The sequence below is a fragment of the Dermacentor variabilis genome, chromosome 11 (genome assembly GCF_050947875.1).
Source record: "Dermacentor variabilis isolate Ectoservices chromosome 11, ASM5094787v1, whole genome shotgun sequence".
Taxonomy (NCBI): domain Eukaryota; kingdom Metazoa; phylum Arthropoda; class Arachnida; order Ixodida; family Ixodidae; genus Dermacentor; species Dermacentor variabilis.
Window position 1 is genome coordinate 7968127 of NC_134578.1, and position 72089 is coordinate 8040215.

The 72089-nt window shown below is 45.7% G+C and overlaps 1 protein-coding gene across 2 annotated transcripts; it reads right to left on the minus strand.

Moving 5' to 3' along the window:
* Positions 1-1260: 1260 nt before the first annotated feature.
* LOC142563732 (venom metalloproteinase antarease-like TtrivMP_A) lies at positions 1261-58062 on the minus strand. 2 transcript variants are annotated; one of them, XM_075674329.1, is made up of 14 exons: positions 57959-58062; positions 57021-57187; positions 53943-54035; positions 51627-51747; positions 43793-43864; positions 41400-41539; positions 34554-34625; positions 21665-21789; positions 21411-21460; positions 17277-17385; positions 17071-17202; positions 7822-7972; positions 6622-6720; positions 1261-1372 (listed from the first exon to the last, which is right to left on the minus strand). In XM_075674329.1, the coding sequence occupies exons 1-14, from the start codon at positions 58026-58028 to the stop codon at positions 1328-1330; spliced, it is 1446 nt and encodes a 481-aa protein (XP_075530444.1). In that variant the 5' UTR covers positions 58029-58062; the 3' UTR covers positions 1261-1327. The 2 variants fall into 2 exon arrangements, with proteins under 2 accessions (XP_075530444.1, XP_075530445.1); XM_075674330.1 differs by having other exon boundaries at positions 57021-57181; positions 57959-58037.
* Positions 58063-72089: the final 14027 nt, after the last annotated feature.

The window sequence follows — 72089 nt, forward strand, 5'->3', positions numbered from 1 at the left end:
TCACTCCATGAGACAGCGTTTTCTTAAAAGAAGTAACTGGAACGCCGATGAGATTCGTCGGACACTTTGGGAATTATTATCTCAAAATTAGTTCAGTACACAAAATTCGTTCCAAGTGGACACGTATTGCGAACTCGTAGACTTTAAATTGTAGATCTAAACACGCAGCATAAAGTAAATCATCTAAAATATTGTTAGCCTAATTTTGTTCATTATTCAATTACGTGTTCGATTTCTCGTAGAAGTAATAGCCACCTCACCAAGTCAAGGGTTAGAATTTTGCTATTTGCTACACGCAATTTTTAAAAATCTTGAACTTTATGAGGAAAAAAAGAACAACACACAAACACGGTATAGGCGGCGTGGCTGTGCCTTCATAATAATAGGCATTGAGATTATCGCAACGCTGCCATAACATTTACGTTGGAGGCAGAACGCCGTCCTCTCTGCATCAGTTCTGAGAGATGCATGTCATTGTGTCTGCAGAGAAGCGATCGTATTTTTTCTTAACTGAAGAAATCTTGGTACGTCAATGCACTCGCAATAAACACCTACGGGCATCAAGTTGCAGATGCAGCAGGCGCAGCAGCCTGTCTATTGGCTATCGGGGATTAAGGCATTGTGCCTCACAGAAATCTAAGAGGTTGGCACTTACGGACCAGTAAAGTGCGAAAACCACATAGAGATGTGAATTTGGGCTTTTGCTTGAGTTTTACTCTGTAGCGCTACGTATAGTTCGGTCGACTGTTGCCCGAGGAACGTGGAATTCGTCATGTCTTGCACCAGCGTATTACGAGTGCGAAATGAAGTTGAAATGGACAACGTTCTTTTCGCGCACGGGTCAGCAAATAAAGTAGTTCAAAAATTCAGTTTTGCAATTCGTAATCGAAAAGCGAGAACGACATTGGCGGCATATTTTATTCCTAGCGATGTGCAGTTATTACAACCATGTGAGCTGGAAACAACCGATGACGCCAACAGAAGTCGGTCATTAGCGTACAAAAGTTCAAGGTCCAGACAATCATTTTTCTTGCTTCTTTATTAGATTATGCATTTGTATACGTATATAAATGGAGTAGCTAGTAAAATACTGTGTTACGCTTTTGTCCTGTGGTAATTACGTCACATAACATCATTACGTTTGTGGAATCTCGAATGTCTGGGAATTTACAACGTGGCTCGAAATAAGGTATGTGAAGCAACAATACATATGCTTGTTTCCGACCAGTCTCAATGAAATGCGCAAAAATATATTGGTGTAGTGCACCTTCTTTATTTTCTCTCGAAAACTCGATTTTCACTTCTGAATCAGGAATCCCACTTTTCTTTAACTGAGCCCAGCGTGCTCTCCACAAATTCCTCGCTTGCATGTCTGGAAGAAAGAAAATTTTTCATCGAGTTGCATAAAAATATTAATGCACATGTACAAAAAACGTGTTTTAACTAGGAGTGAATTTTCTAAGGAAACTACTCGGACCCGTTTCTTATTACTGTTGGAAAAAATACGAGTGTTTCAATGTAGCCATAACTTCGTGATGAGGAAAAAAAATTGAGGAGCAAGAGTTGGAAGCGCTGCATCTCCTCTAGATTTCATATAAATGGCAATGTTCTGAAAACGCATAGACGGCTACCCACATGGAGCATAACAAGAATCGCAATCGGGTTTTGGCTGCTACGAGGGTAATATGGTTGTATCGATCGAGTGTTTATAGAGAGCGCAGAACCGGCATACTAACAAGATCAAGAAACACTGAGGTATTGTTTGCGCATTGTCTGTTCGTCACTAATGCAATGCCAGTATAGGCGGATTATAAACACATTCTTGTCATATTTCCGACCCCCCATATTTCCCGCAGTGTAATCGCAGCATTGTATTCATTTCTTTAGGAGAGGCTAAAGCTGAATATGTATATATAGTTTAGCTTGAAGTTATAAGATTGTGGTGCAAAGGATATTCCCAGTTGGGAAGACGGGCGCTTACAGGAACCGCCTGAGTGAAAAAATAACAGCATTTAAGAGGGCGAACTCGCGCCTGCTAGCGACAGAGCACTGCTTTCGCATAGGTTATTAATCTCATAGGAGTGCCGGCTGATATAGTTGGTTAGCGCCATGTCTCAGGGCACCGCAACAGAAGTATCGATTACAGGTGCGTCCGCACAGAGCATGCATCACAACGCAAACTAAAATGCGCACACGTTCGTGAGCACCTATTACGTTTGCAATAAGCTATAGAAAAGGCTATATGTGCCGAGAATCAGCAACGCTGAGTCGCATTCAATGGAAGAGCCTAGCAGACGATGCTCACGAAAGCAGAACGCTCTCTGCGCATGTGCTTAGCGTCGTCGCTCTAGCAGGTGTGATCCGCGACATGGCGATGGGCGATGAGCATGACGCTCATGTGATAATGTCAAAATATAGGATAGTGTTAATTAATATAAAACGAAGATGCGCGACAGTGTCAGTGAGGTTAGCGGTCATGGAAATACCTGCCACACTTTACAATTTATTCTTCTTCTGAGTACTGCGTAAAGCCTTCTTCATCACCCATTGGTGATGGCGAGAACTCTCGAAGGTATACTAAGTGCTTCCGTGCATATTATAACAGGCAAGGCAACTGTTCCTAATCATCAAGACCTCAAACATTGCGTAGAAATGACTGATGCATTGAGCGAGTCCCACCTATTGTCACACAACACCAGCAGTGCTGTAGAAAAAGCTAAACATGAAGTGTAAAGAACGGCTCCCAGTGCCATTCACATAAGCTGCACACTGGAAATGCTGCCTATAATACACACAAGAGTAAGACGAATCATATGCAGCTGAAACCAATGTTTTATTCATAACGTTTCACTTCATTCCCTTTAGGAATGTTGTGTGTCTCTGTAAGAAACGATGTACAGAATCCTTTTTCTTACAGTGAAGCTGTATATGGCTACCCGGGCAAATTTGTTGCGGCCGTGCGTGTCCACCATCGCGTTGACAAATTTTCGTCTCCATAGCTAGCGCATAAGAGAGTCTAGTCTCGGAGGTTCAATAGCATAAGTATCAAAACTTACAAAGGATGGGCCACTGTTCATTCCAGTGCCCTCTTCGCAAGTGTCAAGTCGAGTGATTGATGACGCATTGTTTTCGGGGCGGTGCTCGTTCGCCGCTACTGCAACCGCGTCCGCGTAAAGGCCGTAATAGTCGATCACGTGTGCATCGTCCAGTGTGAGTTCCTCTATCGAATCACGTCAGTGCAAATAGAGACCTTATCGGCAGTCGTTCTTGAGCGGCTAAGTGGCGCGGAAGCGTATTGTGTGAGTGGATGAGAAGCAACGCGTCCTTCTAGGAAAACGACTGGAGCGACAGCCACAATAAGCCGCTAAGGCTGATCGTGCGTCCGTCGATGAGACTGGCCCGTCGGGTGTGCCGATTGACGAAGACCCACAGGTTGTCCGTTAAAGGGACACTAAAGGGAAAAATGATTTCTTCTGCATCAGTAAATTGCCTTTCTACAACACCAAAAACACCACTCTTACAACGATAAGACGTTTGGTAAGCAAGAAAAAGCGCAAGAACAAAATACGGGTGGCGACGCCTACTTAAGTTCCCGCAACTGTTGGCGGTGACGTCATGGATTTTTATGGCATCTTCTAGCGCCTACTAATTTTATATAGCGGTACAGACTGAGTACATTGTGTTCTAAAGGAACCAAATATTAAACACGGAAAGTTTCAGGAACCTTTACTCAGTCAACGCGGCCCAAATGCGAAAACATACTTTGGATCCCTGACGTCACGCTGATGTTCCGGCGCTGGGGTTTCGGCGCGAAATTCAAATACTGATACTTGGCCCTTCATTTTATTATCTAATAATCAAACTATTCTTTTAAATGACTCCCTGCAGTGTTCTGAAACAATGCTTAATTAGTCTAAACTGATTTATTGTTTCGCTTTATTGTCCCTTTAAGAACGGCGGCGTCAACAGAACCGGGAACGTGAGCGCCGGCAAAGCAGCACTGGTGAGACGCGGAATTTAACTGCATATATATAGTCATACCTATATATAATTTCGCATTTTAGAACACATAGGAGCTTCACTGGTCGTCTTTTTTCGCAGAGCGGAAGGGCCGATGATTTTCTTTTTCACCTGGCTTGCCAGTGGCATAACTTCGTCACCTACCATAGTTGCCTCTGCATACTTCTGCCGTCAACATTCTTCCCTTGGCAAATATCACAGGTCAGTTTCGACCTTTTGACGACACTGCATTGGTGTCTCACACTGTACATACGTCGTATGCTTGCAATTCATAATATCTTGCGAATGCTGTCGCGCATACCTATGAATATTGGGTTATAATAAGGTTGTGATCTTCTGCGGTGCACAAACACAAACATTGCTTAAAAAACACGTTACATAGGTTGAATATGCATCGCCATTACTTGTACAGCACGTAATTGACCTCCTATGTAAAGCCTTGCTTCAAATATATTGCAACATGCGCGTTAACGCATTTTGCTTTCGTTGGTTCACTGCACGGCGATTCGCAGTCGGCGTTAGCACCAGCTTCTCTTGCGATATGACGTTTCGTAAGAGGACGTTGTCGAGCGATTCGACAATGAAGGCAGGCAGTGGCGGTAGCACTAGAAAATGCACTGTTGCAACAGCATTCATATAACATAAAGAAAAGAACGCGGGCGTCACAGGGGTATTTGTTTTCTAGAGAGAGAGGATATTGCTTATCTCAGCTGTGATTTTAAGAACGCCCCCACCACTACCTTGTTTAGCATGCAAAATTGATTAAAAAGGCAAAGATAACTGATATGCATTTTGTGTGCCATGTCAGCGCACGCTTCCTTGTGGTAAATAATTTGTTTTCTTGATATCGTAGTCTCGTGCTAAAAATAATTTTCATAAAAACCACCAAGTTCTGAGAAATAAATACAGGCATGTGACCTACCTAAATGGGTGTTCATCATCATCATCATCATCATCATCATCATCAGCCTGGTTACGCCCACTGCAGGGCAAAGGCCACTCCCATACTTTTCCGACTGCCGCGGTCATGTACTAATTGTGGCCATGTTGTCCCCGACAAGCTTCTTAATCTCATCCGCCCACCTAACTTTCTGCCGCCGTCTGCTACGCTTCCCTTCCCTTGGAATCTATTCCGTAACTCTTAATGACCATCGGTTATCTTCCCTCCTCATTACGTGTCCTGCCCATGCCCATTTCTTTTTCTTGATTTCAACTAAGATATCATGAACTCGCGTTTGTTCCCTCACCCAATCAGCTCTTTTCTTATCCCTTAACGTTACACCCATCATTCTTCTTTCCATAGCTCGTTGCGTCGTCCTCAATTTCAGCAGAACCCTTTTCGTAAGCCTCCAGGTTTCTGCCCCATATGTGAGTACTGGTAACACACAGCTGTTATACACTTTCCTTTTGAGGGATAATGGCAACCTGCTGTTCATGATTTGAGAATGCCTGCCAAACGCACCCCAGCCCATTCTTATTCTTCTGGTTATTTCAGTCTCATGATCCGGATCCGCAGTCACTACCTGTCCTAAGTAGATGCATTCCCTTACCACTTCCAGTGCCTCACTACCTATCGTAAACTGCTATTCTCTTCCGAGACTGTTAAACATTACTTTAGTTTTCTGCAAATTATTTTTTAGACCCACCCTTCGGCTGTGCCTCTCCAGGTCAGTGAGCATGCATTGCAGCTGGTCCCCTGAGTTACTAAGCAAGGCAATATCATCAGCGAATCGCAAGTTACTAAGGTATTCTCCATTAACTCTTATCCCCAATTCTTCCCAATCAAGGTCTCTGAATACCTCCTGTAAACATGCTGTGAATAGCATTGGAGAGATCGTATCTCCCTGCCTGACGCCTTTCTTTTTTGGGATTTTGTTGCTTACTTTATGGAGGACTACGGTGGCTGTGGAGCCGCTATAGATATCTTTCAGTATTTTTACATACGGCTCATCTAAACCCTGATTCCGCAATGCCTCCATGACTGCTGAGGTTTCGACTGAATCAAACGCTTTCTCGTAATCAATGAAAGCTATATATAAAGGTTGGTTATATTCCGCACATTCTTCTATCACCTGATTGATAGTGTGAATATGGTCTATTGTTGAGTAGCCTTTACGGAATCCTGCCTGGTCCTTTTGTTCACGGAAGTCTAAGGTGTTCCTGATTCTGTTTGCAATTACCTTGGTAAATACTTTGTATGCAACCGACAGTAAGCTGATCGGTCTATAATTTTTCAAGTCTTTGACGTCCCCTTTCTTATGGATTAGAATTATGTTAGCGTTTTTCTAAGGTTCCGGTACGCTCGAAGTCATGAGGCATTGCGTATACAGGGTGGCCAGTTTCTCTAGAACAATCTGCCCACCATCCTTCAACAAATCTGCTGTTACCCGATCCTCCCCAGCTGCCTTCCCCCTTTGCATAGCTCCCAAGGCTTTCTTTACTTCTTCCGGCGTTACCTGTGGGATTTCGAATTCCTCTAGACTTTGATTATTGCTCTAGACTTTGCTTTATTGCGATGAACACCCTTCTAGAGGGTGTTCATCACAATAAAGCAAGCAAAGTCATGAGTCGTAGAAAATTTGTGAAAAGAAAGATACCCACCTTACCAGGCGCGCACTCCATACCATCCAGCATGGAGAAATTCCAGCAAGTCGTATAACGTTCATGGCGATAGCAGCACTGAAGTTTGCAAGTTCCATTCTGCACCAAAATCAAAATGGCACATGAATACCAGCCGTGGACTGTTCCTTTGAATTTGTTTATTCATTGATGTATGCTCAAAGAATATTCGAGCATAACATGTGGAGAAAGGGAGAGTTATAGTAATCAGCATGACGGTCGGCAGGCGGTAACGTCAAAACGTCCGATCCACTCGGGGAATGGCGCTCTTACTTCGTAATCTTCGAGAAACTTAGCGATACCTTGGCGGAATTTGTCGAAATGGGCTGTACATTACTATCGGTGTGGTAAGCAGCCATATTTTCCCATATGCTTGAAAACCAAGCAAGATTACGGAATTGTCAGTCACGCCATCATCATCTTTATGCACCAGTGATAACCTGATAGCATCGGCATTCAGAGGCAAATATTTTTTAAGAGTTTCAGCAATCTAGGAAGATGGACTCCATGGTATTTCGAGGTCTTCGACATATGAAACACTGCGTTCCCCGCAGTACAAATACTTCCCTTATTTTTATTAGTTTTCACATCGAGTGTACCTTTATGAACGTTACAGAAAAATAATTCGAGGCTGGGTGCTTTAGCCATTGAGTCTTGCCAATACACTTTGATCGCGTATGTTTACTATACAATAAGTTTTGATCACGATAAATTTTATCACATAATTTCTTATAGATGTATTATCGCAGCTTTGATTCTTGCTAAGTCTGATCTTTTTAGTTAACAGAAGCGTGTAACCGAGTGTATATAACGTTTCAAATATGTGCAAGTACCTTTTAATTACGAATAAAGATTGAGGGGGTAGTTCTGCTACCAGTGACCTCAAAGACAAGTGCCGATAGGTCCGTGCTTCTGGTAGAGATCTTCTGTTTTTGATTCAAGTGGGTCGAGTCAAGGTTTACTTTCAGTTGATGGCAAAACGTTCCTTTTTTTGACTTCGCTAGCTCACGGTTGTTCTGCAACTGTGGCTCGCGAGAGCTTGTTGGATAGTTAAAACCAGCGTGATATTTAAAAGAGTGGGAAGTCACCTGCAGAGAGTTTATGGTCGTGCAAACTAAACCTAGCGAACACCATCTATGAGCGTTTAATCGAGAGAAAGTATGTTCTTCCTTGCAAACTCACCGATTTTTCGAAGATTTTATTTCCTTTTGCCTTTTTCTTTATCATCTTCTTGCAGAAATACAGCTTTCGCACTGTCTGTCCGGGAAACTTCTTGTGGTTGGTGGAGTAGTTCTTCTCATTCTGGACTTTAATGCAATCTTGTGGAAGTTTCCTGCGAGAAATAAGAACCCGCTCTGAGCAATGTCGGAAATAACATAAAAAAAACGCTGGTAGATGAAACAACATCATTTCTAGCCCAGATCGGCATATACATGATAACAATTGTGCCAGTTTAGAACCTGAATTGCATATATAGACAACAAAAGGCGCACTATATGCTTGCCCAGATGAATCTAGATTTTGGGGTTTTGGGTTTCAGGCTAAAGTGTCAGTTGTCTGACAGTGAAAAGGATCTCATCTTATAGTGGACACTTCTCTGCAAATGATCAGCCTTCCCACAGTGGGTTGAGTTAGAGCTTTAGTGCTATATTAGCAGATTTTACGACGTAAGATCATCGTAGTGGCCGCTGAATGCCAGATCTGTATTTTCTTCACTAAACTGTCTGCCAAGAAAGACGTCAAAAGCCCAAATTTCTTTTTGCGGGCATGTTATTGTACCTGAAATAGATATAGCTAACCAGATTAAAGGTTGCGCTCTCAATATGGCTCATAGTAACATTATTCCAATTATATCATTCAGTATTGAAAATCTCTGACGCAGCTATATGGCTATGTTCGGCTTTTACACGTTTACAGAAAACGAGTCCACCGTGATAAATCTTGCGACGTAATAAATGTTTCAGATAGACCAACTTGACAGTATTGCAATAAAACGCTGGTTCTCCTTTCATATACACGTGATTAATGTGAGCTTATTTGCAATATAAAGAAACAGGCTCTATCCAGAAGTTCCTAGGTAAAGCATGTGTATGTTCAGTCCAGAGGCATGTGCCAACGTAAGTACTGGCCCACCGGAAATTTGGCGGAACTTGAAGTCGCATATGTCTTTTCTCTAAGGCTTTCGCTTTTTTTACAAAGCGTGTCACTACCACCACCACCATCATCATCATCACTGAACGTAACGCTAGGAGACAGGAGAGAGCGGTGTGAACAACAGAGCACATGGGGATAGCCGATAGTCTTATTGACATGAAAGGAAAGAAATCGAGCTGGGCACGTTACGTAGGGCGTAGTGCGTAGAGCCAATAACCGACTGACCATTAGAGTTACACCATGAGTGCCATGGGCAGAGAAGCAAAGTCGAAGACAACCGAAAATTAAGTGGGTGGGGAAATGAGGAAATCTGCAGGCGCGCGTTGGAATAAGCAAGCGCAAGACAGGGATAATTGAAGGTCACTGGGATCCTGCAGTAGACATTAAAGGTAGTGTGCTGCTAGTGAGGACGATGATTCTCCGAGGCACCGTGGTATTGAAAAGATTTTGAACTTTATTTTAAAAGGAAACTTCCTTTTCCCTGTCCACCATTTCGCGTCTCTCGTCCCCTTATCTCACAGGATATGTTTGTAAATAAGATTCGCTGCTCAGGAGCGAAAGCAGATGAAGTTAACGAAGGATACCAGGGCTATGAAGGAAGGGAAGAAGCCAGCATTTCCCAAGAATCCACACTTACAATAAGACAGAAGAGAGAGATTGAATACGGCGGCTAAGTTGTCTTAATAAATGTCCGAAGAGTCCTAGCTTCCGGGGAGTCCTACATTTTGGTGCTGTAGGCTATGAACTTGAACATGTGGGTGACCTTCTACGTGAAACAGCGAGGACGCGAGCCACTCATCCCAGGCTACAAGGCGGATGGAGTGGAATTCGCTTGTGCACAAGACGAGATGACCACCTCGGCTCTGGACGATCGTCTCCAGGGCCAATACTACAGTGAAAGACGTCATTGCAATAGGTGCTGCAAGAATCACCGTGGAATGGCGTGGTCTGGCCCTTTGGACAAGTCAAGGTCGTCCTGTTCACGGCAACGCAATAGTAAGCGCGCCTTCGTCTTCCATTAATCTGTCTGAGGCATGTGTCAGGTTTGCCTACAGATGAAACAAGTTCAGCAGCAGAAACATCTTGTAACTGCTTTTTCGAACTACAGAAGAGTTGAATCAGCAGAGGAGTCTGAGCGATTGGACGGTATTTAGTCTAGCACCGCTACATGGCCCGACTTTTATGAGTACACTTGCGAACACAATAACTGGTGCGCCGATATCGATCTCGCATTTCACATGCGGAATACCCTTGGTGAAAATGCTAAAAGAATGGTTAAGCCTTCGCATCATAGAGTACAAGCAGCAGGCATGGAAAGTATGGATAGAGAGCTTTCTGTATGTATTTAGAGAAAATGCACATGACTTGTGGGACAAGATTATGGCTGTTAACCAGAAAGTTGATAGTATTTTTTATTACTTTTCTGGAAAGCACCGGCTATTGCCAATAGCGGACCTCTTGCTTCTCGAGTGATCAGTGGTGCCAACTGTGATCCTGAGAACGAGACGTGAATGTCAGGGGAAAGTCCAATTAAGGACCCCTTTCACCGTAGATGACTTTGTGCATTTAGTAAATTGTCACCATCAGACTTTGGGCTCCTCGCCTGTATATTACTAACAACCATGTATCTTGAATGAACAACGAACTGTAAGTGAAAGTGACTTCATCATCTGCTGTCTGGCCACATGGGCAACAACAGGGCAGGTGATTGACAAATCGGTTATTGAAAAAGTGCGCAGTACCGCAATGTGCATGCATCATTGCAAGGCTGCAATTTTACAAAACGAGATCTACCGATTGCGAGGAAACAATTACGAACTCACATTGCAATGACGATAAAGCAATCAAACAAGACCAGAGTGCATTTGTAGTTAAGACAGACACTTTTTTACCCATGCTTGTAAATGGCCAGGAATGACCCCGTTTGTATACGCTGGCGCATCAGACAGCCTCATGAGTTCAAGGATCGCAAACGAGAAGATTATGAACACTGGAAAGGCGACAGCCGTCTCTGTTGCGTCCGTTGTTTTGCGCTAAGCAAATTAATTATGGGTTCGCATGAACTAGCCTGCCAAAGCAGTGTGCCGGCCTGGAAAGGTAGTTTAAGTCTGCATCTATGATGTAATCTCGCAGGAGTTGAAACGGCGGAAAGACGCAAGCGTTCAATTTAGATGTTTGTTATAGTATGGAATTGAGGTTGACTTTTTTTGTATCACGACCAGACGCCAAGCTTTTAAATATAATCACATTGTTAGCCGCTGTGGTTGCTTAGTGGCTATGGTGTTGGGCTGCCAAGCATGAGATCGCGGGATCGAATTCCGGCCACGGCGGCCGCATTTCCATGGGGGCGAAATGCGAAAACACCCGCGCACTTAGATTTAGGTGCACGTTAAAGAACCCCAGGTGCTACCAATTTGAGGAGTCCCCGACTACGGCGTGTCCCATAATGAGATCTCGGTTTTGGTGTGTAAAACAGGATATTTTATTAACTGAAATTTTTAGTTATATTGTGGAATGACTTGATTCTTACGGATGAACAAATCAGAGACGGAACAATAATGGAGAAAACAAGGAGAATGCTGTCATATTCTGAAGATGTTGATTCCAAGTTTTTAAGACAAATACGTGTAGGAGCATATCAACCAGCAGACACAACTGCTATAGGGGCCCTATAAGGCATAACTATTGCAATATGTTTTTACTTCAATCTCCTGACGTCGTCTGCGTAACCGCCGACGCAAGCATTGGGCGGTGACCCGCAGGGTTGTTTGAACAGACCAATCAAACACTCTCCTAGGCCAACAAGCAGTTCTGTTGCAACATGTTTATAGATCACTTTTGTTAGCTGTAAAAAACGAATAACATTGCCTACACTGAGCGGCTTGTCTTATCTAATTGGCTGATAACAGGCCAGAAGCACGCTCATGTGGAGAGAGACTCGACGGGGCCGAGCCAGTGCCCTGAAAGTCGATAACCGCGTGAAGAGGTTGGTGCCGGCGTCTGCGAATGGTCCGCTTTCCCTTACTTAGCTTGAGGTGGCTGGTCGAAAATGGCTGCGGCATGCAGCGAAAGGTTATGACTTCCGATAAAACGGATCGTCAGCAAAGAAGCGTTCGCAGAGTGAAGTCATAAACGTGCCGAAACGTTACACGGCCATGCAAATATAGTTATTGTACACAAATCAACCCATGCTCTCTGGCAGGTGCGAGTAGCCAGTACCCGAGCGATCGGCGGCAGCCATCTTTTATTCCTTTCAGAACGGGGGAGCCTGCTTCTATTCAGAAAATTATTCGGTTTTGTTCATTATCCTAATGCATCTTTAACGCGTACATATCAATTCGACGCGGTGAGTTTTCGCGGTTCTATGACGTCATGTGACAGCCAGTTGAAGTGGATGCAGCTTGAAAACTTTTGACCAATAGCCGTGGGCTAATGGAGAAAAGGCGTCGAATTAGAAATAACTATTTTTCTTCTGTTCGGTCTAATCATGCGTAATCAGCGTGTACCTGTCATATTAGATGAGGAGCTATCGCGGTTGTCTTGACGTCGACTGAGAGACAGGCCAAGTAGGGGTGTTTCAAAAATGTCTTTGACCAACCATGGACGGCTGACTGCCGATTTGGAACAGAAAAATTTGAAATAGCTTTACGTTATAGGCGCCTCAAATGTACCATTTGAGGTGCGAGATGTGTCCGCTGTGAGGAAGAAGCGTATAGCCTGAGTCAAAAGACAATGTTCTGGCTTAAACCAAAGCGTCAAGAATGCTCCATTCTGGTATTATATGTCATGACTTTGACTATTTGCTTCACCAATAACTACCGTACCCGAGGAAGACGGATCACTCACTTATGCACGCACTATTGATTATTAACGAGCAAACGGAACTCTTCCCTTTTCCAGTGCCCCGCATCGACCAAATCATCGACGAGATTGGGTGATTTAAATGTTTCTCAAGAATATTCCTATCTATAGGGTACTCGCAGGTGCCATTTAAAGAAGAAACGAAGAAGTGCAGAACATTTGTGACGTCGTTTGCATGTACGAGTACAACACGCAACCATTGGAATGGGAAAGAAAAATTGGAGCCAGGTTACAAAAGAAGAAAAGAATAATACATTTATAAAAGACTCTATAGGAAAGTTCTAAAATGTCTACGTTGATTATATAATTGGATACTGGTGAAACAGGGATAACCACGTGATGCAGTCAAGCAAGACTGAAAATTATTATGAAGAAAATCGAGTTTTTTGTGCCACTGTTGTTCTCCTGGGCAAAGTTTTAATGTAAAAACGAAGAGCACCAAGGAAGAAAGCATGTAACGCATCTCGCCACTCGTCAAACCATAGGACCTGCACTCCCTCTGCGCATTCTTAAAGGGACCCTGAAACGATCTTGACGATTTTCTACCAACGTACCGAGTCGTTAGAGTAGGTCCTTCTGATCATTAATTGACACATCTAAGTGCTCCGCGTAAAGCGTGTAATTTATTATAAGGTTTTAAAAATGCACATCGCTGCCGATCGCAGCACACTGCTCGGCGGAATTTTAAGCCACCCCTACCCATGTGACGGAAATCACCATATGACGTCAGTGGGGCCAGCTATCCGATTGGCTGACCAGGGCGCGTGATCGATAATTTTTCCAACTTTATTGTAAACAAATGTTGTTTGTAATAGTTGGAATGTTACTTAATTTGTTTTTATAAAAAGAAAGTAACATAATGAGAATGCACAAGAACAGTTTTTCAGTACGCTTAAGCACTTCCGGTACACAGCAAGTGTCGTCTTCTTGTGGTACAACGTGCTCCGTCTTTGACGAGAGCTCCGCCGTCAGTGTCTGTCTGTCTTTTCGCGAGCGCTATGATTCGACTTTGTTGCGTTGTGCATTGCAAACGAAGCGACTGGGAATAGGTCAAGCTGCGACATCGTGTCCCTCTGCAAGCCAGTAGACGAGCGGACGGGCTGCAGCGCATCGGACGGCCGCTATCCCATCGGCGCCAGGATTTGCGCGATTGCGGCCGTCCCTTTACACCGGAAGATTACTAACGCAATATCGTTTCGCGAGTCCGGTATTAGGGTATTCGGGTGCGGCGAGCGAAAAACGCCAGTCGCGGCAAACGCCCGCGTTGCCGCCGACGCGCGAGCACCCGCACGAAAAAAGGGAGCGGCGCTTTCGCGTCGCGTTTTCCGGGTTGCCGGACAACATAACCCCCAACGACATGAATTGTCTCTGTTACCGCATATATAATATGCCTTTAAACTTACAGAACACTATAATAAAAATAATCTTAGTGTAATAAGACAGCGACATTTTTGTCCGAAGCGTATTTATCAAGCTTAATTTCAAGCAGCAAGATTGTGGGCGAAACTGCGACTATGTACCTTCCGCATGCTGAGAGGCCACTGCTTGTTTACAACTTCCCATAGAAAATAGAGTGTCGGCCGCTTCCTACCGAGCAGAAGAGGTGATTGCTACTATTAAGGGGGATGCTGAGGGCGTCGCTATATCGTCTACGCTGAGGGTATCTGCGCCAAGCCTGGTCACGTTTGATGTTCTTGTAATTATGGTCATCGTGTACGTCCCACAGGATGTGACGCTTCTCCACTTCAGTTATTACGACCTCGTTGAATGTTTCTTTGTCCATTTTAGGTGAACACGATGCGCGAACGAAATCACGGTAGCACGTGCCTTCTTAGACGCAAGCGCCAGTTCTGCCGATAAAAAAAAATGCGCCAGAGAATTTCCGTCGAGATGCGCAGAGAGCAGGGCCATCTGGTGGCAAAACCAAAAACCAAAATGCCACGTGACCAAATGCCACGTGACGTACCTGAACCCTGATTTTCGGACGCGCCGCGCGACGCGTTTTCTTCTACTCCGAGCCGCAGCACGCGGCTGCGCGATATCGTGACGGATCATGCTGGGCACGCGTCAAAATGACGCGCGCGTCCCACCTACCGCGCGTCAATCGCGCCTGAAATCGCGCCATGCGGTTCCGCCTTAACGCAATGGCAATTCGCGAATCCGGTATTAGGGTAAACGCAAGCGCAATGGGACAGGGCCTGGCCCCTTGCGTGTCGTTTCAGGGGATGAACAGAAGCGCAAATGAGAATGGGCTGCACGGTGCAGCCACCTGGTGGCATAGAGCTCAACCACACACAGTAGCAGTAACAATATGTGTTATTCTTTGCTGCTGGTGTAAATTTTTCGCAGGAGTGTAATCGTTAACGCGTTGTTTTTGTAAATGTTTAAAATGTTTTACACTTGGTTAGAGCAATATTAGCCCTTTCTTTAGCTGGTTAAGCTCTGCGCCACGGCTGGCTGGACCGTGGAGACCGATCAGGCAGCTCACGTACGTCTACGCTAAAGTTCCTTCATCAGCTTGAGTTTGTGCCTCCACCGTTCCTTCGGAACGTTCCGCTAGTGTGTGATTACCGGAATACCAGACACGTTCGGCGCTAAGACAGAATGCTCGAAACGCACGGTGCTTCGATAGCTCTCGCTTGGGGTTTACGGCCAAGCCGCTAGCTGAGACGTTTCGCGCGGGCGGGGGCGGGCTATAAACAACCGGAAGTGGACGATGTGACGTCGCATCGTGACGCAGAACCAGTGAAGGCGGAGCTTAGCCCCGATCTCTCGGCGAACGAGTTGAGGAGGAAAAGAATGTCTAGGGAGGAGGGTACATGTAATCGCTTGTAGCTCCATTAATACATAATGCTTCACTTAAATTATGGTGCGAATGTCCTACTTAAGGTGTACGCTATGCGTCTTCAAAATTTGTCCGAACCGTTTCAGGGGCCCTTTAAGAATAGCAAGACACGTCAGGGCGTTCATTAAAAAGTACACTAGGAATACAAGGTGCCTGAAAGCTTTAACGCAAAATGCCGCTCATTTTATATGTTCTGAAGAATGCGAACACTGCTATGTTTTACCTGTTAAGCTGATATCACCAGACCCCCATACCGAAATTACATTACTTTAATGGCATGCTTACCGATGCGATGCCAGTCAGCGCATCTACTCAAGCAGCACACCTACAAAAACATAAAATATTAATGCAGCCTAGTAGGTATCTAGAAAGCAGACACACCTTCTCATGAAATATAGCCTAATATTAAACGGTGTAATTGCTTTCCCCAATTCGGGCTACCCCCGTTGTACCTGCTGTTGGGGCAGTCGGAGCATTTCGAAGAGTAAACATTTTATTTATAAAAGCAAGATCACAAGAAATCGCGATCACGATCACAGATCACGGTCATCGCATGTAGCGGCTTATGTAGCGCTAAACTTTGAGCAACAAATTAAGGCCAGTAAAGGCACCACCTGTGTTCGGCATTTTCCGACATTGAAGTGCTACGTAAAATTGCCGTGTAAACACAACATCGGCTCATAGGTATCACTAAAGCGCGTATACCTGTTAATGCTATAGCGCATGACATTGATTGGTTTCTTTGATTAGCATGTATATATTATATTTGGAATCCCCATTCTTAGACCACTGAGCATTTGCCACTGTAACAAGAGCTGACAGAGGAGCCGTGAACGTGTTTAAATGTGCGTGGCGCTTCTTTCCACGCACGCTTTTCTTCAGAGCTCTGCCATTGATAAACATACTCTTCATCCTCGTGAATGTTCTGCGTCGACGTCTCACACTGTGTATTCACATGAATTGCTGTTTACATTTCTCCATAGTTTGCGAACGGTGAAGAGTAAAAAAGAAAAGGAAGAAAAACAATGGGAAAATAGCGAGTATTACTGTGCGGCGCCTAAGCATAAGTGTTTCAGGGGATTACGAGTTGCATGGAAAGAAAATTGCGCTAATTGTGTACATTGATTTCACGTGTATATATTATTCACCGTTTCACGAGTGTTTAGTTACACATTGAAACTTGCGCATTTGATGTGCACAATTTGAACTTTTTATCGCGTAGATTTTTTTTAAACGTTTGAAGAATGCTTTGCCTACAGCTTTCATTACAAGTGGATTGCATGTGCCACGGTTCTTCCTTTGTCTTGTGTGTCAGAAATATAAGAATTGAGACACCACCTACCAGACAGCTTTAGAATAAGTGTAATACCACAGCAATTCCTTTCAGCTCGCTAATTTAATGGTAACTGTCAATATTATTGACAATACTGCATTTAACAAAATTACTTTCACGTTGGTTGATTCCCTGTGTTGAAGATTTAAACGAGCAGCTCATTTACATGTCGTGAGCATTTCGCTTTCTTAATAAAGGATGCATATCGATTCAAGAATATTCATGCGCTGCTGCTTACTGCACATATTCTCGAATCTTCGCTTGGCTGCACCGGGAAAGCTTGTACTTCTTCAGTCCTCCATCCACGTAACTCATCATGTATCCTTCGGACCAAGGGCACTCCGGGGTTTGGTCATGCGGTGAGCCTAGCCTGCAGAATGTACCGGTAGGACAATTTTAAATATCAGCTTATGTTTCCACAGTTGCAGCGGCAAATATACTTACGAATGGGCTAGTTCGTGGGCTAGCGTATGGACTCCGTTGTAGGTGAGGGCCGTGTCTTCACCCTCGCCGATTCCCAATGCGCGGCAGGTGGCTCCAATATATGCACGTCCTAAAATTTTAGGTAGCATTGCTCTTGCAAAGCTTGGTTACAATACACGGTTCGTAAACTATGATGCATCGTAAGAACAATAATCATGCCACCTACCTATGAACGCTACATTTTAGGACGATATAATCAGCCTTCTTATTCTCTTAGACGCGCTACTGCTCACACAAACGTAACAGAAACAAGAGAAATATATAGATACTCATTTGGTGTCGTTATTTGTTTAGTGCGCTAGTTATTTACTCTTTAAAGAGTTAAAGGCCCTACAGTTTGTCAGTGACTATAGTTAAAGCTTTTGCGCCGCTCACAACGTGATGATATGTATAATTCTTTCATATCATGTTCCGTTTTATTAATGATGGTTTTATTGTAATATATATTCCGGAAAAATATTAGTATTTAATTTTTCTGCCTTCACATATAATAATTTGCACACACCAGCGTAGCCTTTGTTGCTAAGGTGCTGGTAAAGCAATCATAGATAATGCTGATAAAAAGCGACACCTGATCCAGATTATTTTCTATTTTATCAGCGAGATACATTAGAAATCAGAGCAGATAATGCAGACGGTATCGAACATGTGTTGTACGTTTAGATTGTAAAGCGCTGTTTCACGGCTCTCATGGTCCATATATAAAGCTGTCATTGGATGCCCTCATTACAACGATCATGCCAATGGAATCGTTTTGCTTAAAATAAACCATATCACCCAGTTCTATTGGATACCCTTGTGCTTTTGTTACTCGTCTTCTATCACATCCAACTTGTTTCTTTAATAACTTTTGAAAACGGTAGAGTAAGGTCTGATGTTACTAGTGCCAACGCTGTGCGGCAAAAAGCATGGCGTGCCTTTTTACCACGCAGCGTACACAACCCAGCACAGCAACTGTATCATACGAAGCAGGGAGTGGCGTCATTATACTTTCATGTGTGAAACAAGAACCCGTCTAGTACCTAGAATTCATTTGTGTTGCGATAGCGCTATGGGAAGTCCACGCAGAGTTGGGACTCCCGAAGGGTAATCCAATTGCTCCTTATTTCTATATAAAGCCTAATAAATCACAACTAGGTGAATGGGCTCCAAAATGCACACAAGAAACAAAGGTTCGTTTTGCAAACTTGATAATCATTTAGGATACCAAATACTTGTGTTTTCTCATTAGCAGATCACACAGGGCAGCCACTAAGTTCTCTGCTATTGTTTTCTAAGGAAAACGGGTTCTTCCTTCAGACAGATCTTGTATGTAATAAAAGCAAGAAAATGCAAAGAATTCCTTGAAATACCATTTTCTTTGCCTTCACGAAAGTTAGAGAGCTTCTTCGCGGAGCCGATGGTGGTGCGCCGGTAGCTGACATCGTGTTGAGATCAGGTCATGGCCAAGCCAGACTTCATTGAATCGAGACTATGCTGGACTGTAGCTGAGACATTTTGTACCAAAACCCCATAGATTGGAAAGTTCAAAGTGTAAAGGCGAGTTGGGGGGCCAGAAATGCGCTGACAGGGGACCCGGGAAGAACAGTCCCGCAGCTTCATTGTTGTTTTATTGCGATAAAAATTATATGAACAGTGCAGGCGCATTACCGCCGTCGGCGTCGGCGTCGGAGTCGCCACGATGTTCTGTATAAGGTCAAAGTGCGATAACATCGTCGCCGCGCACCGTACGCTATGTGCGAGTGAAAGCGCGTGAGGGTGAGCCTACGATGGTTGCTCAATCTCGCACACACAAGGGAGGAAAGTGGGGAGGTAGCGCTTCTTCCATTTCGCGCCAGGCACCGGGGGGTGGGGGGACGGATCTATTTTGGTGGCCGCTTCGTCTTGAAAAGGATCTGCGATGGGCACAGAGGGCTCTGAGTGCCGATAGCTTCGTGTGCGCTGTGTTCTCGATGCTTAGGTCGCATTGAAGCGAAAGGCAATACGAAGGTAAATTCGCTCGCTGCTGCTGCCACACTTCCTCACTCCAGCATTTTCACAACTTGCGTGTGGGGTCATCGAGGGAGATGGGTTCATGTTTGCTTCTGCGCGTGACACCATGCTTGTTAATTTAGTTATAGGCGAATGTTTACAAGGTGATACGCCGACAAAACTACTATTCTTACTTTGTATAGCTGCCTACTAATGTTCATGATGGCGTGGAAGTAGCTGTTAGCCAGCCATTAGTAGGCTGAAACTGTAGTGGTACCTTCAAGATTCTAAGCTATGTTTATGTAATAGTTTTGATCTCACAGCCCGGGAAACTGGGTACGTGTGGGAAAATTGTACGGATACTTAGTAGCCAGCTGCATGCCCTATGGAACGCAGAAAAGTTGTCTGAGTAGCACCTCTGTTCTTTCTCTGGAGCACTACCTTGCCCCTAAAGCAAAAAAGGACTTGGATGACGCTTAAGCTTCGCCTTCAAGAGCGGAACGTGGTAGCGTTATCCCACCCCGTTCGCCCCGCCCACTCATTCGCTCGGCATGCTCTTGAGTCACACAAAGACAAAACGGGCGCCTGAGCAAGCGGAACGAACCAAAGAACTCGGTGTCTCGGAGGGAGAAACGAGCTACGCGAGCCAAACGTCGTGATCGGCACGGACCGCCGGGCCGCGACACACCATGAAGGCGGACGCAATCATGGGGGCTGATGCCTCGATGGGATCGTCCTCCATCTCGCTTGGGAGCAACATGCAGACGCATGACTGCTAGCCAGTAGCGCGGCACACATTGCAGGGGGTGCTTTCCCGCCAGACGCGTTACGGCGCAGGGATCACGTCAGAGGCGTCCCGCATCGGACGCTGCACCTAGGAATCGCGCTGTGAGCGGAAAGAGGAGCCGCGTCGCCTAAACACGAGAGTTTGAGTGACGCACGCTGGAAGTTGGGAGGGAAGAGAGCGAGAAAACTTATTAAACGCAAGGATATTGGGGCATCCTCGCACCTGTCCCCGCACGGCCCCAATGCGCTCAAACGAGACGAATTAAAGAAGCGGGAGATTGGCGCGCCACCTGCCAGGGCAGCGCCGTAGATTGCAAGGAGGGGTTCTTCTGTGTTTGCCGCAAGGTGGCTCTGCCTGTGCGCCAAGCGCAGAAGAAATGTAGTGGAAACATACTTCGTTAGTCGTTTAACTGCGACTTCTGTAATTTACGTGCTCATAATTACCGATATACACCGCAGTATAACTTTCTACGCCACGTTTCTAAGGCAACACCACATTCACTAGAGGCGCTTTTGTAACGCTTTGAACCATCGAACTGATGGCTGAGTGGTAGCGTCTCCGTCTCACACTCCGGAGACCCTGGTTCGATTCCCACCCAGCGCATCTTGCAAGTGGTTTTTATTTATGAATTGCCTTCCGGGTTTTGGCGCTCACGGCCAACGCCACCAACACCGGCTTTTCTGCGACACGAGCTTCTTAACGCTGTGGCGTTAAAAGTCGTCTGCCATTTCTCAGTAGCACCTGCCTGTACAGAACGGAGGACGTCTGCGGCCCTTTTCTACAATTAAAACTCATATCTGACGCTTGCGGCAAGTGGCCGCGTTCAGCTCCACGTATTCGCACTGTTTCACTGGTTGGAGTAACGCACCACCATCTCGTGATACCGTCCGCATTAGCCATCATTGTCGTACAGAGCCGGGGACTGCTCTAGAGCGTCGGTATCGGGGTGGGATACCTTCTAGTCATAGCGAAAATCAATGCGTAGCTCAGTAAGCTTGCTTTGTTTGCAAGCAGCTTGTTCTTGTCACCTTGCGGGATATCCAGAAGGTATTCAAACATTGAAGTTTCTACAATTTAGGAGCGGAAACCGTTACTCATTGTTTTAATAATAGCTGACGAGGTAGCCTGTGAAAATACTTTATAGAATTTACTCAGTAATTAAATATTTGTCGCAACGTGGTTACACAAGAAAATACTCTTCCGCCCAATGTCGATGCCAGAACTCTTGACCTTTGGATCATGTTTCAAACGAACCTTATGTTTCCTTTTATGCGCTAATATGAAATGACAATACCTTCGCCGCAAAAGTTGCTTTCATCAAAGGATGTTCTACGTACCATTAATACCAGTGTCCAATTTTCCATTATCAAACTTTATCATGTCAAGCCTGCAAAATAATTGTAAAATTTGTCTAAATATCTTTAACTGAATTCATGACATAGGTATCCAAGGCTCTATTTTATAAATCAGTGCAAATGGTTTTCTCTCTAATGATTGGAAAGACATGCGCTGCTTCAGAAACCTCCTCCTTTTCTGTGTCGTAGAATGCGAATAAACAGAAAGGCAAAAACTATTCCTGTTGTTTACTTACCCGGTCATCAGGTAAATAACGTCCTGCTTCCCTGGTACTTTTCCTTCATCTTTGTAAGTCTTTAGGCCCGCCAACATCTCTCCCGTCTCAATTTGACCGTTGTTAACTTTAGCGAACTCGTGATCCTGTTTCATCACATGAAAAAAAAAAGAAAAATATGTAGGGTTATATAGAAGGAATGATCGCGATATGCGGTTTGCATGAATATCTTTTTTGCTGCGAGGGCTTGTCAAGCGTCAACACCGTACTCACCTCATATATGAAATGTACATTGGATTGGATTGGATTAGAGCCAACCTTATTTGAGCCTGCAGTTGGGCGCTCGCGCGTCCCGGCGAGGGGCTACGTGATCTACGAAGTCGCCGTTACTAGGCGCGGGTCTCCGCTCGCCGTTGCCGGCTCGATGGGTCCCTGCCTTTCGAGCGCCCCGAGTACCTGCTTGACGGCCCAGAGCTGTTCGTCTTGGTCGTAGCTCTTCGCGGCTGCCTCGAGCCGCGGTGGGATCGTTCTCGATTTTGCTTCTTCTGGATTTTTAACGCAGTCCCACAAGATGTGCGTGTAATCTGCCGTCTCCCTCCGACAGACTGCACTTATCGGTCGGATATGTCTCTGGGTACATGCGATGCATCAGTCCCGGGCTCTGTAGCGACCCGGTCTGGAGCTGTCTCAGTAGCACCGCCTCCGCTCGACTCAGCCTTGGGTGTGGGGGTGGGAGAGTCCTGCGAGCCAGGCGGTAGGCCTTCGTGATTTTGTTGTAGTGCGTCATGCGGTCCTTGGTTTCGAACCACGTCGGACGGTCTGTCGCCGGGGCGCGATTGGTTAGCGCTCGGGCCGCTGCGTATGCCATCTCATTGTGGTTATCATTGCGTTCCGACGCGTCGCCCGCGTGCGCCGGTAACCACTTGAGTCTTACTTTTCTGTCTTGTAGTTTGGCCGCTCGCACTACGCGCTCGGCCTCCCTGCAGATTTGGCCTTTGGCGAAGTTTCGCACCGCCTGTCTCGAGTCACTCAGCACTATGTGGTAGTCTGCGTCGGCGATGGCCAAGGCGATGGCTACCACCTCCGTTTGTTCCGCTCCGGCGCTTCTCACACTCGCTGCCGTCCTCGTGGCGCCGGCTGACGCCTCTATGACGACCGCTGCGAAGGCGTTCGTTGGTATTCGGCCGCGTCCACGTACCGCGCGTGCTCGTCTTTGGCGTGCTGGTCAATGAGAGCCTTGGCCCTCGCAGCTCTTCTTCCCTTGTTGAACTCGGGATTCATGTTCCCCGGTATGGGCTCGATTCTGGTCTGGCGTCGGACCTCTTCGGGGACGTGGAGGTTCATATTCACCACGTTATGCGTCCTATTCCCAGGTCGTGCAGTATGTTCCTCCAGGCTTTGGTCATGGACAGCCGCTCCAGTTGAGAGGTCCGTTGCGCTTCGGCTATTTCTTCGAGCGTGTTGTGTATCCCGAGTTGTAAAAGCGGGTCGGGCTCGTGGACTCGAACAGACCCAGCGTCGTCGTGTACGCTCTTCTGATGATCACGTTGATCTTGTTAGGTTCGTGTTGCAGCCATCTGTGGTAGGCTGCAACGTACGCGACGTGGCTGATGATGAAGGACTGCACAAGCCTAAGTAGGATCTCCTCTCTCATGCCCGCCTTCCGCGAAGTGACATGTTTGAGGAGTCGAATCGCGTTGGCTGCTTTTTTTTCTCGTGCTTTTCGATGACCCTGCCTAGGATCCTGATTTTGCCGACCTCGAGGATCACCTGGCCGGATTTAGTTAGGATTCTGATTTTTTTCGTATTCGCGTTGTCTGGTCTTGCCTCTGCTGTTTTTGGTAGGTGGGAGAGAACCGGTGCTATGAAATTGTGCCCGCTGCCTAAATATGAAACTGCGAGCCGATACCATTATTATTGTTATTCTTATATTAAAAATTAGACACAGTGGTAATGTACTGGTACGAATTATGTTTATTTACAGGGTGAAACGAGGTCCGAGATGGAAGCTACAGGCCAGGCCCAGCCGGCGCAGAGTATCCCGAGATCACGCGCACCCCCTCTACTTCTTCTTTCTCTGCCTCAGTCGCGCAGTGCTGCGACATTTTCCCCGGGGGCAGACGAAGCTCGCTGAGCGAGTTAAAGGGACCTGTGATTGTGCTGCTTTAGTCTGGCCACGTGAACAACTTGCGTCGCACGTGAACGCCGATTACTTGCCGTCACTTTGGCGACGACATAGTTGGCGACGACATCAAGCGGCTGAGTATAACGAATGGTCCGGTGTAAGTGGCGAGAAACTTGCGGTACAATCCCTTTTTGCGAACAGGTGTCCACAACCAAACATAATCACGGGGAGTAAAGCTGACGGGGATATGCCGCGCATCATAGCGAATCTTGCTGTGGCCTTGTGAGGACAACATTCCAAGATGCGCCAGTCGACGTGCTTCCTCAGCACGATACAGAGTTTGGGCGATGGAAGGATCTTCTTGGCACGATAAAGGTAGAATAGTGTCTAGAAAGCTCCAAGGAGCGCGTGCGTACAGCAAAAAGAACGGCGCATATCCAGTAACTTCGGGCTTGGCACTATTGTACGCGTACGTTACAAAGGCTAAGACGGCGTCCCAATTCTTGTGGTGAGCAGCGACATACATTGATAACATGTTGGTGAGGGTTCGATTCGTCCGCTCCGTGAGGCCATTGGTTTGCGGGTGGTAAGGAGTGGAATGCCGATATGCAGAACCACAAAGCCGTAAAAGTTCTTCAACGACGTTGACGGTGAATTGCCGTCCACGGTCACTGATGACAACCCGGGGAGCGTCGTGACGAAGTATGACGTGATGCAACAAAAATCAAGAGACATCGGCTGCAGTGGCGGATGGAAGCGCCGCCGTTTCCGTGTAGCGAGTAAGATAATCTACGCATACTATAATCCAGCGGCAGGCAGCTGACGTCTTTGGGAACGGGCTAAGCAAGTCGATGCCGACTTTTTCAAAGGGTTGCGTCGGTGGCCTAACTGGTTGTAAATAGCCTGCCGGGGCCGTCGTCGTTTGCTTGTGGCGCTGGCAAACAGTACAGCTGGCGACATACTGTTTCGTTGTTTTCCAGAGCTTGGGCCAGAAGAATCTCTAAGTCGGTGTAGTGTGCGTGCAAAGCCAAGGTGCCCGGACGTGATATCGTTATGCATGGAACGAAGGACAGCAGGGCGCATATTTTCGGGCACAACTAGAAGCAATGGGGGACCATCCGCCGAGCAATGTTTTTTTGTACAGCAAACCATTAAGAAAAGTAAACGGTGTTGTTCCTGCTGGCTCACGTACAGCTGCCCGTAGGGATTTCAAGGTAGGGTCGCAACGTTGCTCGCTCTCGAAGGTACGCAGGTCTGGAAAGTCGGAAGAGATGGAAACTAGGTAGTCATCGAAGTCATCATCCTCAGCTTTAGTGTGAGGTGAAGGGAGACGGGATAGGCAATCAGCATCCGTGTGACAGCGCCCGCTCTTGTAGTTAACGGAAAAGCTGTACTCTTGAAGGCGCAAAGCCCAGCGAGCCAATCGACCAGACGGGTCACGCAGCCCAACCAGCCAACAGAGTGAATGATAGTCAGCCACTATCGTGAATGCGCGGCCATGTAGATACGGACGGAACTTTTGAATGACGAATACTGAACCGTTACTGAACTCGAGTGCTAGGCACTCGAGTTCAGTAACGGAGTAGTTTGTCTCCGCTTTTGTAAGTGTCCGACTAGCGTAGGCAATTACATGCTCACGGCCATCGCAGAGTTGAGCAAGCACAGCGCCAACACCCGCACCGCTGGCGTCAGTGTGCTGCTCAGTTGACGCCTCCGGATCAAAATGCCGCAGTACCGGTCCAGAAGTCAACAAAAATTTCAGCTGTTGAAACGCCGACTCGCAGTCAGCAGTCCACAAGTATGGGGTGTCTTTGTGAAGGATAGACGTGAGGGGAGAGGCAAGCTATGCGAAATTCTTGACAAAGCGCCGGAAATATCAGCAAAGGCCCAAAAATCTTTGCAGATCTTTCACCGTTTGTAGCTGTTGGAAGTCGCGAACCGCTGCTATCTTTTCAGGGTCTGGTCGTATGCCGTCTTTGTCGACCAGAAAGCCTAGTACGAGGGCTTGACGCTCACTTAAATGACATTTCTTCGAGTTTAAAATAAGGCCTGCTTGCTGGATACAGTCAAGAACGATCGACAGGCGCTGATTGTGCTCGTGAAATGTCCGGCCGTAGATAATGACGTCGTCTAAATAGCACATGCAAATTTTCCATTTTAAAAATTAAATTGTGGGGTTTTACGTGCCAAAACCACTTTCTGATTATGAGGCACGCCGTAGAGGAGGACTCCGGAAATTTTGACCACCTGGGGTTCTTTAACGTGCACCTAAATCTAAGTACACTGGTGTTTTCGCATTTCGCCCCCATCGAAATGCGGGCGCCGTGGCCGGGATTCGATCCCACGACCTCGTGCTCAGCCCAACACCATAGCCACTCAGCAACCACGGCGGGTAAATTTCCCGTTTGAGTCCACGGAGCACGGTATCCATAAATCGCTCGAATGTCGCTGGAGCGTTGCATGAGCCAAAGGGCATAACGTTCAACTCAAAGAGACCATCAGGTGTCACGAAGGCTGTCTTCTCCTTGTCTGAGGGGTGCATGGGGATTTGCCAATATCCTGACCGTAAATCAACAGAAGAGAAATACGACGCGGAGTGGAGGCAGTCGACGGCGTCATCTATTCGTGGTAGGGGGTACACGTCTTTCTTTGTGACGGTGTTTAGGCGGCGATAGTCCACACAGAATCTTCATGACTTGTCTTTTTTTCTTCACCAGGATCACAGGAGCAGCCCAACGGCTACATGATTCCTGGATCACTCCTTTCTGTAACATTTCTTCGACCTGCTCGGCGATGACTTTTCTCTTTGAACGTGAAACGCGGTAGGGCTTCTGACGAATTGGCGTTGCTTGCCCTGTATGGATGCGGTGTTGCATACGAGACGCCGGTGGTGTATGGGACGCTCGTTGGCCTTGAGCAAAATCAAACACTGTGGCGTAGCGAGCGAGCACAGCTTCCAGCTGACACTGCTCACTAGAAGACAGCGACTTGTTAATCATGCGCTTAAAGTCAGCAGAATTATCATGGTTGGAACTGGGGTTGAATTTCTTTTAGGCAGCTGACATTTCGACCGTTCCGTCGCTGACAATGGCTTGTTCATCAAAACTTGCCTGTTTAAGTCCTAGCGGCTATGTTATGGATTGGGTTGAAACGTTCACTGTCCACAAACGAGTACAACCATCAGTGGTGATAACTAGGGAGCGAGGGACTATCACATTTTTCTTGAGCGCATTGTTATAGTCGGGCTCGGCTAAACCACAACAAGAACCTGTACGAGGGCGAGAAGTATTCACAGGTACAAACATTGCAGTCTGAGGGGGCAAAGTCACATCTTGTGACACGGAGAGAATGTCCGCGGCATCACTGGTGCTATCTGTCATTGAAGTTCGTGCGTCGCGGCGAAGAGAAATCGCGTCACTTCCACAATCCAAAGTTGCCCCCCACTCATGCAAGAAATCAATTCCTAAAATAATGTCATGCGTTGTACGTTCAAGGACAGTAAATTCACTTCGATATGTCTGGTCCCCTATCGTAACTGAAACAGAACAGACCCCAAGTGGGCGTAACATTTCCCCACCAACTCCACGAAAGGTAGCGTTCCGATCCCAAGAAAACATAACTTTATGTCCAAGACGATTTTTGAAGGACAGGCTCATAACAGAAACTGCCGACCCGGTGTCAACTAAAGCAAAATCACTCACATTGTCAACTAAAACGCACACTTTGTTTTTAAACAATCTTACACAAGGGGGTCTTGATGAAGATGAACATATCGCGGCCTCACCTCCGTCGGTCGCACTAGCTAGTTTCCCAGCGGCGGCGGTGATAACGAGCGACGACGAGGTGATGGAGAGCGTCGTTGTCGTGTCGGTGGAGGTGTCAGGCTGCGATCGGAAACGGGGGAGTCACTGCGGTTCGCGCGTCCCTGCTGCAGCCGCTGGAAGGAACTGGGATACGGCCAGGGCTCGTCAGCGGGCACGCGGGGTGTGTAGGAATTAAACCGTGGAGCACGCTGCTGGCGGCGGTGGCAATACCTAGCAATGTGTCCAGGCACACCGCAACTGTAGCGAATGCGGGAGTCGCGGCTTGTCGCGGTGACACCGGTGACATGGCTGTTATGGGTGGAAACGTACTCTCAGGCTGGTTGTAGGAGGGAGGAGCCCGCGGTACAAATCATTGTGGTGCATCTTGTCAGCGTCCCAGACTTGTCGGTTGCGGTGGCAAGTTGCTGCTCTCCGTACGATCAGCATAGGTCCTGCGAGGTTCTCGGTAACTCTGAGGTGCCACTGATGGTAACACTGATGGCACACATGAGCGTCGTCAACAACTTTAAGGCGTTCAAGCTCTTCTTTAACCACTTGCCGAGTCACCGAGGAGATGTCGTCGTGGGTTGGGACGGACACACTTGCAATAGTTGTAACGTTGTCCAAGCGTCCAAACTTTGGCCCAATCCTTCTCATTTTCAGCGCTTAAAACGCCCGGCAGTGTTTCCTCAGATCATACGGAGTACTAAGATCTTCCTTCGTTATAAGGAAATTATATACAACTTCAGCGATTCCTTTAAGCAGATGTCCTACTTTGTCTTCGTCTGTCATGGTAGCGCTGACGATTCCGCATAATTTCAGAACAGCCTCTATGTACGTTGTACACGTTTCGCCAGGTAACTGAGCTCGTCGGGAAAGCGTCTGCTCAGCCTTGTTTTTCTTAGAGATTGGGTCCCCGAAGCACTTGGTGAATTCTTCTACAAAATTGCCCCAGCTGGTCAGAACGCTCTCGTGGTTTTCAAACCAGAGGAGCGCGGTTCCAGCGAGAAAAAAAACACGTTATCGAGCTGCTTCGCAGCGCTCCAGTGGTTGTGGCGACTCACTCTGTTGTAGTGTTTAAGCCAGTCGCCGACGTCTTCGTTCGCCTTCCCCGAAAAGGTGGGTGGCTCTCGCAGCGGTGTCCAGCAGCCAGCCTGAACTGCGTGATTGCTGTCTGGTCCGCCACAGGTGGGGTCGTCACTGCCTTCTCCGGAATCGGCCATGTCCGCTGCTTGTGGTCGTAAACCGGCCAAGCGCCTACTCTGTCGGACAGTTGGTAGAGCTTGGTCGTCCAGGATCGTCCAATATTTACCCCGCACGTCCACCAAAGATGTTACGAATGATGTTTATTTACAGGGTGAAACGAGGTCCGAGATAGAGGAGGAGGAGGAAGTAAAATTTATTGCCCTAGAAAGAGTAATTCAGCGGTCGGGCCGGATGTCTTGATCTTCTATTGGTTGATGAAGATCTCCGGCCTGCATGGTTGGCGCCCCTATTCCAGGGCACCACTGAGCGTGGCTGCTCGTCGGGCATGATCCACCAGCCTCCGTTGGAGGCTAGGGTCGCCGCTGGAGAGCACGCTCTCCCACTGCTCCGCACTCGGATTTTCTATTTTGTGGAATGCCTTATTCGTATTGCACTCCCATGTGATGTGATAAAGTGTGGGTATTGCGCCACACCACGGGCATGTGTCCCTGTATTGACCTGGGAACATTTTGTATAGTGTATGTAAATTTGGGAAAGTTACTGTCTGCAGCTTTCGCCAGTAAACTGCCTGTTCTTGAGTGAGTGTACTGTGAGGCGGGGGATATCTGATCCTCGTCCCTCTATGGTAATTTAGTATGTCAGAGTACGTTGGGATCACTGTCATGAAGTCCTCAGGATCTCTGTTTAGGTCCGCTCGGTTTGTATGCTCGCGAGCGATCCTATCTACCCTTTGGTTGCCCTCAATCTCAGTGTGCCCCGGTACCCAAAAGATGGTGTGTTTAATGCGTTTATTCTGTTGGCCAGCGCGGAGGAAGATTTGGAGCGCTTTTAGACCGATTCTGCCGTTAATGTAGTTTCGGCAGGCTTCCTTGGAGTCTGTTAGAATTATAAGGGATCTATTTGTGCGGTAGCCCTCCACAGCTGCTAGAGCAACAGCGATTTCCTCTCCCTCGGTTACCGTACAATCCCGTGCCGACGCGCAAGCGATTTCCCTATAGTCCGAGCCTATTACTGCCGCGACAACTCTTTGTTCGTTTTCCCTCCGTTCTCGAGGATATACCGCGGCGTCCGTGTATACCGTGTTCGCCTTGGTTGCTAGGTATTTTTCTACATACTTTGCCCTAGCGTTCCGCCTGGCTGTGTGTAAATTCGGGTCCATGTTTCTTGGCAGGGACCCTACCTTGATGGTACTGCGATACTCATCGGGTAGGTTTGCCGTTCTTTGTTCTTCCCTTTCAATTTCTTTATGCCCCAGTTTCCTTAGGAGCTCTCTGCCCGTGGTAGTCTGCTGGAGTCTGAGTAGCTGCGACCCTAATTGTGCTTCTTTGAGCTCCTCGAACGTGTTGTGGAGTCCGAGGGCCAGCAGCTTCTCTGTCGAGGTGTTGGCCGGCAGGTGAAGCGCTGTTTTGAACGCTTTCCTTATGATGGCGTCGGCCTGGTCCCGTTCGCGTTTGTTTGTGTTGTAATATGGGAGGGCGTACGTAATCCGGCTGATTATGAGGCTCTTAACCAACTTGACTGTGTCGTCCTCCTTCATGCCACTTCTTTTTTGCGAGACGCGGGTGATCATACGTGCCACCTGTGCCGTCGCTTGCTTGAGTAGGTTTATGGTGTGTGTGCAGCGTTGATTGCTCTGCACCCACATTCCCAGAATCCTGACGGCTTCTTTTTCTGGTATTTTTTGTCCTTCTAGGGTGACCCTGATTTGTTCTTCCGAGCGTTTTCCTCTTCTGACTCGCAGGAGCTCTGACTTCTCCGTCGAGCAGGCGAGGCCTCTTTCCCTAACACATTCTTCCCCGCATGTTGCTGCGGCTTGTAGTCGTTCTTCTGGAAGCTACAGGCCAGGCCCAGCCGGCGCAGAGTACCCCGAGATCACGCGCGCCCCCTCTACTTCTTCTTTCTCTGCCTCAGTCGCGCAGTGCTGCGACAGTACAAAAGCAAGTTTATCGACAGCAAACGAGAGCTCAATAAAGAATTTATTTAGTTCAAACCTTTGCTCAACATGTTTCTTGACGCTAATGCATTGCATTGTACTGACTCACGGCTAGAGTGAGAACCCTGTTAGTTGTCTTCACGTTTCTGGTGTAATTTGAGCTAAACCAACAGTGTTCCGCGGTAGCAAGACGTCACTTTCATTGCTAATCTATTGTGCAGTGGTAATTTAATTGAGATAGTAATTCGATGGACACTTCTGGGTAAATTTAGCCGCCGGCGTCACTGTCACCGCAAGATTCCTTATACAGTCCAAGTGCGTGAGGTCAGGCTCCGCGCGCCCGTTTGCTGTTGGTGCGAAAAGAAAGTGTGCGATGCTGAGCCGCGATGAATGGTGGCTTGATGCGTGTCGTACTGCCACATGGCTGATGTTGGAGATCAGGTGATCCACCGTACACTAGGGTGAGGGCTGGGGAGTGTATGCGAGTGCGCGGTAATGTGAATTGGGGCGTGCTAAGGGGTGTGGGGGGGGGGGTGCGTGTGAAGAAGCGTCTCCTCCTCTATCACGGCCATGGCTGCGCAGGTCTTCATGGTTGGCTGAGTGCGTGTGCAGGGCACTCGCCGTATCTTGGATGCAATTTGCGGCGGGTGCAAAGCTGGGCAAGCCGAGCTGGCTCGTCGCTTCGCGTGCGCTGTCTTCCTGCGCGACTAGGTAATCTCAAGGGTTGGTCATGCGTTGAAGCGAGAGCCAGTCTGAAGCATTCACCCCTTGAGGCCGGGCGTGTTAATCACGCCAGCGCGTCGTCGAGTCATATCTGCTAAACCGATCCATGGTCATCGAGCGAAAAATATGAACTTGTCTTCCAGAGGCGGTCTAATACTTTGCTATTGCTATCAATGCTTCGCCTCTGGAACGAAACTGTCTTTTTACAGCAAACCTTTATATAATCTGGATCCCTGGATTTTTGCGTTTCCGTCTTCAGAACAGTCGACAGAAAATTATTAGATGAATAGAAGGAAAAAGTGCCTATCTCCATTGGAATTACGCAAGCGAGACACCACCCCAGTATTCGTTTGAATAAAGAAAAGTACAACACAAGTGCCAGAACTACATTATTGATGATAAGGCACGTTCGAATGACACGAAGCACGTGGCGCTTGCCTGATTGGTGCATAAGTTGCAGTTGCCGGAAAGCGGCAACTGTAGCTTATGGAGTTAAGTCGTTACACTTTCTATGTAAAACAAGCACGCGCCTAGCAACTAACTTAATTTGTGTTGTGGTAGAGCTATGGGAAGGCCACGCATAGTTAGTTCTCCCGATGAGGAGCGTGAACACGACAAGCGACGACGGGAACAGCAGCATCTGCATGCACAGTAGGCGCCGTGCTCAGTCTAGGAAAGACGCAGCGGTTCCTGTACAAAACAAGATACGCACCTCAGTGTTTATCACAGCGATCGCAAGGCAGTTATGAGTACTGTTTCATTGTCTTTCTGTCAATAATTCCTTGTAGTGCATTGCTTAATCGTTCAAGGCTAGATAAAATTGGTCTATGGGATCAGGCCACACCACGGCTTCGCCGGCCAACAATCCTCACAGTGCCAATTGGGGCCCATTTTGTAGAAGTTATTTGAACTATTGCAAAATCTTTTTTTCTGCTTTGGTACGGTGAATAAAGCTTCCCACAAACACTCATCGGTACCTGTCGGGACTCTGTACTCAGTGAAACTCAACGAGATCCACTGAAGCCTCCCAAGAGTTCAAACACCGGATTCAGCAAAGTATGGGAAGAATGCAGGAGCTGAATTGATTTCTCCTGCTCGACATTTTGCTTTTTTATTGTCTTTTCATTAAATTTTGACAGCCAATAATATTGTTACGTAGGAAGACGCGGACGAAAAGCTATATACAAGTGTATTCACAACGGAATACGCTGCACTTGGCCAAGAGGCAACAAACAGCCCGCGCTAGCCTCCAATCGTCGTCGTTGTCATCTCACTGCTCGCCTCGTCATCATTGTAAACACTGTTCCGTAGCACTACCCCCGGCGGCAAAAGCGCTGTTGCGGAGCAACTAAAGGCCGGTCTGGGAAGCAGTGTAGTAGGCCTTGAGCCTACTGACGGGCACGACATCCCTAGATGCCAGAGTAGGCCCACTTGTGGTCGTGCACCGCCTGAGCGAACTCACTTACGTCGTAGCGCGCCTCTTGTGCAATGGTCGGCGATCAAGCAGAACTCAGCTGGCTCATATTGCTCGCCTGAAGACTTTCTACCCTGCTTGTCCACCCTGACTCGCCCCACGTGCTTCGTCTGCTTGCGGGGAAATGTAACGGATACGAAAGGCACGGACAAGAGGAAAGAAGAGAAGATGAAGAGAACGAGCAGTTTGAGAGGCCGGGCTGCGCTAGGATCACGCAACGATCATCGTCCATCTACTGTAAATAAAACCATTTCTTCGCAACTCTTCGTAAAAATATATTATTGACCTCGATCACCTAAATGTCTCTGAGTGTGTCCGTAAATGATAATGAGAACTGCCACCCCAATTAGACGGATTGCTGGTGATCCCGATGTGTCATACCGACTAAATAAACACTTCATTGCACATAAACTAGATACGTTAGGCGCCTACGATCGGGCGTAGCCGCTATATATATAAGCGCAATTTATGCAGATACATATTTGCCTCAATGAGGAATTTATAGCGCCCTGAACGCTCAAAACTTTCCACACTTGCCCTTTACAAAGAAAATAGCGAAATGGGAAGGAAATGCATTTTCAATAGCCAGGAATTAAGACATTCATTCTTAGTAAGATGAATACGTTTCTAGTGGTCGGAACATGGCTCGTGCTCACAATACAATATTTATTTAGTCTGAAGGCGCCGGTGCTCACTTCCTGTTTTACAGAGCAATTTGAAGCACCAGAGTAGATGGAGATTTAAAGGAAATCGTGGGCGAAACTTATATGCTGTGTGGCCTTAAATTCACCTTTCTTGCGCGGAATACCTTTCGCAGCGAACTTATTATTTAATGCTAATGAACGAACAGAATCTGTCACACAGTTTGTTGCTGAGAAATTCGATCGCCAGTTAAGCGTTAATAAAATTCAGCAAGATTTCGGCTAGGTTTCTCAAGCGCTCAGGTGCAGGAATCAGCGCCTTAAGCATTTTTATTCAACCTACAGCATTGAAGCGGAAACTTAGTTCAAGGAGGTATGTTCACTTCTACCCCCTTTCCCCCTGCCCATTACATTTCATCACGCAAAGATAATTTATGTTGGGTTATGCCGTATTACTCCAGCACGGATCAGCCTAAATGTTATATTTTCTCGTGACCACAGAAGATTAACATAATTTATCAGTGGAACTAATGAATTTTAAGAAATAATAAATATAAATTAAATAGTGTTTTTTGTGTGTAAGCCGAAACCATGAAATGATTATGAGGAATACGGCAGTGGAGGACTCCAGATCAATTTTGTCCCCCTCGAGTTATCTTTACTTGCATGAAATTCACGATGTACGAGAGCATTTTTGCATTCCGCTGCCACTACGATGCGGCCGCCAAGGCGGAGATCGAACGCGGAACCTCAAGCTAGAAAGCGCCCCGACCTGGTCATTGATTTACCTCGGCAGGGTGAATGCAACACGAAGGAAGGAAAGAAAATGCTCCGTTGTTTTGTAAACAGTCACCCCCGGCTGCAATGCCCTATATCAGCGGTGCGGCCCTCTGGAGCACTTCCCGCTGTTCTATGCGCACTGCACATACTTGAGGTCGAGACACTCAGCAAGGTCCTACCGAGTGCATTCCCCCTTCGTCAACTGTGTAATCGTATGATACTTACCCTGACCCTTGTTATTCCAACGAGAACGAACTTTATTTTCGGGTGGTCCATCTCCAGGTACCTTAAGTTCACCTAAGAAAGAACGCGAGTTAAATACCGCGGAGAAACAAAGTGACACACGCGACAAAAGATTACCCGAACATAGACGGAAAGATTACAACGTTCCAAATGCATGCAGATACGTCGTTGCTATCGTTAGCGAATGGCCGTCAGTAAAAAAGAAATAAAAAACACGGATATCGACGCTGCTCTCGAATGTCACGCAGCAGCTACCTGCGATGCTCTGCGTTTCGAGAGCATATTCGTGCGATCATGTATTGTTTACTTGTGACGAAAAGCAAATGCTGTATTTCTACAGAAAGAGGTGGAAGGCTAAAGCTGAGGACGTTTTAGATTTTCTATTTAGAAGAGACAGCAGACTTGGACGACCTTGCACAATCACCACTCCATTTCTAGAAAACCTTTTTCTTCATTCGAGGAGTTCCATTTAATCAAACAGTACGCTTTAAGAGGAAGCTTTAGCTCATGTGCTCTTACCTAAATACATGTAAACGGGTAGTTCGTTTATCTCGGCAACTACTGCTCCAAACTTGGCGAGGTTTGTTGCATTTACAAGAAAGCTTAAAATGTAGTGACCGTAGGTTTCGAATTTTTGATGTTGGTCGTCATTTTTTTATTAAAAAGTGGCAAAAATAAAAATTTTCCGATAAAGAAACTATTTAGTTTGCAATTCTGTAACTCCGCAATGAAAAACGACATCCTAATTATGGGAAATGCATATAATAGTACATGTAAAGCGAACAAAAATGATATGTTACACATGAATCCTAAAAGTTTAGTAATATGGAAATGCAGCTTTTGCAGAACCCTTGTACACAACGTAACAACTTCACGTAATATATAAAATTACGAAACAAATTTGTCCGCTTTCAATGATCTAGTGGATGTCGTATAAAGAACTGCGATATCTGTTCTTGATGCAAAGCTATTAATTTGCAAACTTCGTGCTTGTATATTTTTAAACCTTTCGGATATTTGAAAACGTCCTTAACTACATTCAGGCCCTGAATCAAGATTCTGATTCCAACAGTGAGTATAATTTAACTTTCTCTCTCAAATACAACAAATTTCATTAACATCAGTCCACGGCTTATCACAGTAAAACGTTTTTGCATTTGCATATATTGGAATAGGCCGTGTCGGTGTTGGGCCCGAGCTAAAGCTTCCTCTTACGATGTTTATAATAATTTATTTTATTTGAAAAATACTGTCAGCCTTACAAGGCCATTACAGGGAGTGGACAGGTCGGTACACGTAGGAGTACAATGTATCAACTATACATAGTAAATATCACCGATACAACAGCAATCGATGCAACATCCTATATCACAGATTACAAAAAAATCGTAAGCCTCTTAAGGAAGCATAAAACATAAGTAGACATAACATAACCAAGTATAACACATCAATATATTATAGCATAAGAAAGCATGATTATACCCTCTTCGCAAATTTCTCTACGCTATCCATGCCAATAATTTCCCGGGACGAAGGGTTCCATATTTCACTGGCAGCAGGAAAAAAATGAAAATTTGAATGTGTCGCAGCGTGTGGAATATTGCCTGATATGTTTATCATGACACTTTCTACAGGAATGACGTAGGAAGAAAAGGAGCCTCATTGCTGCCACACGCCACCCACAGGCAAGTGTGGGAATGGCTGCGGCATTTCGAAGAGCAGTGATGCTGTCCTGATGGGAATAATTTTGAATAGACGAAACGTAATGCCTTATTCTCAATCCTTTCCAATCTGCCTATAAGGTATACATGATGAGGGCTCGAAACTATACTGTCATATTCGAGAATGGGACCCACTAGAGTTTTATAGGTAATTAACTTAATGGAAGCCGGAGCCTCAGCTAACTTTCTTCGTAGAAATCCGAGTGTTTTAAAAGCTTTTGCGCCTATATTCTCTATGTGAACGTTCCACTTTAAGTTACTTGTAATGGTTACGCTCAAACATTTTATAGCATCTGTTCGTGTTATGTCGGAGCCCGCCATTCTAAGCGCATAAAAGGTCTAAGCGCATAAAGCGATTAGACTTAGTGTTTATAAAAATCTTAGTAAAGGTCGTATTTGCGGTACACATATTTACCATCGTGCGCATGTCAGTCACCTCCTGCCCCCTCTCTCCATTTTCAGGAGATGTGAAATTAGCGGCAGCTGTGCTTCTAACAAAGTTGGATCAAATTTATGCTGTTACTAAATGCGCTAACAATGCTATGGAGAACTTGAATGAGTAATTCACAGCAAAGGCTTTAATTTGCAACTTTGCAACACATTTGCAACTTTGCCTTCGTATCACGTAGAGTACTAGCTATTTCGCCAAATATAAACAAGCTACCTTGTTTAGTTGACCGATAATGGCGGCTAGATACGCTTCATGCTTCGTACACGGTATACCGCATAAAATAGAGAAAAAACGAGTATAACGCAGAGATTTCTAATGCTTATGATAAAACCAGGAAGGTTAAGCTTCCTCCACCTATCACACCTAACATAGCCTCCGTTTTGATGGAATGTGAAGTCGGCGTCACGCACATTTCTAGGACACTGTAAAAGATAATAGGGCCCTAGGGGTCCTTGAACATTTGGTCAATGAGTTTTTTTTGTAAAAAAAAGGAAAGCTTATTGAATACGCTTGAAACTTTCACCGTCTATCACCTATTAGTTGCCTACTATTTCTTAGAGATGTCAACTTTATGGCACGTTGACATTTTCAGGGCATTAGGCGAACTTCCTACGTTGTACATAATATAGTTTTATACTGCATTGGACGTCTGTTTAAGTAATTTTCTACTGAGAGTGTAAATAAGGCACCACATTAAACTTTTTTCGTGCTTCACCCATGCACGACACGCGTCTAACTTAACAAAATAATATTGTGCCTCATTTAGTTCACTGAGGAGGCTGCGGACATCTACCACGTGTCTCGTACAGATGGCTTGACAATCTGGAGAAAACGAGCATTCAGTAATTATTTTTAAATCTGAAAATTATTCAAGCTTCAAGGATTGGAGGCGTATATTACCCATATCGAGGCTCGTATTGTCTCCAAATACAAATTTACTGCCGTCTGTTCTTGTTCCAGGGATGCGCGGAATCTTTACAAGGGTTTCTCACACCACCTCCGAACAGGCAGAATGGGAGGGTTTGCCAATTTTCATTGAGTGTAGTAATAACTAACACTTTTCAAAAATTGTGGTGAAATCTGCACGAACTTGCACACCCATTCTCTGTGTAGTTGGATGAACTTCGCGAACGGTTTATTTCCGAAGATACCGAGAAGGGTGGAAGAAGAACAAATGAAGAAAACGCATATCACATTTTCCACTGCTTCTAGCCACCTTAAGTAGCTTCGCTGTAATATGGCCTATATGTGCGCACAGTTTATGTCGTCGGTCATTTCTCAATGACAACAACGACGTCGTCTTCTCCGCTACATTTAAAGCAAGAAAATTTGTTAGGCACTGTCACTCTTAATGACACACCTTTTTGTGTCACAGAAATAGAAGTAATGACTTAGGTGTCAGATTTTAAACTAATAAATTACGGTGTTTTGCGCGCCAAAACCACGATCTCTTAATGAGGCGCGCCGTAGGGGGGGACTCCGGAATTATGTGGACGACCAGGGGCTTTTTAATGTGCACCTAAATCTAAGTACAGAAATGTTTTCGCCCCCATTCCAAACGCGGCCGCCGTGAGCCGCCGAGATTCGATCCCGAGACCTCGTGCTCAGCAGCAGCACACCATAGCCATTAAGCAACCGCGGCTGGTTCCGGCGTGCGATCTGTGAGCCTAGTGTAATGTAGTGGCTTCTAAAATCAATTGAAGAGAACAAAGAAAAAAGGAAGTAAAACCAATGTCACGAAGTTTGTTGGCATTGCTTGTGGACGGTGCTTGTAAACGTTAATGCGATTAGCATTCAAACAATTGAGAGACACGCCGTATTGCTGACGATGCGTAGAATCTGTAGTAGACATTGTGAGACTTCCGTTGCTTAGGTTGTATGCGACATACACTGCCTCTGGTATCGGCCCACTTTGCTATGGCACTCGCTTGCCAAATATGACCGCAGCAAGGCGACATGACGATGAAGCAGTGACGTGGATGGAATGACGAAGAAGGAATGACGTCTATGGAATGATCAAGGCGGCATGACCATGCCGGTATGACGACAGTGAGAGGATGATTCTGAAATGGTGACGATGGTATAACGACGACAGCGTGACGACGACTACATAGCAACAATGTGATGACACCGAGTGTAGGACGACGATGTCGTGATGAAGACGGTATGAGGACAACCGACGACGATGAAACTAGAATGACGACAGAGCTACTAGCATGGCATGACGACGACTGTGTGAAAAAGAACACGTGATGACGCCGCAACGAAGACAGTATAATCCCGATAGAATGCCGACAGCATGACTGCAATGGGACGAGCAAGAAGAAACGACGACGATGGCCCACAAAAGGTGGATTGGCGATGGGGGCATGACGAAAAAAGGATGACGTTTCTGAAATGGTGACGATGCTAAGCTTACAGCGTGACGACGTCGGCATGATGACATGACATGACCACAATGGCATGAGAGGAGTCGCAGGATGAAGTGAGAATGCCGATGAAGAAGCGAACACGATGACATCACGATGACAATATGGCGACGAAGTATAACGATGACGTAATGCCGACATTGCCATGACAACGGTATGCGCGCTGTGGGCTGACGATGACTATGAAAATGGCTGTATGGCGATGATGGCTTGACAACGACATAATTATTGAGACAACATGATGAGAATCTGATTATGATATTGGAGGAATGACGATGGAACGACCACAATAGCTTCACGATGGCGACATGACAACAAATTCATGACGACGATGATGTGACACGATGGGTAGGGGTAGAAGTCGTGATGACAGCATGATTAGAGTCGGATGACGAAGCTAAAATGACGGCTATGCACCGACCACGACGGCATCACGGCCACAAGAAAATACCTAGTGGCCCAAGCTATAAGGCAACTTCGGCCAGTGGGTTGGCGCAAATATCAGAACCACGATGGCATGACGGGATTCGGATGACTAAGCGGGAATGACGATGGCGTTTACTGAGATGCCTTCACTTTCCCTACTTATTTGTAGCTCAACGCTCCTCGCTCAATGCACATTCTTGTTCTCAGATTGTTCGCCACACACTGTCTGCTTGTGTTCCCGACTCTTTCTTCAATTCACAGTAGCCCATAGGAAGTTTTTGATGCCGGTATATTCCCTTCTGTCTTATTGTTCTGCTTGTCTATTCGGACTCAGTGGTACATCATCATCATCATCATAACCATCATCATCATCATCATCATCCTAGTTTCACCCACTGCAGGGCAAAGGCCTCTCCCATACTTCTCCAACTACCCCGGTCATGTACTAATTGTGGCCATGTTGTCCCTGCAAACGTCTTAATGTCATCCGCCAACCTAACTTTCTGCCGCCCTCTGCTACGCTTCCCTTCCCCTGGAATGCAGTCCGTAACGCTTAATGACCATCGGTTATCTTCCCTCCTCTTTACATCTCCGGCCCATGCCCATTTCTTTTTCTTGATTTCAACTAAGATGTCATTTACTCGCGTTTGTTCCCTCACCCAATCTGCTCTTTTCTTATCCCTTAACGTTACACCCATCATTCTTCTTTCCATAGCTCGTTGCGTCGACCTCAATTTCAGCAGAACCCTTTTCGTAAGCCTCCAGGTTTCTGCCCCATATGTGAGTACTGGTAACACACAGCTGTTATACACTTTCCTTTTGAGGGATAATGGCAACCTGCTGTTCATGATTTGAGAATGCCTGCCAAACGCACCCCAGCCCATTCTTATTCTTCTGGTTATTTCAGTATCATGATCCGGATCCGTGGTCACTACCTGCCCTAAGTAGATGTATTCCCTTACCACTTCCAGTGCCTCGCTACCTATCTTAAACTGCTGATCTCTTCCGATACTGTTAAACATTACTTTAGTTTTCTGCAGATTAATTTTCAGACCCACCCTTCTGCATTGCCGCTCCAGGTCAGTGAGCATGCATTGCAATTGGTCTCCCGAGTTACTAAGCAAGGCAATATCATCCGCGAATCGCAAGTTACTAAGGTATTCTCCATCAACTCTTATGCCCAGTTCTTCCCGAACCAGGTCTCTGAATACCTCCTGTAAAAATGCTGTGAATAGCATTGGAGAGATCGTGTCTCCCTGTCTGACGCCTTTCTTTATTGGGATTTTGTTGCTTTCTTTGTGGAGGACTACGGTGGCTGTGGAGCCGCTATAGATATGTTCCACTATTTTTACATATGACTCATCTACAGCCTGATTCCGTAATGCCTCCATGAGTGCTGAGGTACCTATTTTCAAAACATTGAACAAGAAGGTTCACATTCTCAGTGCCACATACCAAGCTGCACCTACACAGTGGCCGCCAATGTGCACTCGTCAAGACAGCAGCATCCAGCACGCGCGAAGTGGGCAGAAGAGGCGATGAAATCCTGGCTTTGAAATGTGCGTTACATCGCAACTTTCTTTTATGTAGCATGCGATGTCCTGTAGACATTTATTCTGTAATTCGTAAGGAGAAGTACTTTTTTCCCTTGAAAATATGTGAGGAGTTCTCAGGAAATAAACTGACTACCTCGGGTTGTGAGCATTCAGGAAGCGGAAACAATATGTGTGTGATTCGTGGGCCTCTCTGAAGTGACATGAATTATAACAGTAAACGTAAAGTCGTTGCAAAGCAAGCTTACCGCATTTGCCATGACTGCCAAGTAAGCGATTAACTCTTCATTGGTCTTATAGCTCTGTTGGTGCACTTTGTCGGAAATTATGTGAAGCTCCACGGGAAACTTTTCAACGGCCGATCCAGGTGCTTCTGTCTTCGGGGGAGCTGGAACGAGTATTGGATATTCTTTTTCATGTTGGTTTATACTGGTAATAACAGTACGATTACACTGAGTGCGTTTACAGTCACTTCTGTATGTGTAGTAAGAGTTCATATTTATTGGCCTCTTCCACAGTTTAAACAATGATTCTCACAGAGAATGTTCATACCCACAAAGAAACGCGCACACACGTATGCACGCAAACTTGTGCACATAAATTGTCGATGCGTACTCATGCAACAAAAAAGTCAGAGTTTCGCCCGAAAGGCAAATCATTGATTACGATAGCAAGTTACCACACAGGTATAGAAACTAAGGTTGGCAGTTTTATCAGCTGCATAAACGACTGCAAACATTCGCTTACAAACTATATTAACAAGCGCGTTACCGCACACGCACAGGCTAACCCGAACATAAATCGCCCTTTAGGAGGACGTGACCACGGCCAACGAGCCGTGTCGTCGTCCGTACAATTAATTAAGGAAAAGGGCGAAGACGTCGAGCGAAGCGGCGGCGGCGAAGACTAGCGTAATCGACTTCTAGAACGACACTGCGTGTGCCAAGCTTGCTCCTCGAGCACGCGCCGCCCAGCTTTATTTTCTTCCGAGCGCGCAACATAGCGCCAGGCGCTGTGGCGTGGGGGGGGGGTAGAACTCGATGAGCGCTCACGCTCGCTTTACGGGCGTTGGTGTGATAAAGAGCGGCAGCAGCGGCGAGCGAACTTCCCTCTGTGCTGCCTCTCGCTTCTATGCGAGCTAGGCGCGCGAGAACCCAGCGCACGCGAAGCTATCTCGGGTCCCCAAGCCTTGGAACCCAGCGCAGATTACCACCAAGCGCGCGGCCGCGCTCAGCTGCCACAGGCGGAGCCGAAGTGGAGTAGGCCACTAGTAACCTACCCCTCCCTCCTAGCGCATGCACATCTCCCGACCTTCCTCTCTTCCGAGCGAGAAAACTCCGCCGCACCAAGCCGCCATCCTTCTCGGCTGTCCCTTCCAAACTGTCCCTCGCACGTACAGCATACGGCGTGTGGCCACTCTCTTATCGTACTCGGACGTTATGAGAACATCACGGCGGTGCCGACGACGACGTCGGAATATCGCCCACACTGTCCATATTATTGCTATGGCAATCAAAAATGCTGTTGCGGCGGACCACGGAGCTGCCAGTACCGTCCCAGTTTCAGCACATCATCGGCAAAACTTGAAGTGTTCGTGCATGCATGATGGCACCATGTGGTGATTTGCACTGAGTTTAGTGAAACAACATATTTTCTTGTTTGATTTGCTCAGATACCCACACGCCCCATCTATCGGTCGACGCTACAGTAGACATGCACGTGTAAAAAGCTCCAATTTCATTCAGATTAAATGGGGTGGCGTACGCTGCATGCGCTCGAATAGATCGATACTTAATAGAGCGCTGCTAGGCGCTCGAATAGATCGATACTTATTAGAGCGCTGCTAGGCGCCAGTTCCCGCTTAGAGCGTCGGCGTACCTCGGCGTAACGGAGCGAACGAGCACAGCGAAGAATCAGAGAGCGAACGCGGATCGCAGCGGGGGATGAAAGACGACGATAGCGAAGAAAGCGCGAGGAGGAAAGCGGAGGAGGAGGCTATGGCGAAAATTGAGAAGAAAAGTGTAGTGCGGCGCAAGACGTGTTCTGCGGCGAAGATGGCTACGAGACGGCGTTAGAGTAGCGCGCGTTGTTTGTTCACCGATGACGCCGTCGACAAGGCATGCGGCGAGCGCATTCACCGATACCATATATGAAAACAAATCGCCGAATGAGCGGAGGCCTGACTGTGGCGGCAGCTGTGAATCGCGCTCACGCGTCAGGCACGCCCTGCCCCTCGCAATCTCCTGATTAGCCAGGCAGTCGCACCGTACTTCGATCGCTCTGTTTGCCACGTGCCGCACGAGACATATTGTCCGCGCCAGATAATATATTAGGAAATGGAAACACGTATAGGTCCGCGCTCAACTGTAGCAGAAGGGAGCGCCGTGATTGTAGGTGAATCTTTCAGAGACTTATAAGTAGGACACAAGTTAGTTGAACATATGCAGCAAGGAATATAGTGACTTTACCCACAAACGTTCAGGAAAGTTCGTCGTGTTTACTACTAAATATTCGTCATGCTTTTCCTACTAAAACGAAATGATTATGTTTTTTAATATTCTCAGTGACTGCGCTCCGAAGCGCATGCTGCTCTTTAAAGTAGTTGAAGCTAGAAGAAAGCCAAGTATGAAAGGACACTTACATTTCTGGCTCTTACGGCTGCCATTGCTTTTTCTGCGGTTGTTACCCTCCTTCAGGCGTAGAAGTTGCGGCGCTTAAAATATATATGAATGCATAGATTAGATTGTGGGTTTCAATCAACATTTTGCATATGCCATGGTGGTGACGGCTCTCATTTAATGAATGTGAACCCAACATTCGCTCATCTATGTCTAACTATTTGCGAAATAAACCAAATACTCTTTAAGGCTACAAAGTGCGATAATCCCTCCTAGGTCATCCTATATATATATATATATATATATATATATTCATGTTCTCAACGTGCCCTTTGGAGGTGTCGCTTTGTTATCCCATTTCTGTTTCTGCCCAACCTACGCACTAGGAGTTAAGGCCTGTTCTCACCCTTTCTAGAATATATCTATCATATCCATCATCGGCCAGTCATATGAAATTGCATGCATGCTTCGAGATGGTTGGAACACTTTGTAGAATTTACTTCGTTGTCAGTGCTGTGTCGAGAATATTCACCTATGGTTGTATGAATGACGAACTGGCGAGTACGGTGTTTTTCACTGCACGGACGACGACTGCGGTTGCTTCCATCGTCGCCACCGATCTATTTATGCGTAGAATTATACGTAGAGTCAGTAAAAAACTTTCTTGTGAAGCCAGGAAACCTTTTACCGAATACAGGGTGAGAACGCGAAAATCAAGCTAATAGTATGCACGGTTTATAGCTGCCATCCGGAGTACAATGACAAACGACCCATCGTCCGCGATAAAAACAGGCGCGCCGGCGCAATACATTCTACGAGCACCTCTGCCTTTCGCCGTTCCCCATACGCCACGCGTAGAAAGGAGGTGTCAAACGTAGGCCAGAAATGCCTAAGCTTAGAACGACAGAAAGCTGAGCTAGTTGGTGAGGATTCATTACGCAAAAGAAGAGGTGAGGCGTGCACATGTGCTGTCCACTTCTCTACTCTTGTGTCTTGTCTATACACCTCACCTCTATTTTTTTTTTGCGTAATAAATGCCTAAGCCTTTAGTAAAAGGGGAATAGATAGCAAGCAGTACGAAACGCCTTGGCAAAGAAAGACTCGGCCAGTGAGGATGAAAGATGACTTTCAGGGACACAAAACGAAAGGATGCGCTTTTCGTACAATAATTACGCGGGCACGCGCAGCCTCCGCTGCCTACGATGGCATTAATCAGTTCGTTATGCCGTGTCTGAGGGCGTCGAGCAAACAAATTAAGCTCAACTTCCCCGAACGGGAACTGTCAAAGTATGCGTAGCACTGTATGGCGGCCGGGGTAGTGCGGAATGTGCGTAGCGAATGCGTGCGTCTCTCTGCTCGTAATCCTCACGCATATATAATACCAGTGCCATACGGGGCCCGAAAATTGCATTAACTTCCTAAGGCCTTAAGATTTAGTCACCTTTTGGTGGTTCCACACCGGTAAAGCATGTCAAAGGTTATGTAATGAAAAAAACAACAACAAATACAGAAGAGATGCTGCTGCAAGCGGAGTCGTGTTAAATTATGGCAACAAGCTTACGACGACGATTTCATCGCCATCGGGCTTCTTGCTTCTTTCTGTATTAAAGTGGAAACTTGAGCAAGTTGGTGCACATTCATAACGCTCCCAGAATTCGGGATTACCATGCTATCGACCAGTTTTAGCGAGGCAATGCGGTCTTGTAGAAACGTGGACACTTCGTTTTGCCTAGTGTGCCTTGGGGACACTTGGCAACCAAATGATGGCGTTTTCAATTACATCAATTCGCATTAATGACATCGCTTCGAACATTTCCTCACAAATTAGACTTTTTGCAGATTACTGCTTTGTTTATAGATCCATTCGCAATCAACACGATATAGACGCACTTCAGCAGGATCTCAACAGCATAGCCTCCTGGTTTCAAAACTGGGAAATTAGCCTGAATACCGATAAATGTTACCAGGTAACAATCAGAAAATATAGAATCACTAGTGAAGCTACCTACAAACTGGGAGATTCTGTACTCAGGAAGGTTAGCGAAGTTACATATTTTGGTCCATGTGCCCATGTGGTACCCACGTGGTACCAAGATCAGCAGGCTCCTGGATCTTAACTCCAGGTCCCCTGGAACGAGAGTGGCCCCTGGAAGATGAGCGTTCTGTCGAGCGACCCCTAGAATGGGCACGGTCCTGGTAGCCGCCATCCTCGCCGCCGGGGTCTCTCAATCGGCTCCTGGAACTGTGCGAGCTGCTTAGGGCCGGCTTGAGAGGCGTTGGCGACCCAGTGGATCGGTTGGATTGTTCGCGCTTGTGCCGTTCTCTTCTCTGTTGTGTAACTACAAACGGAATTTGCAACCTTTGCTTGCAGGTTCTGTCAGCCGTGGGGTGAAGGCTTCCTCAGAGGGTGCAGTTCGGTGTACATTCGTGCTTATCATCCGGGTTGCTTGCACCACAGCCGCGGCAGATTGCATTTTCAGAGGCTGGGAAAACGTCACCTCTGTGGCCAAGCCTTCCACATTCATAGCAGATGACAGTTTGTCTGCGATAGAGTGAGCATTTAACCAAACTGGGCCGCATTTTACGTAGTCCGGGATTTTCACTCCATCAAACAGGATGACTAATGTGCTTCTGTTCTTGATTCTTCTCACCTCGAGGGCGCTTGGATTCTTGGGTTGAATTATGAGGTGTTTGAGCTCCTCCCGATCAATGGTGGGATCTATATCGCGAATAACTCCCTTGCATATACGGTGGTCGAGTTCGCTCTCGCTGTCAGCATGTCGTGAGGGGGAAGGTTCACTTGATCCGGTATATTTTTCAATTAAGTGAATAGGTACGTTCCAAGTGTATACAAGGCATGAAATATTGGATGTTGTCATATCTGGCGTTCCTGCATTTTCCCATGCAGTTCAAATGCTGTCAAGCTAAAAGAAATTCAATAATAACTAAATAGTTATGAGTTCTTTCTTTAATTTCATACTTTTCATAACATGTAAATGCAGGAAATGTGGTGAAATATAGTTTTCAATGGACAGAATTTCTTAGGCGAATGAAGATTATGCACCTGAGGGCGACGTCGACGCCGCCTTCTTCACATCAGAGACATGCAGAAGGCGGGTGAAAAAACAGCGATCTCCTCTGCGCAACATCATGTCATGATAATGTTCCAGCTTATCCAAATAGCAACCAGAGAACGTGCAGTTTTGCCGGCCCGGTGAAGCGTTGACTACGATAGCAGTGCTTAGTGGTGCGCTCAAACTCGCCGGTCTGTATCGAAACATCCCGCTGAGTCACATGTTGGCGGGACTCAGCGCACGTGGTAGCTTAAGCTGCGTCGAAATAACAGCACCCTGAAGCTACCAGGATTCTCACAATGCTGGCGTTATGTGGACCGCCGCCACAGGCGTTGGAGGCGACGCGCACCGCTGGTGCGAGACGTTATATAAGCAATTAGTTTTTGGATGCATTTATTAACATTGCGAAGAGAAACATTATTTCTTTTTGCCCAGAAAAGATTGCTCATGGAATTATAGATGGCAATATTAAAAGGGTGCATCGGCTGGGTCACTTCCAATCGGGAAAGAATCGTGACATTATCGCAAAACTGAAGCCCTTCAAAGATAAGTCGAACATCTTGAAACCGGCGTCTAAACTGAAAGGCGGATGCTGAGCTATCCGCGAGGATTTCCAGGCGCGTGTGAGGCTAACCAGGAAGAAATTGTACGCTGATGCTCGGGAAACAATTCTGCATTTAAAGTAAGGTTCGACAGGCTGCTCATTGAGAAGAAGCTGCTTATGTACAATGCTGACTTGGGCTATTTCGTTTGAAATTATGAATAGCGATTATCATATCGTCAACCGACTCACTACGAGCTGCTCTTCTCCCCTCTCCATCTCGGCCCTGTCAATTCCTGAAGACTGGTTCTTCTTATCATTGTTAAATATTTTCGATCGCACACGGGCGGAGTTACGTACCTAAAAAGGAAATAGTGCAAGCCATTTTGGAAGACAGTGACTCTGACGTAGCCATTTTCACGGAATCATGGCTTACTTTTGGTGTAGAAGATAATCAGCTACTAAAGAATAACGCATCTTACTCGATTCATAGGCTTGACAGGGTAGGGCATCAGGAAGGAAAGGTTCTAGCGCTTGTTAAGTCCAATCTGTCTTCTGTGTCTCTGAATATGAAATTTAATAACTAGATTTTACGTATTAGTCTATCATTTCCTTCAAGCACTAACATAGTGTTCGCTTGTTATCGTGCCGAAAATTGCGGCATTTCATTCACTGATGAACTCTACTCAGTCCAACTTGACCTAAATTTCCGTTTCACACGAGCTAACTATATTCTTTGCAGAAATTTTAATTTGCCTGATAATAACGGGAACAACTTAACTGCACACTCCTGTCTCTCAAGGGACTTCCTTGACTTGAGTCTGATTTTTAAAGTTTATTTTCCAGTCAGTGGGAATGGCCACTCGTGACCAAAATACAGTTGAGCTTGTCTTTGAGCATAATATGCCATTATATGACCTATTCGCCCCCGTTGCTGTCCGTCAACCATCAAAAAACTACATTCGGGATTTTAAAGAAGGCCAATTTCACCAAAATAATGGAGAGCTACATCAATTTATCATGCATTTTAGGCGGTCGTCTGTACTAAGAACACTTGAGCAAAACTGACTTATTCACAAGCACAGGATTAAATGCTTAATAGAATCATACGTTCCACTTGTTCGCATTCGTGGGGATGCCAAGAAGCCTTGGTTCTCAAATACTTTAGGAAAGCTATCCAGGAAGTGAAGCGATTATTTCGACAAGCAAACCTAGCTGCAGTACTCTGAAATAGAAGTACTTCACAAGCCTACGACAGTACAGTAGTACACTATGAAGGTAAAAGTAAAGTTTCACCATCAGCACATGCAAATCATTTTGCAAAGAAATTCTTAAAAAATTCCGCAATCTATTATCTTCAAAGTAATACACGTCCCATGGCATATGCTTGCTTTAATAAGGCAGCTCACAAGTACCTATTGATCAGCGCCCCGAGGTCATAAATGTTTTCTCTTCCGGTTTGGCGCATGAACGCTCTGATAATATTTCTGTTGTGTCGAACTCTATTTTTTTCCAAATGCCCCCATTATCATTTCACTCGAAGGAATTACGAATTTAAGAACCTTAACATTTCTTATGCGTCGGGATCGGATAATGTAGCAGTTAAAAGTATCAAAGCTACAAAACTAATTGCAAGCGAAATACTTCATAATAACTTCACGCAATCTCTGGGTAGCACCGTTCCTAACGACTGGAGTCTAAGCAAAGTTGTTCCGGTTTTTTAATGAGGAAATTGGCCTGAAGTGTCAAATTACCGGCCCACATTTTTAACCTGTATTACTTGTAAATTACCGCAGCACATAATCTACTCGCATCAGATGGGCACCTCGATCTTCACCTGTTCCTTTTTCCAGAACAGCCCGGCTATCGTGCCGGCCTATCATGTGAAACCCGGCTATACGAATATGCATGCGACGTGCATTTGAACTTGAATTCCGGTCTGCAGACCGATGTCATATATCTCGACTCCTGAAAGTCTTTCTTCAGGTTCCACGTCACCGCTTAATGAGTAAATTTCATGCATCTTCCCCGACCCCTTAGTTTTATCTTGCATTCCGAGCTTTATATTTATTCGCAGCCAATTCACAGCAACCTGCAGTCATGCATCTAGTACGAACAAATTTATATCCAGTGTCCCGCAGGGGTCAGTTCTTGGTCACCTCATTTTTATCATCTTCATTAACGACCTTCCAGTCAGCCTCCCCTCTTGTATCCGCCTTTCTGCCGACGACCGCGTTGTCTGTCGGCGCATTGCTAGCACAAATTACCAATCTATAGTGCAGAATGACCTTATGGAATAACTACGTGGTACTCTCGCGGGCAGTTGGTACCAAGCACGTTAAAATGCATGTTCATTCAGATATCTTGGAGGAACTCTAACCTCAGCTTTAAGTATTACTTTAATTCCACAGCAATGGAACAAGCAAATTTGAATCGGTATCTCGGCGCCGAATTAACAAGCTCACTTAACTGGAGTGAAGACGTGTCAAAAATAGCCACTAACTCAGCAAGAACACCTGGCTTTTTGAGGAAATGCCTTGCACTATGTCCATCATCTGTCTGCAAGCTTATTTACCCTTTGAGCGCAGTCATCTCCACTACGCGTCTGCCGTCTGGTCTCTACCATCAAAGTTATCTAAGTGATGCTATGGAATCCATACAAAATTGTGCGGCTTGCTTCCTTTCCCCTAATTGCGACCGTCGCATCAGAATCTCCAATGTGAAATCAGCCTTTGTTCTTACTACTCTGCTCTTGCGCTGAACAATCAACAAGCTATGTCCTTTTCATAAGCTCTATTAGAGTTTCCGTGCTCTACAAGGAACACTTCTATTGCACCCTACCCGGGCCTTTCGCTGCCTTTTTAACTGTATCAGTATACAGTGTTCGCAGCGGTCTGCTGAGGCTTTTCGTCAATGGTTTCTATACTCTGTAATTTAATCCCGCAATAGCTTGCCTGATCTCATTGTCAATGAAAGAAATCCAAAACAATTTCGAGAGCTGTTAACGAAACACATACACTGACCCCTGTAACTTTCGTAGCATCATTTAGTTGTTGCGAATTGTTTCATTTACCGTGTCTGAGCTTTTATATTAGTGTATCATTCTTGTAACAACTGAATATGTTTGATGTATGAAAACACTTATCGAATGTTGTCTCCCCCTCTTACTTTATCCAAGATGTCGCAGCTTGTTATGCGTAATTTTTTTATTTCATTTATTCTTACTTGAATGATTGCCTGTGTCTGAGCTTTATTATTAATGTTTAATTTTTCTGACAACTTACATGGCTGATGTGCGCCAACATTTTTCAAACGTTGCCCCCCCCCCCCCCCCCCTCATGTAATACCCGCAAGGGCGCTTATGGGTATAATAAATGATGATAAGCATGACATGCATTCGAGGGGAAACCGTCGGCCTTCGTAGCTTCAAATTTGCGGTCCACTCAGCCCACTGTAGCATCACGCTGTTCTATGCACATACTTGAAAAATAGCAACGCCCAGATTTCGCGCTCACAACGCTCATGCCAGCAGCGGAAGGCGCAAAGCTGCCCTTGATTTCACAGCGAAACACGCTGCGTATACCTCGCCTCTCTTGGAGACTTTCAGGCCACGCATGCGCTGTGGTTCGTGACAGCACGATGACCGTCTGCCTCGAGAGTCCCTTGCGCCGCTATAAAACGACGATGGAACTCTAAGAGCGCTGAAGAAAAGATTCTAATTAATTTTAAGACACCACCAGCTACCTTGTGTTGCTCACAAGATTGAATAATAGCTGGCTGCATTGGGGTGTCGGGAATTACCCACAAATGAAATTGATTTTGGTTCTTCCGCATGCACTGAAAGTTACTGTGTCTGATCTTACAAGGCACGTTCAGAACATTTCACGGTAAAAATTTCAGCTCTGTAATTATTGCTTTCTGTAAGTTGTGCGTTTCTCGTATAGACTAGGTAATTTTGATATCCTACGCCAAGCCTTCTTTTTCTACCAAGGCTGCACAGCGTTCATCGCGCCATTTCTACAATGCTTGCGTGAAACTTCTACTTAGACACGGCTTTGTTTTTCATGGACAGCTAGCGGTAACTGACATGGCTCTGAGAAAGCGGAACCATTGTTTCACGCTGTGAAAAAGTATTTTCAGGCCTATCTTGAGCAAGCTGGCAAGTTAGGTATCATATGCTCCCGGTATATTTATGCCCATCAAATTCGTACCACTGCGGAAGAAAGAAGGAAAACTGCTCACCTGCACTGATGAAATTTTCTTTCACATCTACTTCGTATATCGTGTGCAGCATCTGACCTTGCAGGGAACGTTCGCCTTCAGGGAGAGGCTTAATTCTCAGGTTGTCATTGATGATACCTTCCTACGGAAGAAAGGGTACCAGGGTAACAATTTAAGTCTTACAAATTTTCTGTATTTAAAATGAACAAAAATAAAGATTAATATAAACTTACAGCGCTAAAATCATGGAAGACGTAGAAAAGAAAGACACATCACACGCGCTCTTTACTTACAACTGATGTTCTCATATGGAAAAATACATTGTGAAGAGGGGGTATAAAAACAGCATGCACCTAAGGCACGTGTATATGTTGATTAATAAAATTGTATTCTTTATCATGTGGTAATAAGGATGATTGGCTTACACGCAGGGTGACATTTTTGGTGATATGATAGGCATCCGAGATTTCTCGTGTGGTTGGTTCGGGTGACAGAGAGAAATGACTCTGTTGTCGAAGATGGATTTACAGAGACATGATTTACAATGTAAGGCGAGATGAGAGAATGTTAGATAATTCAGCTTGTGCTGGTGATATTCTTGGAGTACGCTATTCATCCTTTAATCTTGTAGTGCCCAAAGAGAGTCCCACATCGAGAGAAGTTAAAGCAATTCGTGACCTTCATTTATGGCCGTATGTATGGCCACAAATGTGGCTTCATTTATGGCCGCAAACAAACACTATGAAATTTTATTCAAACAGGAGCCTAATAAAACCAGTAATTTTTCATTTGAAATTTGTTTTTTAGATGATTTTCAAAGAAAACACAGGTTCAGCGCCTCAGAAAGGCCAATATTGGCGGCGAGTTAGGTTTACCGTAACTTACTAAGCATTTAGAAGTATCGAACTCGGCGCAGTACAAATGATACGATGGGCCTTACAGAGTTATTAAACTTAAATGTGACGTGAACTCGAATACATGGTGCAGACATCTGTTCATCCCCGCAGCAGTTCAATGCCACGTCAAAAAGGTAACGTTATCTATTCATCTAGACAGATGTTTTTTATGATCGTATACATATATAAAAAGAAAAGAACACTTCCCAAGCAAATATGTTATTTATTTTCGAGAGAAGTCTTGAACTTTTCAGAAATAATGACCGAAATGCGCGAAAATATGTTGGAACTTGCGGCACCATAGAACTATTTCGTTCCACTGACTTCAATGCGACACTTTCAAACTTCGGACTTCACTTTATCCCAGGATAACTTTATTCTTTATTGTTGGTAGATTAGAAGGATACAAAGCATGGTTCTCTGAGAGAAACGTTAAATAACAGCACATTAGCCGCCCCTGCAAACGTGCACATCAGTTGCCAGTTGTAATATTTTTTATATGTGACGATAGGAATCTATGATGAATAGGTGCGTGCAACGCCTCCTAGCTAGGAGGCCTGTGCGCTCTGGTTTATGACGTCATGCTACGTGGACCAAATTTCAATCGCCAAGTCCGGCGCGACGAAAGCGGTGACGACAGAATCACCGCGGGCTCATCGGGAGCTACCCCCATTAGGTTCTATGGCTGTCGGGCAAGGTAGCATGACGTCGTGGTTCAAAGTACACCGGCCTTGTGCTATCTAGAAGCTGTTCGTGAGTGTTAGTTGTGCTCTGAAGTCAAACGCTGTAAGGCGAGATGTCAAATGACTCATCAAACGAGTGAGCTTCTATGGCCATCTGTACTACACCCTCGAATGCTTTGGTAAACGGCTCTGCTCTTTACAGAATTTCACAAACTAGGAAAGGCAGCTAAATATTCTGGCTGCCATATATATTTGTCTTCAAGCCCTATATTTATTTATAAAGTTGAACTTTTGTTGCCTTCTTTTTCGGGGCTTGTGGCTTTTGCCGATCCCAGAAACTGTGGTAGAGTGAGGCCATGTGGTGGGTGGTGGACTCGTGCATCGCTACACTTTGTGTCCGCAAGCATCCCAAGCTTTTCCTTGCTTCATGCTTTAGGTTGTGTATATAAAGCGCTGCTCAGCGAAAATGCGTTGGACCGCACGTAATATAAACCTGTCCTTGGTAATAATTACTGATACTTTTCGCACAGAATCTTACATACTGACATCGAAATGTCGTTTATTACTTTAACTATCAGTAGATTGTGAGAAAAGGTCTGGTTACTGTTTTAGGTAGAAAACGTTACAGTTGGAGAAAAGATCCGGAAAATGACAAAAGAAATAAAAGAGAAAAATTTCGAGGTTCCTTCATCCCTCATTCCTTTACATGATAGCTAATGTGATGAGGATGCACGGCCTTTACGGAATAAATTACTTACGACTTCCACGTTGCCATCTTTCTGTCGTACAGTCAAAGAGGCTTGGTAATGTGTGTCGTGGTATATAGTCTCTTGAATATGAGATGTCTGTACCTGCAAAGGCAATTATTATTAACGCTGTGAAATGCAGCTGCCTGTTAATGCATCTTTCTTGAATTTTCTGTAGAGAAGTGTTCATTCAAATTTTCGAGGAATGCCATATTAATTTAGGTCATGGAACTTGACATTGTTCAGAAAAAAATTGCGAGCGTCGTCACATTGCAACATACAAATATTTCAGAATATGCTATCACTTTTTTTAGAAGGAACACTGTTTCGCCTCTGTAAATAGCGTAGTTGCTTTTTGATTTCCATAAAGGGGCGGATGTAGAACGCAGGACGAAGCATAATGTATAGCTTGTTAATCAGAAACTTTCTTTAAGTATATGTATTAATTTCCCTGCAATGTTGCAATTTTTTTTTTATTTGAACGAATATAGCAAGGGGCATACGAGCTTAGGCACATGACGGCGCTCCTCATGTATCAGCGTGTGGCATAAAAAAGCGGTAAGGCAGGGAGTTGAACCAGATGCGCGCCCTGGTTTGCTGGCTTGCACTGGGGAAACGGGTTGTATGAATTGCAGCAGTGGGTTATGGAACATAGCCATATATGAAAACAATGAAGAGATCTGAGGGTTAGAACGACAGAAAGCTGAGCTAGTTGGTAAGGATTGATTATGCAAAAAAGAAGTGAGGCGTGCAGACAGGACACAAAAGTAGAGAAGTGGACAACACCAACGCCGGTACTAGAAATGAAGCTTAGAATGACAGAAAGCTGAGCTAGTTGGTAAGGATTTATTATGCAAAAAAAGAAGTGAGGCGTGCAGACAGGACACAAGAGTAGAGAAGTGGACAACACGAACGCCGGTACTAGAAATGAAGCTTAGAACGACAGAAAGCTGAGCTAGTTGGTAAGGATTCATTATGAAAAAAAGAAGTGAGGCGTGCAGACAGGACACAAAAGTAGAGAAGTGGACAACACGAACGCCGGTACTAGAAATGAAGCTTAGAACGACAGAAAGCTGAGCTAGTTGGTAAGGATTCATTATGCAAAAAAGAAGTGAGGCGTGCAGACAGGACACAAAAGTAGAGAAGTGGACAACACGAACGCCGGTACTAGAAATGAAGCTTAGAACGACAGAAAGCTGAGCTAGTTGGTAAGGATTCATTATGCAAAAAAGAAGTGAGGCGTGCAGACAGGACACAAAAGTAGAGAAGTGGACAACACGAACGCCGGTACTAGAAATGAAGCTTAGAACGACAGAAAGCTGAGCTAGTTGGTAAGGATTCATTATGCAAAAAAGAAGTGGGGCGTGCAGACAGGACACAAGAGTAGAGAAGTAGACAACACGAACTCCGGTACTAGAAATGGAGCTTAGAACGACAGAAAGCTGAGCTAGTTGGTAAGGATTCATTATGCAAAAAAGAAGTGAGGCGCGCAGACAGGACACAAGAGTAGAGAAGTGGACAACACGAACGCCGGTACTAGAAATGAAGCTTAGAACGACAGAAAGCTGAGCTAGTTGGTAAGGATTCATTATGCAAAAAAGAAGTGGGGCGTGCAGACAGGACACAAGAGTAGAGAAGTAGACAACACGAACGCCGGTACTAGAAATGAAGCTTAGAACGACAGAAAGCTGAGCTAGTTGGTAAGGATTCATTATGCAAAATGCATAATGCATGCAAAAATGCATGCATTATGCTTCTTTTTGCAAAGAGGTCTGAGGGGTTGAATCTATTCTTATCTACAAACATTAGAAGGCACCAGAAAATAGACGCTAAAACAATTGTGATTTCCTGTGCTTCTTTGTAGGTTGGATTCTTTTCATTATCAAGCGTAAAACAACATTGTATGCCTCAGCTAGATAATTTCAGAAACTGACAATCTTTTCATTAAAACTTCGAGAATAAGCGCACTTTCGAAATTTGCGTTTGCAACATGCGCTACGTATGTAATGGCACGCCTGTTTCTTCCCATAGCACGCGCGGGAAATTCTTGGAAAGCTGTTCTGATGAAAGTTAACGACGCTCCAGACCTCGAGAAAGCAGATTGGGGCTTCACAATTGGAGACATTTTATTTGTGCTCCAGGTAATTTCACGCATGTAATGCATGCATAGACACATGCCCTGGTGCCTCAGTGGCAATGCGTGCTCCTGCTGAGCAAGATGTCCTAGGTCCCTTTCCCTGCGTCCACGGCCACAATTTCGAAACTCAAAAGGGCTCGGGCAATTAGATTTGCATGTGCGTTAAAGAGCCTCAGTTGGTCGAAATAAATGTGGAGCCTACAACTACAGCTTTTTCTCATAGCACACTGTGTAGTTTGGGGTCGTTAAACGCCAGAATTTTATTTTAAGAGATTACATTAGCGCGACATCAATGACAATCGGCAACTGTGGTCCCGTATTCTCGATAGACTGCTGTAAGGCGAGGTCACATATAATTTGCTTCTTTTGAGTCAGGATTGAGTTTTCTGCTACGCCATGTTTCGTCGTATTCAGGTGTTGTAAGAAGAAAAATAAATTCCCATTTCTGGTAAAGCTATTACCATAGCAGTCCTCCATAATTGGAGGATGGCCTCAGTGGGTCTACAGTCGGAACAAACTTATGTCAGTCACGTGCCATAGATTACGTGTTGAATAGTATTAAAGCGGAAACTGTGCAGCTTCACTAATGACAGAGTCATTTGTCAAAATATTGCACACTGTTGTGGAATTGTGAACATTGGTACCCAAAACCTTTATTTTTATTCCATAGGCGGAGAGGTAGCTGAAAAATCTTTTTGCACAAGGAATGAAATAATTGCATGGCCAACAATTCTGTGCCACATCTCGCGGTGGAGAAAGAAACACCGCTTTTTATTAGAAATGATTGCAATCGCCATATACTCCGCCATTTATTCATTGCAACGTAACAATGATCAAACAATTCATTCGGCCTCAACAAAAAACATATGAAGATTAGGTAGAAACACTGCATTTCCATTCTGAAAGGATATTTTGATTTTATTAAATGTAAAAATACGAGCTTTAGCACTTACCGTTTCCACCTCGTTCATACCGTTGCCATTTGTAACGAAGACGACATTGTCCGCCAGTACGGTGCTCCTTTCAAGGTTGAGCGTGATTTTCTCGTTAAGCTTAAGAACCAAATTTCCAGCTGTCGCACGCTCTTGTAATATATGGGGATAGATATGAAGCTCTGTTGCTGGTCCAAGAGAAAATACAAGGGACAACTTCAATTGATATGAGAACGTATAGTTTTTTGACTAAGAACGCAAGTCGAATAATAAATTTACCTATCAATTCGGATTTTGCAATAAAAAACAATATCAAATAAATAAGTCGCTCAGCTTTTTGATGATAAAGCATAATAGTTACAAAACTAGTCACAATTTCAAAGGTCACGCCGCCATCATGTCGTTAAAGTGTTTTTTAAGCATCAAATTCGGATGTGCTGTAATTTTCTTCGCTAAAGGTTCCTCTGATCTGTTAAGAAATTAATTTAGAGCGAAAACTATATTTTCTGAGACTATGACGAGATCGCAGTGTTGGTGACCCCCCTATTACCAATACTTATTCCCAAATTAACACAGTTCCCTGTGAACCCCTGTATGGCTTGAGCGATTATATGATTAATTTCGTGTAGCTGCAATTCTAATAATTGTTAGCGATGGCCCACATATGCACTCAAGTTAGATAAAGACGGAGAAACGGGCTGGATTTCTAGGGAGAAACACGACAGTGAAAATAAAGTGCGTGCAGCGTTTGCGTGCAAATATTCTTCATAGAAAACTTCTATTTTTGTTACGTTGCCAGTTATTGCACGTGAAATTCAGGAAACACCGAAAAGGGAATAACACATAGCATTACGGGAATTACGTTACGGTGCTTTTAAACGATCTACAACATTATATAATCATTATCATCGTTTAATGAATAATCGCAGAAAACGTTTACCATGCGACCACTCACTCACCTGCATAGCAGCATATCATAAGTTGTAGGAGTGCGATAACGGCAAGCATTTTTTTTCGGCTGTGGTACATTAGACACGTGTACTGCCCCGACTGAGCAGTGATGTGTGCGTAACTTCTACACTGGAATATAAGCACCCTAGACAAAGACATAAACACGCCTTTGTACGTTTCTTCCTGTCAGGTCCTGTCAAAGGGCCAGAATTGAGAAAGTGCGAGAAAGTGTGACTGACGCTTTAAGTTTCTAGGCTTTTGGGTCACCAATGCCGGTGCAAATACAGCACGTGGTGGACTGACCGTGAACTTTCAATAAAGTTCTTGAATATTCCCTCAGAAGGGTGGTAGCTTGTCACTCTTCTTTAAAGTCCGTCGATCAGTACCGGAAGGCGCAATACAATTGTATTTAGTGCCTAGAGTCATGCCGTAGTATGCCTGGTTGCACCGAATATGCACTTTTATTCGTTAGGCAAGTGAGTATGTTGCAGTGCGGCAATTGGCTGTTTGGATGCCGATATCCACAAACCGAAGTCACTGGACTCTTCTTCGATTGAGGGGTACGTGTTGTTATAATAGACTAGAGTTTCAAATTAAATAAAATGCCTGTTTAGAACTCTGTAATAAATAAAGGGCCACTCAATACGCTCGCAAACTTATTAGATGAGATTTCATAGAAGGCAACGCATGGAACTGAAGGTACCATGTCTGGCATCGCAGTTCCAAGAATGAAAAAAAAATCTATGCACCGGATGGTTTTTGTTATTTAGTTGCATTCGTAGCACTTCCTCCTGCACAACAGCTGGGAAAATAATCGCATAGATTTAGTTAACATTCCCGAGGCAATTGTTTACGTTGCAGAGAATATTTAAATGCTGATTCCACCTATTATGCCAAAGTGTCGATGCCGCTGAGAGCATGGGGCTTTTTGAAAAGATATATAGAGTCAATGCCTGTTGCAGTGCTTGTAAGGGTTGCGCACTTCGCCGAGCTGATTGAATAAACCGGCAACACATTTCTGTTTTCGACAGGGTGTCATATAGCCAGAACGAGTGACATCTAAGTTTATAAAACGTGTTTATAATTTTTGAAATCAATCCAATCAATTAGTTGATTCATGTATCAATCTACATGGAGGGGTGAAGAGAAAAAGGAGAAAAAGCACCCGATAAGTTAGCTTGACGGGATCTCACTCCCATACGTTTGAGCAGCAACTTTTTACAGCAGGCAAAAGAGTGTAGAGGGGTCTGAGGAGCGCCACGTATATCCGCTTAATGTAGTCGGGTGCGCTTCATGCCCTGAGCTCCAGTTTAGGCACATAGTAGGAACGATATGTCGACAAAATTCTGAGTAAACAATTTGAAGATCCGAAGCACGTGCTGAACTACACGTAAAGCGAAGCTTTAGTGAAGCGGTGAATTAAATGCTTTACAACTAACAGCGACGCATACAATGTTTTTACTTTGATGCCATGTAACATGTAACGTTATGGAATTCTCACCTTTAGTCACCACAAAGATCACAACTTTGTTCTCATGCAGGTTTGATGTTTACACACTTCATGGCTCACAACCTGTGTCTAAATGTGAGCTCCAAATCACGTGGATGCACACTGTAAGACGTTTACGCAGCATTGTCGCAAGGATGAATGCCATGCATGATGCTTATAAAAAACAAGAATGGTGGTGACAGATTTGTGCACAGAATAGTACGACACGTGTATGCAATATTTAGGGATGCGGCACCTCATGCCATATTTAGGGATACGGTACCTCTTGTGCAACAATGGAAAATGCTATTCATTGAAATTCATAACTTCCTTTGAAAGTCCTAGTAGAACATTAGCAAATCGTGAGGGTTACCACAGCGCATGTGAGCATAGATTCACGCAGGAACGTGCTCATCACTAAAGAGGAACTGCTTACAGTACATCAGCACGATGTTTCTTGCCGCAGAGTCAGCAGACACAGCAAGGAATGCTGAAACCGATTAGTACACTCTCTGAGAGGAAGGATTGCTGTTGCACAACATCCTTCACGTGGACGATCAAACAGATGGCTCACGTTTCTCAACGTGGTACCATATAAGCATAGGTCTTTGATCAAGTACTACCCCGACAGTGCCATAGCTTCCCGTTCCTCAGGGACAAAAACGCGCGACAAAATGTGTCATTCACTAACGTAGCTTGGAATGAAACAAGACATACTGTGCTACACTCGTCCATGTCCAGCCCACTAAAGAACTAAGCCGCACTGTATGTTTCCGCCCGGTAGCCCGCCCAGAGCCCATCCCCATGGCAGAGTGTAGTTGCGACGTCAGGGGACCGTTCCCCACGAGCCCGCGGCATAACCAGTTCTTGTTGATGGTGTCAAACAACTTTAGGGGTGGGTGCAATTGCTTCCTTGCGCAGGTTTACGTCACACAATGTCTGGGAGTCCCTTTTAGAAATAGTCGCGAGGTTTGGCTTCCGAGTACAGCTGATTCCCTGTAACACAGCGTATTTCATGAACAAGGTGTACGCGGAGTGCTACAAGACCACGAGAATTTATCAAGCTGTACATCTGTGTAACATCCATGGACCAACATTACGAACAGGATGAACCCTCACCTGAAGTCGATGCTTGTCACATACACAGTTCGGCACAAAGACAGCGAATTGAAACTTCTGGGTATGGTTTTCGTTACCAGAACAACTGCTAACCGCTGCACTGACTTCACTCGCGCACAGCTAATCTTAAATAGTTGGGTTTTCCCCAGGACCACCTCCTCAAATAATCTAATGTGCACAGTCTGCCTTCTGCAAAACTTGCAGGCGACCTTCAGAGGCAGTTGAGGGACAATGTTCAGCAGGTTCGACATACGTTAAAGCCGCCAGATTAAAGCAGACCGGCTAATATATTGAGCATCCGCGCGACATCAGGTGTGAGGCGAGTGACCTAGCGTTGAAAAGGACGCATCACTAACAGTGATACCTCAAGAGGTATTAGGGCAGCACTAGAGTACGTGTCGGAAGGACCCTATGTATAAAAAGCCGTTCAAGCCTATAGTACCAGCTCTCACAACACCATGCCGGTGAATTAGTACGGCCCCATTCACGCCTCAAACCTGAAGCTCATTTTGTTCTTGATGATATGGGGTTTTAACGCGTCTTAACATACTTCGCGCGCTTTTTGGGGGCTAGCTGTGTATCTATCCACCTACCTATGTTTGCGTGTCCCTAAATGTTTTCCCGCTTACCTGGCTCACTGGGTAGTCCATGGTCAAATGGATTGCGCCATGGGCTATTATGCAAAGGGAACAGGGTGGAAAGCCAACCGTTCGACCAACGTTGGTGTCTGAGTATATGTCAATGAGTTCACATGTGCCACTCTTCAACGAGCCTTTTGCACACCGATATGGGTCACTGTAGAAGAGGGACTGCGCCTGTACCGTTCTTTAACGAAACTGGCACTCTAATTTAAAGCCATAGGTGAGTTGCACTGGGTCTTTGTTGATTTTCAAGGAACTTTTCGAAGTCCGTTCGGGTCGCGCGGTATGCGCTAGTAGGTGCATATCACTCTTCAATGAACGTCTTCGACTGCAGCCTGGGTAACTATGTGTCTGACTGTGGGGCTGTGTTGCTCCACAATGACAAGTAGTATCCTTGAAATTTCCCAAATGCTGGTCGGAATCGAACCTACGGCACATGGGTTTCTCAGGGACAGCAATCTAACGCTCCAACACGCAGCACCACAAATACACTGGATATGCGCCACTTTTATATGAACGTCATTTACTTTAGGGTGCTCTAGGGAGCTTTAGACACTTTAGGGAGCTGCGCCAAGAAACCGCTGCTTCGTGCCCTTGTAGGATACTTAGTGGAACACGCCAATGTGTTCCACTAAGTATGTGCTACTTAGTGTGCGGCAAGGGAGGGAACCATTGTTAGAGCTTGCCACCACCGGCGTGCCACACTTCTCGCCTCGGAGGCCACAGGCAGGCTTCGCGGCAGCGTCGCTTGATGGCACCGAGTGAATTTAGACATCAGCTTAAGCGCCGTCCCGCTGCAGTACACGCGTCATACATGCGAGTAACTCGTTTCAGTGATGGCAATACGTTGTGTAGCTAGGTTAATTTCACGCTAAACGCAATACTGTCACCGACACCGTGAGATGGGCTCTGGCGAATTTTTCGCAGGCACTCTTTGCAATGAATGACAGCATGAGTTCACTGCCAATGTCGACGCGCCAGCGTCGGCAAAACATCAGGCCCAGATGAAAAGGCATAACCAGAGCTTCGGCAGAAAGCAAGTGGCATCAGATGGCTTTGTTACTAAGGCGTTGCTTTTTCCGTTCAACATTTCTCTTCTTGTTTGAGAGGGGCACACGTAGGCCGCTGCCTTGTGGATGTCTTGAGCGCTTGGTTTGTTAAACTTGTGGTTGTCGGTGGATGCGTGCCTCTAGGGGTGATTGTTGTTGCGTAGCTGGCCATGTGGCAGCTTTTGATGATTCAATAAATCGTGTTATGTTGTTAGGGTGCCTGATCTGTCCTGCTTCATGCTACAGACGTGAAACATCAAACTCTACACCGCTACCTGTCCAGAAAATAAGGCTAACGCACCTTCGGTAAATATTAGTGCAAAGCATTATATGCGAAACGTGCCGCGGTGGCGTAGAGGTGGCCTGTCCGCCTCACGTGCTAGAGGACCGTGGCCCGAATCCCGGTGCCGTGAAATTTTCCACCGCATTAAAAAAAAATCCGCGTGTTGATAAAATTGCATAAACATACCTGGAGTGCGGCCTGATCCCGGTGACTAGAACCGATAACGCACTTTCTTACCATAGCAGGATTGGCCACCCTGGTGCAGTACTTGGCCACAACCTCCTATATGCATACAACAATCAAATCCCGGCCCTCAGTCCCCAGTGGCTGCGGAGCAAGTAACTACGACGGCGGTAAGACCCGTGACGAGCAGATGGTGCTAAGAATACCTGCGTCCGAACAGGCCGCCATTGGAATCTGAACCTGGGAACGTTTAACACTAGAACGTTATCTAGTGAGGCGAGTCTAGCAGCGCTATTGGAGGAATTAGTGGGCAGTAAATGGGATATAATTGGGCTCAGTGAAGTTAGGAGGACAAAAGAAGCATATACAATGCTCAAAAGTGGGCGCGTCCTGTGCTAGCGGGGCTTAGCGGACAGACGAGAACTAGGAGTCGGATTCCTGATTAATAAGGATATAGCTGGTAACATACCGAAATTCTACAGCATTAACGGGAGGGTGGCAGGTCTTGTTGTGAAACTTAATAAGAGGTACAAAATGAAGGTTGTACAGGTCTATGCCCCTACATCCAGTCATGATGACCAGGAAGTCTAAAGCATCTATGAAGACGTGGAATCGGCGATGGGTAAAGTCAAAAGAAAATACACTATACTGATGGGCGACCTCAATGCCAGGGTAGGCAAGATGCAGGCTGGAGACAAGTCGGTGGGGGAATATGCCACAGGCTCTAGGAATAGCAGAGGAGAGTTATTAGTAGAATTTGCAGAACAGAATAATATGCGGATGATGAATACCTTCTTCCGCAAGCGGGATAGCCGAAAGTGTATGTGGAGGAGCCCGAATGGCGAAATAAAAAAAAAGACTTTATATTCTAATACAATAAAATAAAATAGGCGTTATACTCTACGATAACCCTGGCATCATACAACATGTGGACGTGCTTGGCAAGGTGCGCTGCAGTGACCATAGGATGGCAAGAACTCGAATTAGCCTAGACATGAGGAGGAACGGAAGAAACTGGTACATAAGAAGCCGATCAATGAGTAAGTGGTAAGAGGGAAAACAGAAGAATTCCGGATCAAGCTACAGAACAGGTATGCGGCCTTAACTCGGGAAGAGGACTTTAGTGTTGAAGATATGAACGACAGTCTTATCGGCATCATTAAGGAATGTGCAATAGAAGTCGGTGGTAACTCCGTTAGACAGGATGCCAGTAAGCTATCACAGGAGACGAGAGATCTGATCAAGAAACGCCAATGTATGAAAGCCTCTAACCCAACAGCTAGAATAGAACTGGCAGAACTTTCAAAGTTAATCAACATGCGTAAGACAGCTGACATAAGGAAGTATAATATGGATAGAATTGAACATACTCTCAGGAACGGAGGAAGCCTAGAAGCAGTGAAGAATAAACTAGGAATAGGCAAGGATCAGATGACTGCGTTAAGAGACAAAGCCGGCAATATCATTATTAATATGGGTGAGATGGTTCAAGTGGATGAGGAGTTTTATAGGAATTTATGCACTATCAGTGACACCCATGACGATAATGGAAGAGAGAATAGTCAATCAAAATTTGCAATCCCACAAGTAACGCAGGAAGACGCAAAGAAAGCCTTGGGAGGTAGCAAAGGGGGAAGGCAGCTGGGGAGGATCAGGTAACAGCATATTTGTGGAAGGATGGTGGGCAGATTGTTCTAGAAAAACTGACCACCCTGTATACGCAGTGCCTCATGACCTCGAGCGCACCGGAACCTTGGAAGAACGCTAACATAATCCTAATCCATAAGAAAGGGGACGCCAAAGACTTAAAAATTATAGACCGATCAGCCTACTTTCCGTTCCCTACAAAGCATATACTAAGGTAATCGCAAACAGAATCGGGGCACCTTAGACTTCTCTCAAACAAAGGACCAGGCAAAATTCCGTAAAGCCTACTCAACAATAGACCGTATTCACACTATGAATCAGGTGATAGAGAAAGGTGCGGAATATAACCAACCCTTATAAACATACTTTCAATGATTACGAGAAAGCGTTTGATTCAGTCGAAACCTAAGTAGTCATGGGGGCATTACGGAATCAGGGTGTAGACGAGCCATGTGTAAAGATACTGAAAGATATATGTAGCGGCTCCACAGCCACCATTGTCCTCCATAAGGAAAGCAACAAAATTCCAATCAAGAAAGGCTTCAGGCAAGGAGATACGATCTCCCCAACGCTATTCACAGCATATTTAGAGGAGGTATTCAGAAACCTGTATTGGGAAGAATTGGGGATAAGGGTTAATGGAGAATGCATTAGTAACTTGCGATTCGCTTGCTTAGTAACTAAGGGGACCAATTGCAATGCATGCTCACTGACATGGAGAGGCAAAGCAGAAGAGTGGGCCTAAGAATTTTTCTCCAGAAAACTAAGGTAATGTTTAACACTCTCGGAAGAGAACAGCAGTTTACGATAGGTAGCGAGGCACTGTAAGTTGTAGGGAATACATCTATTTAGGGCAGGCAGTGACCGCGGATCCGTATCATGAGACTGAAATAATCAGCAGAATAAGAGTGCGCTGGGGTGCGTTTGGCAGGCATTGTCAGATCATGAACAGCGGGTTGCCATTGTCCGTCAAGAGAAAAGTGTATAACAGCTATGTCTTACGATTACTCACGTACGGGGCAGAAACTTGGAGGCTTACGAAAAGAGTTCTGCTTAAAGTGAGGATGAGGCAATGAGCCATACAAAGAATAATGATGGGTGTAACGTTAAGGGATAAGAAAAGAGCAGATTGTGTTAGGGAACAAACTCGAGTTAATGACATCTTAGTTAAAATCATGAAAAAGAAATGGGCATGGGCAGGACATGTAATGAGGAGGGAAAATGACCGATGGTCATTAAGAGTTACGGACTGGATTCCAAGGGAAGGGAAGCATAGCAGGGGGCGGCAGAAAGTTAGGTGGGCGGATGAGATTAAGAAGTTTGCAGGGACAACATGGCCACAATTAGTACATGACCGGAGTAGTTGAAGAACTATGGGAGAGGCCTTTGCCCTGCAGTGGGCGTAACCAGACTGATAATGATGATGATGATGATGATGATGATGGTGTGGTGGTGGTGGTGATGATGATGATGATGACGACGACGACGACGACGACGATGATGATGATGATGTGCGAAGCAATCAGCAACGCAAGTGACGGTCGATCATTTTCAAAATTTTTATTCACATCAAATAAATTTGCGCTTAGAGATTGAGCTTAAAGGGACACTAAAGGTTACCAGAAAGTCAAGTTAAAGTGGTAGAGCAATGTTCTAGAACGTCTAAGGCGTCAATATAATCGCGAACAGAGCTTTAGTAACCGAGAAATTGAGGTAAATGCATGACACGATTTGAGACCCCCCAGCGACATTCCGGTACTAGCCCGATGACGAAAGGACTCCTCATAATTTGTGTTACTAATACTCAACTACTCGTATTAAAAATATCATTTCATTCGATTATAAGACGGGAAAAAATGCTACTTGTCTACGTCTATTCGATTCTAAGAAAAACTAACATTTTGACGTTACCCTTCAGTAATATGGGTGTTCGAAACGTTTCGTTTTCGCTCGACTCTGCGCGCTCGACTCTGCGCCGCGCACGCTTTGGAGTTTCAGTAGTTTCGTTATCGCGTCGTGCTGTGAGGGTTCTGCTGGCTCGCGAAACTTTCATTTGGAACAAGCAGCGAGAATGCCACGTCCATGTGATGTCGTGGGAAGCCCTCGTTGCTTTCCCGCTCCGGAGAGCCGGTGTCGAGGCCGCCGTCGTAGTACGCAACGACGCCGGCAGTGCGAGCCCTCAGCAGCAGGTCGCACTCGTCGGTGCTCAAATCGCTGAAGTTGAGCCCACCATCGCGAGCCAATCTGTCGGCGTCAGGGTCCATTGCGACGAGCGTCGAAGTTAGCGTCATAGAATGAAGTACCAGCTTATGGGCGTCTTGCGCTGGAGTTTGAGGTATAGTAGCGGCGCCTGGTGGCAGTGCGGGAAACGACATCTGGGTCGTGCCAGCTTAGGTCGTATTGAGCCCTGGCTGTAGCGAAGCACGTTTCTAGGCCGAGTTTTGCGTCGATTCGCACATTTTTATGCCCTGTTGCGAGTGCGAAAAGGCTCGTCGCTTCTCATAGAACACGCCGACCACGCTGCGAGCTCGCCGCAGCCTATAGTTTAACGAAAACGGACTCTCCGTGTGCCGTGGGACGTAATGTGGGACGTAATTCGTTTCTCCTTCCGCTAGCCACCATACTCCCGCTTTCGCTCTGCTGTCGGCTCTGTCTTGGCTCTGTTTCTGGCCGCGCGTTCGCGTTTTGCGCAGAAAAGCGGTAGCGCCGTCTGCGGACGCCGTTCTACTCACCGATGGCGCAACGTCACTATGAGACCATGATGTCAGTACTCCTCGATCGGAGGGCGGGCGATTTGAACTGCGCTAGAGGTACGCGGACGCTTCAGAACGCATTTCCTCTTAAAATAAGTCTCTCCTTGGCACGAAACAAGGGTTTCTTGGTTTCTGTGATGGTATTTCAACAGTCCACGTTGACTTATATGTAACCTTTAGTGTCCCTTTAATAATGCTACAATATTAAACAAATCTGTAGAATCTTTACAATAATAAAAACTAATGAGGATATATAAGGTGTGTAATTTCCCAAATTTAAAACTCTTTTTTTTTGCTTCTTGAGGGATGTGAATTGATAATCTAGCTTCGGAGTTTCAAAATAGCCACTGTGTATTATCTTTGTAGTAAGGTTTAATTTATGGTAAGTCGCATAACCGTACGATAGTTGGAGGATCGTGTCTCCTGTGGGCACGAAGGCCCCATCACCGGCAACCAATTCGCATGCTGTGCCCCTCACGCATGAGAGGCGCAGCTACATTGTAACTGGTGCGCACCTGTCCCAGAGGCGCGCGCTCATTGTTGGAATATTTGTGCATCGGGCGTCACTTTCCATTCCCCACAGCTACTCCTGCTTTCAGAATGCAAACATGCCCCCACCAGAGAAGTTGAGTGCTAAATCTACGTCATACGCCAGAACAGCTAGAAATCGGCAGCACTGCCCTAATCTAATGGAAGGGAAGCAAAAGTGTCCAGCGCGGAAACGCTGAACAAGGAACTACTATGTAATGTTTCGCGGCACGATAATTCCCCTTATGGGAGTTTCTGCCGTAATTTTACGAACGTTCATCGTTCCGCCCCATTATAGAATCATAATATGGAGTAATAATATACTGTTTTACCTTACGTTGGGATGGCGTTTGAGCAACCGGTTACCAAGGAATCTATGTATCATGGTAGCGCTATGTAGCGCCTCTCCAGCAGCTGGCTATACCAACCCTATACAAGAAGGAGCGTGTTGATAAATGTATACTGAGCTAACGCCTCAAGGCGCGCGATGGGACTGTGGCAGAAGCCTCCTGAGGACCGAACCGAGCCGTCCAGCCGAAGGCTGGCTGTCGCGTTGGGGTGTCTGGACATGCTAGAGCTACTATCAGTGAAGCCACAGTGCGGGTATTTGTTGCAGTGCTATCGCTTTGGGTAAAGTGCTCGGGAGGCCTTTCGCCCACTGTTACGAATTCGCATATAGAGTTCCAAAGAATTTTCGCATTTGCATGCACATGATAATAGAGTGTTGCGAGACGAGCGGTGACAATTATACAGCTGGAAGTTTCAGATTGGCTGCCTCTACATAAACGTTATATATGCGTACATAAACCACACCATGGTTTGAGTGCGCAACGCGAACGTTTCGGCGCAAGCTGTGGTGCAGGCTCGGTATTTTTACTCCTCATCTCGAGCCCGCTGGTGTGCGCATCAGGACGCTGACAGTTTTGCTTGGAGTCTAAAGGCTACGCTTCCTCGGTGACATTTCAGTGTAAATGATGTTTTCTAGGGTAAAGGCTCAAACTATCACGCACTTCTTCAATGCTCGAGCGTTTGCCTACTTTCAAAGCATACACTGGCGCAGCCGGGTGCGCAGCAGAGCGCCGAGTGAACTTTGGTTTCCGGTGCTCCTACATACGCCACTAGGTTAGTACGACGCGGGGGCAAACGCCTGGACCGTCACCGACTAAGGAAGGGAAAGGCGTGGCGCGACTTCAGCGAAGCCTAATTTCTATTTACTCGGGGCACAATTAGTTTGTTCTGCCCCCATGATGCGCGAAAGGCAACGTTATCTGGTGGTGTTGGAGGGAACAAAGCGTTGCGCCACAAGAACGAACTTTCCTCTCTCACTGATGGAAGCGCACGTGACATCTTGTCCGCTTGCATCAATGAAAGCGCCTTCCGGCACGCTGCCAAGGTATGTTCAATATATAGGGGGCTCCAGCAAGTGCAGACACGAGCACAAGTAAAAGGTACGGACAACACTGGACCTACAACTGAAGTCTATTGCCAATGCACTTCACAAATCTCTGCCATGCATGCGTAGAAAACCAAGAGCAATAACAAGATCTTTAGTTAAATATTGTGACGAAGAGGAATCTCGATGCACAAACATATGCACTACTATTGAAATGGGAAAAAGGGGTAAATGGGCAGGCTGGTACAAAGGTCATAGCTCCGGTTGACAGTCTACGACTTCCTCTTTGTCTCCCTTTTGCGCGCATGGTCCTGTCCAAATGCACCGTAACGTCACTCCTGTGGGCTGGAGCGCCATCCCGGCGCTTGTTAGAATTATAGCGAACTAGATGAACAGTTAATAAAGGGAAAATAAGGCATGCACCCGTTTTTAGCAATTGATTTTCTTCAACAGCGAAGCTTTTTTTCGAGGAACCTGCATGGGTTTTCTGTGTAGCAATTGCTACGAACGGGTGGATGTCTGATTTTCCCTTTATTGATTACTTCTCTCCACCTTGCGGGTTTCCGCAAAACTATTGCGTCAAACTCTTGCCTTTGCTTCGAGTTGTTGCCGAATTTGACTTCGCCCTGTCATCTCCTAGCCGCCTGGTTAGCTCAGATGGTAGAGCGGCTGCCTGGAAAGGTGGTGGTCCCGGGTTCGAGTCCTCGACCAGGACGAATTTTTCTGCAACTATCAGGCTTTTTCTTTCGAGGAAACCGTATGGGTTTCCTTTGTAGCAATTGCTACGATCGGGTGGATGTCTGATTTTCCCTTTATTAATTACTTCTCTCTATCTTGATGGTTTGCGCAGAGGTAATACGTCATATGGACGTCTCCGGACAGGCCGCCATTGGAATCTGAACCTGGCAACGTTTAACGTTAGAACGCTATCTAGTGAGGCGAGTCTAGCAGTATTATTGGAGGAATTAGAGGGTAGTAAATGGGATATAATAGGGCTCAGTGAGGTTAGGAGGACAAAAGAAGCATATACAGTGCTAAAAAGCGGGCATGTACTGTGTTACCGGGGCTTAGCTGAGAGACGAGAACTAGGAGTCGGATTCCTGATTAATAAGGAAATAGCTGGTAACATACAGGAATTCTATAGCTTTAACGAGAGGGTGGCAGGTCTTGTTGTGAAACTTAATAAGAGGTACAAATTGAAGGTGGTACAAGTCTATGCCCCTACATGCAGTCATGATGACCAGGAAGTCGAAAGCTTTTATGAAGACGTGGAATCAGCGATGGGTAAAGTCAAAACAAAATACACTATACTGATGGGCGACTTCAATGCCAGGGTAGGCAAGAAGCAGGCTGGAGACAAGTCAGTGGGGGAATATGGCATAGGCTCTAGGAATAGCAGAGGAGAATTATTAGTAGAGTTTGCAGAACAGAATAATATGCGGATAATGAACACCTTTTTCCGCAAGCGGGTTAGTCGAAAGTGGACGTGGAGGAGCCCGAATGGTGAGACTAGAAATGAAATCGACTTCATACTCTGCGCGAACCCTGGCATCATACAAGATGTAGACGTACTCGGCAAGGTACGCTGCAGTGACCATAGGATGGTAAGAACTCGAATTAGCCTAGACTTGAGGAGGGAACGGAAGAAACTGGTACACAAGAAGCCAATAAATGAATTAGCGGTAAGAGGGAAACTAGAGGAATTCCGGATCAAGCTACAGAACAGGTATTCGGCTTTAACTCAGGAAGAGGACCTTGGTGTTGAAGCAATGAACGACTATCTCATGGGAACCATTAAGGAGTGCGCAATAGAAGTCGGTGGTAACTCCGTTAGACAGGAAACCAGTAAGCTATCGCAGGAGACGAAAGATCTGATCAAGAAACGCCAATGTATGAAAGCCTCTAAACCTACAGCTAGAATAGAACTGGCAGAACTTTCTAAGTTAATCAACAAGCGTAAGACAGCGGACATCAGGAACTATAACATGGATAGAATTGAACAGGCTCTCAGGAACGGAGGAAGCCTAAAAACAGTGAAGAAGAAACTAGGAATAGGCAAGAATCAGATGTGTGCGTTAAGAGACAAAGCCGGCAATATCGTTACTAATATGGATGAGATAGTTCAAGTGGCTGAGGAGTTCTATAGAGATTTATACAGTACCAGTGGCACCCACGACGATAGTGGAAGAGAGAATAGCCTAGAGGAATTCGAAATCCCACAGGTAACGCCAGAAGAAGTAAAGAAAGCCTTAGGAGCTATGCAAAGGGGGAAGGCAGCCGGGGAGGATCAGGTAACAGCAGATTTGTTGAAGGATGGTGGTCAGATTGTTCTAGAGAAACTGGCCACCCTGTATACGCAATGCCTCATAACCTCGAGCGTACCGGAATCTTGGAAGAACGCTAACATAATCCTCATCCATAAGAAAGGGGACGCCAAAGACTTGAAAAATTATAGACCGATCAGCTTACTGTCCGTTGCCTACAAAGTATTTACTAAGGTAATCGCAAATAGAATCAGGAACACCTTAGACTTCTGTCAACCAAAGGACCAGGCAGGATTCCGTAAAGGCTACTCAACAATAGACCATATTCACACTATCAATCAAGTGATAGAGAAATGTGCAGAATATAACCAACCGTTATATATAGCTTTCATTGATTACGAGAAAGCGTTTGATTCAGTCGAAACCTCAGCAGTCATGGAGGCATTACGGAATCAGGGTGTAGATGAGCCATATGTAAAGATACTGGAAGATATCTATAGCGGCTCCACAGCCACCGTAGTCCTCCACAAAGAAAGCAACAAAATCCCTATAAAGAAAGGCGTCAGACAGGGAGATACGATATCTCCAATGCTATTCACAGCATGTTTACAGGAGGTATTCAGAGGCCTGGAGTGGGAAGAATTGGGGATAAAAGTTGATGGAGAATACCTTAGCAACTTGCGATTCGCAGATGATATTGCCTTGCTTAGTAACTCAGGAGACCAATTGCAATGCATGCTCACTGACCTGGAGAGGCAAAGCAGAAGGGTGGGTCTGAAAATTAATCTGC

Coding starts and splice junctions, on each gene's coding strand:
- LOC142563732 (XM_075674329.1), bottom strand. CDS start 58,028: ATGTACCACAGCCGAAAAAAAATGCTTGCCGTTATCGCACTCCTACAA. Junction 51,748..53,942: donor AAGATGGCAACGTGGAAGTC/GTAAGTAATTTA, acceptor TTTCTTCCGTAG/GAAGGTATCATCAATGACAA. Junction 17,386..21,410: donor ATTGGACACTGGTATTAATG/GTACGTAGAACA, acceptor CTAAAATTTTAG/GACGTGCATATATTGGAGCC.